Source organism: Orussus abietinus, unplaced genomic scaffold (assembly GCF_000612105.2).
Source record: "Orussus abietinus isolate OABI.00-Male unplaced genomic scaffold, Oabi_2.0 scaffold353, whole genome shotgun sequence".
In the NCBI taxonomy this organism is placed as follows: domain Eukaryota; kingdom Metazoa; phylum Arthropoda; class Insecta; order Hymenoptera; family Orussidae; genus Orussus; species Orussus abietinus.
This window is the reverse complement of record NW_019394500.1, coordinates 1-72,089: the sequence shown is the minus strand read 5'-3', so window position 1 is coordinate 72,089 and position 72,089 is coordinate 1. Positions and strand designations below refer to the sequence as shown.

Genomic DNA, 72,089 nt, shown 5'->3' with positions numbered 1-72,089 from the left:
AATCTCCATTAATCGGGAAAGATATTATAAATATAAAAAGTTAGGACTATACCAAGTGCTTTGACACCTAAATTGAAGATTTTTCAAAAAGTGGAGTTAGTTGATGTGTGCACTGAGCGGCTCAAATAGCAACTGTTTTGCCGTATTATTCCATTATTAAATTTCTAAATAAAAGTATAACCTTGAACTTTTAAGAAAATAAAAGTTATACCAATAGTTGGTCTTCTCATCTCGATTCGATAGCCAAACTGTGTTACGTACGTTCAAAATGTACTTTCAGTATGAGTAATCCAATACGGGTCAATACAATCAAAACATACTCAACAGATATGGCAGAACTTGTACCGACTAAAGTCGGCGCTCGTACACAAAGGTCGTTGCATGTGTGCCGATTATAGTCGGCGCTCGTAACGAAAGGGTTAAAAGAATCAAATCGGAATCGAGCACCTCTATAGAATAGTCTCCGCAATTGCGCGCTGTCATTCGTCATTTCACGTGCAAGGAAATGCGCTTATAGGTTAACATCACATGCACGGGAAGACGTGTAACGCCAGTACCCACTGACAGGGTTGGGTAAGTATAATACATCATGTAATATACGTGGTTTTCTATGTGCATATTACAACATATAATACGTCTTTAGTTTTCTACGTAAGCATAAAGTATATCATGCTCTTCTATTTCTAAATATAAAATAATAAACCCAGGTAGAAATTTGATTTTAAACATGGTTAAATCGAAAAAATTTTAAACACAAGCGCTAGATTAATAATTCCTTAACAATTTTTACATATTTACATGTACGGTACAAGACGTTAACTTTGCGAATACATATATCATACATACTGTGGAATCCGCCAAATTGAAAACGACAAATTCTAAAGAATTTTGAGTACAAGCGCCAAATTAATTTATTGTTCCTTTAGGTGAAGTGAAACACGTCGAGGAACTTGGTCGACGTCGATAAAGAAGATTTTTCTAAATGCCTACGTTCCCGACGTTCGTTTTTATATTGACAGCTGGATCGAATTATATTGGGTATTGTTCCAAATGGCATACTCCACCTGTCGTTTTCGTATAATAATTATAAAGAAATCGAAGTAAAACTCCAGAAATCCTCTGGATTCGTGCTTTCTGGGGCCCTAATTGACTGCAGAGGGACCCCCTGCGCCATCTGTGATTTCCAGGTCAATTAAATTTTTACTCCGAGACCTCGTATTACCATCGTCTTAGCATAGAAGCACATAGAACACTTTTTTTGCCTTTGTCCCGTTCAAATGCAAGTTTATCGATTACCAGAGGGTTCTAAATTGTCGTAAAATTGTCCTGACTCTTTCGATTCTCATATCAGAGCCTTCGATGATTGTATATTGATCGAAATATGAGAGCTCGACGCCATTTTGGTTCTGGTCTTGGTTGAGTTAAAAAATTTTGTTGAAAATTCCAAATTTTCAATGTGTCAGGACAATTCTTAGATGATCAGGAGTGATGTGTCAAAGTTTCGGACAGTTTGGTCTAATACCCTTAAAAAAAAGTGTTGTATTCGAATCGACTGATTTGAAGGGGTTTCACTTCACCTTAAAATATATCTGTATTTACATATGGGCTAAAAGACGTCTATAACCTGGCCAATGCTGTAAATCGTCCATCTACGACATTCTTCATATTGGAAACGTAATTTATTGGTTTTCTACGATTTTCTCCGGTAAACTATTTTGTTTACGTAATATACGTGAAAAATCTCGAAAAATGGGGAATTACCCAACCTTGGCCACTGATGACACGTCAACTTGGTTTTAAAGAATGCACGTTGCTCCTCTGTATCCAACACTGGCCACGAGAATTACGCGTTTTATGTGTGAAGCCACCTTTACACTTCCTCCCGAGTCTCTTTATTTTAAAGTTCAACATATGACTTGTCTATTAAACGATAAAATTGATACTTCTAAAGTGTAGGCATAAAAAGCGAGAGCAACACTGCAAAGTGAATAAATTAAAGTTAACACTGAAGTCGATAACAAGTAATGAATTACTTGGATGATTGGAGTGTAGTTGGAATTTAAATATTGAAATGACGCCGATCAATTTTATGATTAAGGTAAAATTTTAACAATGTTTTTTCATAAATGACAATCAGTGTACTGACACATATTGAAATGTAGTAGCTACATGTTAATCGTTATAAAAATAAATAAAAATATCTATAAAAAATTGAAATATAACTTCAAATTCCATTAAATTAACGTGGCTATGTGAACCTGGAATGCAGTTTGAGGCACATACAAAATTAGCAGGCTTATTGGAATGTTTCTGTGATGTAGATGTTTGTGCCATTTTTTTTACAAAACCCAGAGCTGTTAAAAAAATTAATAAATTCCGAAAATGACCATTTTAACATTTTTGAAGTTTTGGGAAGCTCTGAATTTGCCTAACTGTCAAGGCCAACACCTATCGGTTTAAAAAAATACCGAGTTCAAGTACTATCTCCAGGGTACGCCTGCAAATTAACTCAAGCTACTGCTGGAAACTTGATCCACAGAAAAAGAATCATAAAAATAGTGAAAAGGAAGATTTTAACGTTTCTAAGGACTTTACTTTTGTTCACTGCCAAGGACTACTCCTATCGGTCTCAACAAATTCTGAGCATAAGTACTTCCCGCGATATACTCGCGCAAATTAATGCAAGCCACTGCGATAAGCCTAAGCCATGGAAAAAAATCTTGAAAATTGTCATTTTAACGTTTTTGAGGTTCTTGGGGGCTCTGAATTTTCCTAACGTCAGAGAACTCATTAGAGTAGAAGAATCCAAATTTCCATGATTTCGGAATTCGTTTGTTTTTGAATAGCCCTGGATTTAGTAAAAAAAAAAAAAAATGCCACAAACAAAACTCAACATGACACAAACGTCTATATCACTGAAATATTTCAATAAGCCCGTTAATTTTGTTTGTGCCTCAAACTGCATTCCAGGTTCACACAGCCAATTGACGCTTGAAGCGTAATGCTACATCGCTATGCTGTAGAGGATTGCTGTTGAATACACATGCAAATATTTATTTCGTGAGCATGAAAGATAAGTTGCTAATTAAAAAAGACAAGGGAGTGTACTGATATTGGGGCACTCAGGTGTTAGAATGCAATATTACAAACAAATTTTTAGAAACTCAATTAATTAAGTACTCTTTGCCAACACCCTACATAGTTCAACGTAAACGTGTAATCAAAATTTATCACATATCAATCTCCATATAAATAAAAAAAATGTCATTTTACAAAAAAGTAAATGCGCCATAAAAAAGAACATAGACGTTACCTTCGATGGGTGGGAATGGACTGCTGGGAGTACAATTACTGGCGGGTACCATGCTGATCGTAAAGGGCTTTGTTTCTAGTTGCTGAGAAAATTGTTCATCCGGTTCCATTTTAACCATCCCTTGTGTCTCCGTAAGAGTTGCTTCGCAGGCACAAAGAGCTTTCTCTAGATGCTGCAATGCTTCGGTATGTTCCATGTTCATAAAATTAGACGAGTTTGAACTTTGTGAAACATCAGTAGTCGTCGTTCCTTCAGCGACTGACGGATTATTAGTTGGAGTAGGTGTTACAGAAGTCGGACATTCGAGAGAGCTGGCATTACTTGCATCACTGGGTCGCATATCTTCAGTCTTGACACCTTGTGCAGCAGCTTTTGTGGATGAAATTGGTGTCTCTGTAGGACTACTTGATGGTTGGAGATTATTTTCAGGCTGTGTCTGTTCTCTCCCTTGAGTCGACAAGCCGCGAACCTAATAAACAATTTATCACACATATTAGAATTCCTCTCAATATACTCTTATTTTATTCATTCTGGATGGTTTTAAGATGATATGAAAGGCGCTGAGAAATCTAATCGAGGTCGATACATTAAAATTCATCTATACCCTTTTTGAGGGTAACGTCATTTTGAGTACTTAAGTGGTAACATAAGCTGACGTGTCCGGTTATCGACATTTATATTTATGTTGAAGTCTTTTACAGTCTACGTTCAGTATTATACGAATTGAAGCGTTCCATATGTCATTTCAGTAAAGTAATGATGAAGAGATCAATGTAAAACTATCGAAATCCCGTGAATTCATTATTCTAACGATTGTTTAGGACTAACGTCGCCATCTGCGACGTTTAGCTGCAACTAAATTTTTGCTCTATAAACACGTGTCAGCCCTGAGACAAGTCAGCATTCTCTTGCAATGGTTGGTGAAAGTATTTTCCATATTTTCTCATCCGACTCTGTAATATGCCATTTCTACGGCATTCTAAATTGTTCGAGCTGGGTCCTGAAACTCTTAATTTTCTATTCTAAGCTTCAAGGAGCGTAAAACATCGACAACGTGCACGGGTCACGCCATATTAGTTCTAGTCCATGATAAATAAATAAATTTTGTATGAAAAATGAAATCTCATGAGTTTCAGGACCTACTTCAGGGTCTCCATATTCTCGTAGTCAAATTTGAAACGAGTCGGTACAAACAATTCGGAGAATACTTTCATTAACGATTTGACTTCTCAAATATATATAGATTGAATCTTTCATATCACCTTAAGATGAAGTGAAACGCCCTTCAAATCAATCGATTCTAATAAGACACTTTTGTAAGAATATAGACCGAACTATCTGAAGCTTTGACAAATGACTCATGAACACTTAAAAATTAGCCTGACAATCTCAAATTTTTGATTTTCGAAAAAAAAACTTCTTTTCACTTAGCTTAGACCAAATCCAACATGGCGTCGAGCTCTCATATTTTGATTAATACCTAATAATTGAAGGCTTTGACATCAGAAATGAAAGAAGGACAATTGTCGAACAATTTAAAACATTCAAATTGAAAAACTCGCATTTGAACGGGATAAAGATAAAAAAACGTCTTATGCGCTGATGTGCTAAAACGATGTGAATACGAAGTCTTGGAGACAACATTTAGTTGGCCTTGAAATTACAGAAGGCTCCGGGTGGCATTTTGTAGTCAATTAGGGCATTGGAAACCACGAATCCAAAGGATTTCTGGAGTTTTACTACTATTTCTTTATAATTATTATACGGAAACGACATATGGAGTATGCCATTTAGTACAATACCCAATATAATTCGACGCAGCTGTCAATATAAATACGAACGTCAGTAACGTAGGTATTTAGAAGAATCTTTTTTATCGACAACGACCAAATAAATAGGTCTATTTTGTAATAATGGAACTAAATATTCAATTAATTCATTGAAATTCAAAGACGTGTAAGTTTGGTGATAATGCGTTTAAGTGTTTGCACAATAAAACTGAAGTTTTTATGTCCATATGTTATATTAATTTGAATAGAAACTTATATTTAACAATCTTTGTGCGATTCAACTTAAACATAATCTAATTAGGACTTTAGATTGTATATCTTGAATTTTACAGAACATTACATATTCAAAAAATGTGTAGACAATCATTGAATTGTAATATTATATGCATAAAATACTCTGAATCAAGATAATAAAAATAAATTAAATGTTTATTGAATATTGTACTGTGAAATTTTACCTGTAAAGCATCTGCGGCTTGCATTAACCTAGCAAGTTGTTGTTGCTCAACATAAACCTCCCCTCGGTACATAAACTCTACCAATGCTTGAAGTTCCCACATTCGCATGTCTCTCAAAAATATTATTGGATGGGTACATGGAATATCGAGCAGTAAACGCTCTAAATAATCACTACAAGCTGAGAGTACCACCTTGTGGCATTTTATCGAACCACCATCGCAAGCTAAAGTAACGTCGACGAATTGCTCTGAACTCAACAGCTTTGGAAAGGCATTGTGCATGTTCGACTGATGGGAGTTCCATGAAACACAGAATTGTTGACGATCTCCACCAGGATAGTTGCCTGGGTTCGGCAAATTTATCCCAGAATCCATTTCAAGCAATTGAATAGGTCTGACGTGTGTTGGCCAAAGTTGCGATTTTTCTGGTAAAAAAACAAAGGAAACGTTTAAAGCATAGTTATTCAAAATTATAATCGAACAGTATAAATATGCACAATGACATTAATATTAAGTTTCACATTACAGCAGATTCAAAATAACATCATTATAAAAGTACGAGATACAATATCAAAAAGGTACGAGTTGATCAGGGAAACTATTATAACCTATGTATAACATGGTATAACACTTTTACTTGTTTAACATTAGGGTAATAGGAAGTAGATGAAATAATTACTGCATCTCTATAACGTTATTCAACATAAACTAAAAGAAATGGCAATTAGTTGTAAGATGCACAAAACTGAAAAGGTTAAGTAATTGTTGAGATTTTAAACATTTCTATAGCACATCCATGAATTACAGCTACTTATTTACCTCTAAAATAAAATCGTAATTATCTTTTCATGATGTGCTATATTTCAAAACTCTTTGTGTTCCTTTTTTTAAAGAAATTCAATAAAATAAAAAAGGTTTGTTACAACTATATTCTACTTTACTTTGTTTAACATGAAAGAACAATGTATCAACTATGCGTAAATACAATAATGCAAAAAATAAATGAACACACTTCCATTTTAGAGGATAATTACCAATTTACAATTTTTAATTATTTTCAATAAGTAAAACAGATTTTATTTGAAACAGTATGATTCAAAATGTCATGTACTATATTTACGTAAATCTCTATACTAAAAAAGATTCAATATATTGCAAATTTTCATAAATGTGAAATATTAGGAAAACATACATATACACGATTAATGTCAATTGTTTGAGAGGATGTAATAGAAGATTTTGAAGCTTGATGTAATAAGAAATTAATAGCACTTTATCGGATAAAATAAGCAATTAAAAACAAAACAGTACTTTACATGTTGTTACAAATATATATAAAAATTTAAATTAGTGTCACATATTCTATGATATGAGAAATATTATTAATAAATTCTGGAAGGTGTCGAAGAAAAAAAAAGTTCCAATGGTGGATCTTTCACAAACAGTAATACATATATTGTTACCCAACAATTAGTAAAAATACAAGGAAAAACAAAGTGAATTATAGTTTACAATATTTTATAAAATGAATTTGAACATTTTTAAATAAAACCAGAACAATAATAAAAGAGCACTGCTCACTGAATATTAGTCAATAAGGTTAGTAATAAGATTACAAATTAACTCAGCTTATTGGGCCTAATTTGTAATATCCAAGCCATGTTGCAATTTATTTAAATTGCTACATGTTACATTAATAAGCATGCTTTACCCTTTGCTTGTTGCTTAAATCATAATGCAATAAAATGTAAAATTGTAGCAATAAATTTCACTACAATCTGTAATAACATAAATAATATCTGATTGCATCTGACAATTATATTTTATTTATTATCTAAACTGTAAAGTATTATTATCCCTACTCAATTTTAAATTAGCTGGCAAGTAATGAGAAAAAATAAAGAAGCATTGTAGGTAAGAAATAACTATAGAATAGTTCAGATAAAAATACTAATCCATGACTTCATCTTCATTGTACTTAGTGATGTGACAAGGCGAATACTTTACTAACTCGAGTTACTTGAATTTGAAAGCATTGCCAACTTGAATTTGGACTCAAGTCGGTAACTCTGTGCCATATACATTTGGTGCGGCGAGTAAAGTCTATAGCAAGTAAAACAACTTGATCAACAGCGATTCGAGTTATTTGAACATTGCCAACTTGTGTTGACAACTCAGTGCCAAATATATTCGGCAGGACGATTCGAGTCAATGACGAGTTGGTGCATAAATCAATTCAAATAACGATTACTCGAATAAACAAATAAGGTTTAGTATCTCGATACGACTAACTTGATCTCCCTGTTACCCTTGTACTCACATTTGTTTATACTAATAACTCGAGTTACAATAAAAATTACTTGAGTTGATTCGAATACATGCTTCACTTGAGTTTAATGAGTAAAAATACTCGACTTGTCACTTCACTAATTGTACTCGTAAATCTGGGATTTATCGGGTCCAGATCCAGTAAATCCAAATTTAAGTGTCGATCAAGACACTTGGAATTAGATTTGCATATTTATTAATGTGATAGACATGAAATCTACAGGATCCAGACCGAATAAATTCTGAATTTAGGAGTGTGATAGAGATATAGTCCATGTGTATGAAGAGATGTAAGTTAAAAACTTGCATGACAGCTATACTACGCTATACTACGTCGATCCCCATATTATGCTATAATAGTAATTCTGTTGATGCTAGGTCCATAAATTGGCAACTATACTATAATATCAATCCTGTCAATCCTAGATCTACATACAAAGACCTAAGCAGTACATCACGGATAAAAATATATAGTACAAGTTACAAATAAGAAAAGGACGAAACAGAACAGCATTATTCGTATTATATTTTTAAATCATCAAAATATTTGAACGTTCAATTTTCCTTGTACAACAGAAACTGAATAGCTGACGTTTGTAATAAGAACTAACAATGAAAGAAACTATCAAAACATGTACTTTACCTAACTTCTAATGCGCAATTTTTGGTTAATTCAAGTAAACAAAAATTGATATTAATTGATCAATAAATCAAAGAAGTTATATTAAATAGAATAACACCATTAACGTTGGTTCAACCAAACCGATAAGATCTAGAAATACCAAAACTACATAAAACTATGAAAATTGATAACTATAAAAACACAGTACACCCGTTAAAGGTCTACAAGAACCGGTAATTATACTTTTTAAATGAATAGACATCCAGAAACTATGGCGATGCAATAAGAAATGGTAGTATGAAAATTGTATAAAAGCTGCTAGACGATAATTCCTTTAAATTTGACTACGTGATCAATTAAACTTAGTTCGATCCATCGATGAATAACAATAAAGTTGTTTTAATATATACAAGGAAATGGTTTAGTTGGCAAAATGTAGGAGAAAACGGGAGAATAAAAATAAGATTATCCGCAAATACAAGATCAGGGCGTACACGCTTCAAAGGAGTAAAGGGAAGCGTCGTAGACGAGCGCGCCGACTTCGGATTCCTCCGGATCTAAGCGCAACCTGAGATCGAAGCATGGAGTCATGGAGGACGTAAAAGTTCTACAACATGGCTGTCACAGTGTAAGAATTCAGGGTGACAACAAATCGCAAACAAGCGGTCCGAAGTAGAAGGGTGACGGTAAGGGGAGAACGAGGGTAAAATGACTGGGGCGGCACCGGCGTGCGCATACGTAGGCGTGCGTTCAGAACGCCTTAATTTCCATCTTAATCGCCACCGCTAATGACTTAACGGTGCCTGGTAACGGTAACGGTAAACTAACCGAGATACAAAGCATCGGGCTAAAGAGCCAGAAAGAAGCTCCGACAGCGAATGCCGCGAAGGAACGAAAGAAGAAAAAAATCGAAGCTGGACTAAACTGGGTCTGGAGTGAGGCTGGATGAAGAGAAATGCAAGAATCCTCTGATGCACCCTCGCGAACAGTCACGTGCTCGGTAGTAAACTAGCTGGGGATTGTATATAGGTTAGCCGAGAAGGCGAGAGAATATCGTCCGCGGAGTTCCGAAGCGCTGTGTAAAAATGGTGAAACCTTCGTGGGAGACGCTTCAAGGCACGAGGGCTCAACTACCCCTCCCGCTCCTGAAACAACTTGGACACAACTTTGACGATTCACCTTATTTTTCCAGGGTCAAACGAAGCGCAATCACCAGAGCATCGGTCAAGAGACGTTGTGCGTCCTCTCCTGCGCGTACTTTCACCCGCGACGCGGTGTTCTTATATCTCGGTCGACTTGGCTATCCCTTCGTCGTCGACGCGTCGTTCTTTGGGAAGAATCCCTTAAGAAAACATGCATCCGCCGAGATTTGCACTGCCTAGGGGAGCTGAGACGTACGGGTGGGGGTAGGAAGACTGGGGGTAGCTGGCCTGACGGTGTCGATCCCAGCGGCTAGCTCGAAGACCAACCAACAATCCTTCAAAACGTCTCGAACGTGAATGTCTACGTCTCCATCGCCCTCCTAAATCCGGGATTTATAGGATCCGGATGTAGTAAATCGCATGTCTCCATCGCATTAATAAAGAAACGATCCCGAGGGTCGATTCTGTAGCTCGAATCTAGGGAAAATTCTAAAAGTGAACATCTCCCGCGATTCCGTAACTTTCACTATGGTAAAAATGTGACTTATTTCACGTGAGACTACTCTACCAGAAACTCGGAGATCTCGAACCAAATTCCTTCATTCTAGAGACTTCACGTTTTCATTTGGAGAATCGTGCGAATAAACTCACGTGAGATGACAGGGCGAGCGACCAGGGTTGGGTAAGTAGAATACCCCAGGTAATTTACGTGGTTCTTTACAGTAAATTACTTGGTATTTTACTCTAATTTCATACGTGATGTAAATTACATGAATATGGGTCTTAATGTTTCTGAATTTCCTGTTCCTGTTTCTAATGGTCATACAAACTGATATGCATTGACACGAACGTACGGAAATCTAGAATGTGTAGCCTAGATCGTTTTAATGGTTTACTCCTACTTGTCGTTATTCTTTATTCCTTTTTTTTTATTAAAATGTTTATTCCCAAATGATTTATACTTTAGCCACTTTAAAAAAAGGAGATTACAGCACCGCCATCTTTGTTGGGTAATTTGTTAGGTATTTTACTTGAATGTTACGTGAAATACTTCTCTTAAGTATTTTACGTAAAAAGCTTCGAATTACGCGCCGCTACCCAACCTGCGAGCGACCCCCAGGAGGTCGATTCCGTAATTCGAGTATAGTGAAAATGTGAAATGTGAGCCCCTTCGTCTATTCTATAACTTTTACTACGGTAAACAGGTGAGATACTCCGCGCGAGACTGCTCGGCAAGAGATGTCGGGAATTCATCCATAAGAGTAAAGTCAATTATTAGCACTAATATTTTGTATTTTATAGCGTATGATAGTATGTTAACAATAATATCTTTACGCTCATTAAACGATTATTTTTATATTTCTATTCTACCTACCGTAGTAGCTAATCACATGTATGGTAAATTCACGAATGTGAATTTACCATACCACAAACCTTTTCACCATAGTTCTAGTCATGGGATTTTATTATATACATTATATTATATACATACGATATTATATACATTTCCACTCGGAAGATACAGAATCGGGTAAATAAATTCACTAACCATATTATTGTGCTAAAATCTTAGCTTTCTCTGATTGGCTGAGATTTAGATGTCACTTTGAGTAGCGAATAAAGAACGGTGCGGGCTGTGAACAGATAAACAGTAAATATAGTATAATATGCCACGTGTGACATAAAGAAGTGTAAAAACTATGTTTTACATATAAGAGTGGCAAAAATAAATAAGTTAGATAAGACAGGAAATATGAAGCAGGTGATCTACCAATCAAGAGGCTGAAAAATTGATACACCAATATGGCTATCCTATCCTTTTTCGATGGGCCAGCTTTCATTGTTGATCTAAGATGGGTCTTTGGGCTCCGTCCCATGGACTCAAGAATATATGAACGGACCCAAAGACCCATTTTGGATCAGGGGGGAAGCCGGCACGTTGGAAAGGGAGGAATAGGATAGCCATATTGGTGTGCCAATTTTTCAGGCTCCTGATTGGTAGGTCAATGCGTCATTTTTCCTGTTTGCTCTAACTTATTTACTTTTGACACACTTGTATATAAAACATAATTTTGTACACTTTTTTATGCTACAAGCGGCATATTATACTTCATTCACTGTTTATCTGTCCACAGCTCGCACTATTCTTTTTTAGCTACTCTTAAAGTGGCAACCACTGAAATGTACAGTAAACTGGAACGCTCGCCACGCTTAAGAATACACGACGAAGCTTGTCTCAAAGAGGGAGAGAGAGAGTGAGAGTGAGATATTTAGCTGTCCCTGTATCTTTGTCGCACAGGGTCCAGTAAGCATCGGTACGACGAAGATAAGTAATGGCTGACTCTCCATCGTTGTTCCACCCGCAGAGAAAATATATCTGCCCTTGTTTAAGCGATGCGTGCGCATCATTTGTACAGTCCGAAAGGAAAGTCCAGTGGAATGCAGAGAAGTGGTGGGGCAAACCTTATCCGTAGGACAATAGTTTGATAGAATGTCGTATTTCTGTATATTAAAATCATGCAGTACGTTTTGCATTATTTACCTTTAATTATTTTACTGCGTCATTATCTTAGAATAGTTTTCTATGGAGGAAAAAATGTGTAATAGAACTGTACACCTAGTAGTGGGGATGACCAAGGACAGTTCGAGCCGAACTCGTTGGTAAGCGTTCCAGTTTACTATATAATTGAGTGGTGACAATTAAATCTCAGCTAATCTGAGTAAGCTAAGATTTTGGCACACCAATATGGCTACCTTCCCATTATTCCTACGTGTTCCCGCTAGAGTTCTAAATCCAGTAAGTTACGTCAGAAATGAAGAGAAATTCCCGGTAACTTATCGGTAATTTCTCCAAAGCCTTTTTTATCGAGAAATTATGAGAATTTGAATTTTTCAACAGATCGAACGAGAGGTTTCGATTAGCTATAGAGAAACATCGTAGAGGGGAATTTCCGTTGTACGTTCTCCGTAGCCAATCAAAACCTTCCATTCGCTTCGTCGCAGAATGAAATATTAGTTCATTTGAAACAAATCGCATGGAATTTTCCGTGAAGTTGTAGATACGTGAATATTTTTAGCTGGAGGTAAATACGACCCTATAATCAATTTTTCTAATAGTAATTATTACTCTATAGCTTGAACTTTGAAGTTGATCGAAAAAAAAAGTTATTTAAACGAAGAAACCTAAAGTATAAATAACAAAATTAACGTTCTCTTAAATTCTCAATGTTCCCGGTAACTTACGGTATGTTTCACAGTTACCTTCTCCAATTTAATGTTACCGAGAATTTTCGAACTCTAGTTCCCACCTTACTTACTCAAGTCTGACTCCATCCGTGTATTTTTACGTCCGTGGTCTGATCCGATGACTGTCTGCAGGGTTGGGTAAATTCACGATTTTCGAGGTTTTTGACGTATATTATGTAAATCAAGTAGTTTATCGTAGAAAACGTAGAAAATCAGGAGAAAACGTATCAAACATGGTGGACAAGACAGACGTAGTGCATACTGTATCCGCTAGGTTATAAACATCTATCTTGTCCATTTGTGTCATCCCATAATTTACTTTTTGGTCTTCCACCTTTATACATTTTGATACAAATATTGGTTACGAATTTTACGACTTCAAATAGCCGTTATCAGCCGCTATAGACAAACGTCAAATGCACATATATGCATGCACTGGCATTCATCGATACCTTTCCTCGCAGACTACCCTCTCCGGCCGCGCGGCGTACTAGCGGCGGGAGCAGCGCGAAATTTGAATCGCCCATGGGCAGAATGGATTTTCCAAGGAAAATAAACGTGCACAAACAAAAACAATTAATGAAAATTATTTGAATATTATTGTGAAGCGCTCCTGACCCACTTAGAGCAGTTTTTGTTAAACGATTATTTACAGAATTTCTTTAAGAATATATTAAAGCAAGTTTTATTTAAAGTTAATTAGTTTCTTAGCGATTCAATTGTTCCATCCATTGAAACGAAGTTAGAATATTATCTTAGCTTAAAAAAATAGTTTATTAATATTTATACAGTGAAATGCCGTAGGAAAATTTATAATGTATCCACTTTCGGACATAGAAGTGGAATCATGATTTTATGTCTCTCATATATTTACGTTCTACACCTTTCTCCGTATTCCTCGAATACATGAACACCTGTAAATCATTAAATGAGCATGTAAATGAGCTCCCGTAAATATATGTAAGCTTTTTCTTATCCGAGTTTTTTATAAACGCAAATATGAGTAACTTTTATGAATTGAATTCATTCAAAATAGGCATCCAAAACGTAAAATACCATTTTTTATTTCGTATTTGAAACAAAAACAATAAACTATTTTGATTTTCTCGTCGCTAGTACGCCGCGCGGTCGAAGAGGGCAGTAGGTCCGCGAGGAAGGCAACGATGAATGCCAGTGTACATACATTTCAAATTTCCGAGGCTGATTTCGAATGTGCGCGGATTTGTGGATGAGTAATGCGTAATCCCCTTAATACCCAATGAGAATCTCGCTTAGAGGTAAATATGTGGACTCTCATTGGTTATTGACGATATTGCGCATGCGCTTTGAACATTTAGTTTGAGGTAAATTTTGTGCCCGCATAAAAAATTAGGGACGTATTATACATTTTAATATACGTATAGAAAACCCGTATAATACTTGACGTATTATACTTACCCAACCCTGAATGTCTGATTTAGGAGTGTGATGGAGACGTAGTCAATGTGTAATGGTTCGAACTCGATAAATCCCTGATTTAAGAATACGATGGAGACGTAGTCTAAGTTAGTAACTGACGAATAGTCTGCTCTACGGTGGAGCCTAAAGGGTTTTTTCTCTTGTCAACCCCCTTCTATCCACCCCATCCTGTTAGCCCCGACATAAAGGTAAATATCTGTAGATACATTTTCCAAATTTGTTGAAATCGGAAGCACGAATCTCAAATTTTCACCCTGAAGACGGTTGCTCTCTACAACCAATGTCACTGCTAGGATCCGTTGCAATGCGAAGGGAAAGCGTAGGAGAAATAACATCCAATTGATCGATTGAACATGATGGTATTTGGTTTGAAAACCGCGGAGCAAACGGTTTGTTCTCGAGAATCATTTTGTAACCCTACCGGGACGCTTGGCTTAAGATTTTCTGTTGATGACGTCATCCTGGCTTCTGGAAAGACGGCGCGACCGTACATGTCATACTTCATCAAATCTAAAGTAGAGTGGTTTAATGTTTCGTTTCTTTTTCAACTTGTTCCGCGATTTGTCAACACCGATTGCATTGAAATTCAAGCCGTGACCTTGAAAGTACACGCGACGCTTCACGGCCGATCAGGTGTAGTTGGTAGAAATAGGTTAGTTTGATGGAATTTGGGATGTACGCAGTAGGTTAGGTTTTGTGACTTATGGAATTTTCGGACCTATGGGGTACTCGTTTTACAACAGATTTAATACTGCCTATTAAGCAGGGATTTTTTAAATTAATTTTCGAGATAAGTTTCTTGGTACCTGTAACATTGATTCTGCAAGAATCATCAGTGTTGCAATCTAAATAATGGCAAGTTAATATCAAGTGGAAATGATCATGGGAAAAGAATTTTATATACAAAATTGGTCTTTAGTATTGAGAATATTAATGAAAATTGTATTACAATTTGGATAGAATGTGATATTGCACTCAAATAACCTAGTTGTTATGAGCAGTTGTTAATGGTTAAAAGATAGTTTGAAGTTGATGTAAAGGCAAATTTATGCGGTACCAGTATCTTGTACGAGTCACTAAAACCGAGTATTACTTGTCTCGGGTAAATTGTCATTCCGTTACTGGAGTGGAGTACTCCCCTAAGTGCCAATGCGAGTCGAGGCAATAGAAAGCAATCCTATTTCCTGGTGTGAGTTGTAACCCCCACCACGTGTTTTACTTTACTGTCTTGTATACCAGATACGTGTATACACATTTTTCAAGGACGGCGTGAAAGTTCCAAGAGCAAATTGAAGTGGTTCTGTGCAATTCTGTGATGAATTTTGTGTTGGAATGGCCCAAAGGTGGACAGAAGACCTCATGTTGACATTTGTTGAATTGTATCGAGGGGAAGAAGGCCCCTAAAAGTCAAAACTGCAATGGGACAAGAATAGAGAATACAGAATACAGAATAGAGTTCAACTCTTCACCTAACACGTTCCAAATACTGTTTACTCATTTTATTCATAAAATGTTTAACATTGCGCTGCCCCTTTGACATTTTTGGGTTATAGCACGTGACTTTCTGCTTACTACTATGCAAGTACTACAAGGCTGGGTAAACGGTACTATCTTGTAAAGCGCTTACTTCCAGGACTCGGTTTTAGTGACTTGTACGAGTTACTGGCACCGTGTAAATTCGCCTTAAGAATGAGTGCAGCAATAACTGTTGGAGGTTTGGAAAAATACATACATACTGATAATTGTATTAAATTCTAGTTCGTTACAAGAATGTTATTCATTTCTTTAAAGTCTTTTACTCTCTGAAGTGAATTCACTTCTCTGCCTTACATGTTGATACACAGAAAATGTAACGATAACGAGTCAGACAGATTCGGTGAAGCTACATTTAAGAAACCTGCATATTGTTTGTAATTTGCCTTTATTTGATTTGATCTTATTTTGTTCAGAGTAGTCAGTGAAGCTTTATTTGACTCAAGAATTTCGTTTTTCCTAGAAAGTGATTGTTTCGCTCAGTGTACATGCATCTTTACGTTCGTATGAAAATACTGTACCAGTTAAGAGTTCAGAATGCATTAACTTGCTTTTCTTTCTTTTTCCTTTATCACAGGGGAACATAGCCAATGTTGATATACTAAATAGTTAGAAGTATGATCTTTGCGATACTTGGGACTTTCCATAATTAAAAGTGAAGTAGATATGGCCGATAAAATACTTAAAATAAGAAATGGATTGTGTTCTATCCATTTTAAAGGAATCTTGGTAATAAGTTTGGTCATAAAATGATTTCGTAGGTCAAAGGTGCCTTGACAGATATAAATTTTTGTAGTTTCCACTGAATCGCTGGGTCTGCTTTTCCACTGCTTCAACCTGTGGATTTCCATGTTTATCGCGTACCAAGAAGTGTTGAGTATAAACCTCAGAGTTTTTAATCGGAACCATTGAAGGATTTCTAGATTTGACTTGCTCGCAATCCCTCACAGCTGCACTGTACATCTACACTGGCCTTATATTCACTTTTTATAGGGAGTCCCAGAAGTCGTAATCCCTGAAACTGGTGGAGGTTAGCGATGTTTGAAGTTGAATGTTCCTTTGCCATATTTTGCTAAAGTAATTATTTACAAAGTTGTTAATACTAGAACGATCGGCAAATTTTTTTTTGTATAGGATGAGCCATTTGAAACAAGTCATTTTGACCCGTCTTGGTAGTTCTAGTGTTAATAAAGTTGACCCATCTCAGCCGCATGATCCAAATTCGACAATACCGCTACGTAGCGCTGGGCGCCCCGGAAAGGATACGGAAAAGAAAATTTAAAAGAAACTAAAAAAAGGAATGAAAAAGGCAAGGGATGAAAAACATTCTTCTAAATATCTACGTTGCCGACGTTCGTATTTATATCGGCAGCTGTACTGAATTATATTGGGAATTGTCAGGGTGGTTAAGGTGAAGTGAAACATCGTTCAAATCAGTCGATTCGAATACAACACTTTTTTTTTAAGGGTATTAGACCAAACTGTCCGAAACTTTGACGCATCACTCCTGAGCATCTAAGACTTGTCCTGACACATTCAAAATTTGGATTTTTGTAAAAAATTTTTTTAACTCAGCCCAGACCAGAACCAAAATGGCGTCGAGCTCTCATATTTCGATCAATATACAATTATCGAGCGCTCTGATATGAGAATCGAAATAGTCAGGACAATTTTACGACAATTTAGAACACTCTGGTAATCGATAAACTCGCATTTGAACAGGATAAGGGCAAAAAAAGTGTTGTATGCGCTGCTATGCTATAACGATGGGAATACGGGGTCTCGGAGTGACAGTTAAATTGACCTGGAAATCACAGATGGCGCAGGGTGTCCCAGAAAGCTTGAATCCAGAGGATTTCTGGAGTTTTACTTCGATTTCTTGATATTTATTATACGAAAACGACAGGTGTAGTATGCCATTTGGTACAATATTCAATGTAATTCGACACAGCTGTCAATATAAAAACGAATGTCGGCAACGTAGGCATTTAGAAAAATCTTCTTTATCGACGTTGATCAAGTTCCTCGACGTGTTTCACTTCACCTTAAGAACCCAGGTTTTATCGAAAAAATACAGGGTCGGGTTTTATCACGAAACTCGGTAGAGTTTCAAGTTAAATACATCTTTGAGTCAGAAACTCACAGCGTCACGTGGTGAGAGAAACGCACCCTGCGCGCTTGAGCTCGAGCGAGACACTACAGTTAAAAAACTCGGTAGAGTGTCGAGCCAAAAACATTTTTGATCGAGAAACACAGCGTCGTGTGCTGAAAGAAACGCGTTCCACGCGCTTGAGCTCGAGCGAGACACTACAGTTAAAAAACTCGGTAGAGTGTCGAGCCAAAAACATTTTTGATCGAGAAACACAGCGTCGTGTGCTGAAAGAAACGCGTTCCACGCGCTTGAGCTCGAGCGAGACACTACAGAGTTGAGATGAGTGGGGAGATGTTCACGTCATTGTTTGAAAGGAAGGCACGGCCCATTGGCGCCATCTACGTCCTATACACCTCTGTAAAAATTGGAACTACTTTCAACGGGGCGAAGTCTTCGTGATCGATAAAACGGGGTATTCGTGGGTACTGCGTCGTAATCACGATCATCCATATATAATCATCATAATAACTTTATTTGGTATTCGTAGTCTTCTTTCCCAACCTACTCTGACCCTGATACTAAAAACGAAAAGGCGATAACTTCATTCTATCGATACTGTGCTGTCTTTAAAATCTGCAGACGCGTTTTTCTTTATCGATAGAGAACACTCTGCCTCTTTGAAAGCAATTCCATGGCGCTAGTGAGTCGTGCCTCCCTTTCGACAATGGCGCGAAACATCTCCTCGCTCATCCCTGTATAGAGTCTAAACGCCAAGGATCGAGATTTCAGGAGTGTGTGGGGGGGATAGAAATACAATTTCTCCACTTCTATAGAAAAAGAAATAAATGTCCGATCAGCTAAAAAATCAAGGAAAAGAAATCAGGATTTTTTTAAAATTTATTCGGTTCCGATCATTGGTTCCTACGTGAAGGTATTGCATCTTAAAATGTTTTAGCATTCTCAGAATCGTTGTTTTGTTGTCATCAATGTCGTCGCCCCAGTCACAGACTACTTTTTTTGCATAGACATAATAGGTGGATCTTCATGTTACTTTTTGCATGACATGCCACAGCGCTCGACGCGGTATCGGTATGAAGTACAACTCTTCTTACAGTAGTAATTTTATCACTTTACCGACCGGAAGCCTGTTAATCGGTTTTGTGATACTTGGGATCGTCATTTATTTCCAAATTCGCCACTTGGTACAGTGTTAAGATGCACCTAAGGTGAAGTGAAACTACCTTCAAATCAGTCGATTCGAGTAAGACATTTTTTTTTAAGTGTATTGGATAGAACTGTGAAACTTTGTCACAAGACTCATGAGCATCTAGGAATTATCCTGACACTTTCAAAATTTGGATTTCAAAAAAAAAATTTTTATCTTAGCTCAGACCAGAACCAAAATGGTGTCGAGCTCTTCTATTTCGATCGATATGAAATTATTGAAGACTGATAAGAGAAACGAAAGTGTCAGGATAATTGTACGACAATTTAGAACACTCTGGCAAACGAGAAATTTGCATTTGAACCGGATAAAGGCAAAAAAAATCTTATGTGTTTCTACGCTAAAACGATGGTGATACGAGGTTTCAGAGTGAAAAATTAGTTGCCCTGGAAGTCACAGATGGCGCAGAGTGTCCCTCTGCAGTCAATTAGAGCCTCAGAAACCACGAATCCAGGGGATTTCTGGAATTTTACATCGATTTCTTTATCATTATTGTACGAAAACGACAGATGGAGTATGCCATTTAGTACAATACTCAATATAATTCGACACAGTTGTCAATATAAATACGAACGTCGGTATCGTAGGTATTTAGAAAAACCATTTTTACCGACATGGATCTAGTTCTTCGACGTGTTTCACTTCACCTTAATTCCGTGTTCGAGGCATTATTTTATTTGTAGTGGTGCCAGTATGACAACCTAATGTGCATTTTGTTGGAACCCGTTTTCCATTGAGTGTGTCACGTCAACACGGGAAGGTCGAAGACGAATCAAAACTGTCCTAGATTTAGTTTATACATATCACTTGGTACACCGTCGTTTACGTTAATCACATACCATATGATTAGAGGAAACCAAATCATTAGACAAAATATTTTTTACAATCGCTAATAAAAAGTTGAATATTTGGTGCCATTGCCATAGTAAAGTTTCATACCTTTGAGGTGATTTATTGGTCTAGAAAAGTTATCAATGAACCAGAAGTGATATACTTTTTGTACTTGATGGAAATGGGAGAATGAATTACTCAATATTAAAGTTGATTTGATTTCTTTAATTTAATTTCACGAGGAAGGACCATCTGTACGGTATGAACTTCTCCAGGAGACTAGCAACGCAAGTTAGGGTCACAGACTCCACAAGTCGTTGTCGGCTCTATACAAAAGAACCCTTGGTTCTTTCGCTATCTAAATCCTACGTTTATGTTTATGTGACACCGATATTCTCTGCGTCGATTTGTTTTTGAACCCAGTGTGTGGTTTCACTTACATGCTAGTGTATACTATCGGGAATAGGAAGTAACAAATTCTATTAAACAATCCAATAATACTTGACACATCCACTTTTGTCGTTCAGAAATATCTTGAATTAGTAGAAATCATTGAAGTAGTAGTTTAATGCTGGAGAATGGGAAAAGAAATTGGTGGCCACTGTGTTAAAATTCCGCATGGGATTTTCAATGCTTATCGTTTTTGGTCCAATTTAGGAGTATCTTGCGGAGTCTGTCAGCTTGTAAGAGGAAATAAATTTCATCAAGGTGGGCAATGCCGTATCATCGTGGAGATCACGCGGGCGCAGTTGCGGTGTCATATAGTAGCAGTCTAATGACGCCGTTGCCGAACAGACGATACTCCAGCACTATCACCGGGACAACATCTTCGGGTATCGGCGGCACTACCGGGAAACTTACTAGCTACAGGTCATCTGGAAGTTCAATACTCAACCGGCCTAGTGGTTATCAGTCCTCAACTACTATTTCCAGCTATCGCCCCACCTACTCCGAGTGCAGAAGATCCTTTTGCTCGCCAGCCAGGTAGGCAAATAATTTCGCTTCATCCCCATCCTCTTTAACCTCTTGACTTACAATATCGTGTGAGAGATGTGATATATCAATCGGGCCAAACGTGAACAGCACGTGTGAGACGTTAAACGTTCAGCCAATCCGTGAAATGGCCCGATGTATGACCGACATTTTTGTTGTTTATGGCACGCGCTATTGGAATTTAAATCGTAAAGCAAGGGGTTAAGGTGAAGTGAAACCCCCTTCAAATCAGTCGATCCGAATACAACACTTTTTTTTAATGGTAAAAGACCAAACTTTCCGAAACTTTGACACATCCCTCCTGATCATCTAAGAATTGTCCTGACACATTGAAAATTTGGATTTTTCAACAAAATTTTTTAACTCATTCCAGACCAGAACCAAAATGGCGTCGAGCTCTCATATTTCGATCAATATACAATTATCGAAGGCTCTAATATGAGAAACTAAAGGGTCAGGACAATTTTACAAGAATTTAGAACACTCTGGTAATCGATAAACTCGCATTTGAACGGGATAAAGGCAAAAAAAGTGTTGTATGCGCTTCTATGCTAAAACGATGGGAGCACGAGGTCTCGGAGTGAAAATTTAATTGACCTGGAAATCACAGATGGCGCAGGGGGTTCCTCTGCAGGGCAATTAGGGCCCCAGAAAGCACGAATTCAGAGGATTTCTGGAGTTTTACTTCGATTTCTTGATATATATTGTACGAAAACGACAGGTGGAGTATGCCATTTGGTACAATACCCAATATAATTCGATCCAGCTGTCGATATAAAAACGAACATCGGCAACGTAGGCATTTAGAAAAATCCTCTTTATCGACGTCGATCAAGTTCCTCGACATGTTTCACTTCATCTTAAGGGTAGAGTACTCAACGCTCAAGCCGCGTCGATACACCGGTTCTCGTAAGATCACGGAAGTTAAACGACGTGGGGCACGATCGCTCCTTGGATGGGTGACCATCAAGGAGGGGCATGGCGTGGCGTTGACGAAAAAAAGAATGGTACTTGGCCCTTAGTAGAACGGGCCGAAATCCAAACATACAAACAACAAGGATAAAGTAATTGTCCGCAAACGAACCAAACCGATCTTTGTCGGCAGAAACTGGTCAAAACCTGACAGGTGGTCACGTGGTCAATACTTATTTCGTAGACTTGACTATGACTATTTTACATAGTCATAATAACATTCACGTAGTTTTAATCCTAAGTATATTTATATAATGGATGGTCTAATGTAAATAGAGTGTTTATATGTTTCGGTTACTGTTAATGAAATAGATATGTTCGAAAAAGTACTACTACTTTGAAGGAAGCTACGCGATGCATGACAGATTGTTTGTTGTATTCTAATTCTTTCTAATAAGACGTCAGTATCAGCTTCCTTTTTGTTTAATCTATATCACCATAAAAACACCTGTGTAAAAAATATGCCGTTTAATGAAGGTAGATCAAAAGAATTAAATAGGTTTCTTCTGTCAAGTATGTGCATTGCACGCTACATGTAAAATAAAATGCCATAAATGGGTGTTATATAGTTATTGTCTTTTACAATTATTACTGAATGGATAAAGGTAATTAAATTTGTTACTCGCCGGACGAGTGGGTGGCAAAGCCATGGAATTTTGATGATTTCTCCGAGTGGTTCGGTGGACATGGAAGAATTCCTTTGTACGTACGCATTATTAGTTAATAATTTAGGAAGTAGGAAGAGGAAAATGCAAGCAGCTAGATTAATCTATTTGGTAAAATCGATAGGTTTTTTTGGTCCTCCAGGGGTAGGTGGTGAGGGATAACGATGGGAATTCAGGGATTTTTCAGAATTAAGATGATATGAAACTGGCTTCTGAAGCGTTAAAATGCTTACGAAACTTTTCTCCGAACTGTGTGCACCTAATAATTAGAAACTATAGCATGTGATTATGGAAACCCCAAGGAAGAACATGACGTTCATGAAATTTCATTTTTCAAACAAAATTTTGTATTTATCTCAAATTAGAACCAAGGACATATATTTTATCTGTTTTACGCCTTTCTAAAGCGTAGAATTGAAAACAAAGACCTGCGCGTCCTACGCATAACAATTTAAAATACTATATTAATTAAACATTACCGATTCGTGTAGAAAATACTGAGAAATGTTATATAAATATGTGTACTGAAATAAGCAATAATATACCGTGAGCAACACGTGCATTGTAAGTGCTCTTTGAACAAAAATTTAGTTACCGCTAAATATGGCTGATGGTCCTATTCGTCGATTAAATATGGAATCACGTCGGGTATTTTGCGCGAGCCATACTACCCGGTAACTAAGGGGTTATTCTTTTAATATGGTGATGCCTACTGTACATACATCAACTCAGCACAACTTTCCAGGAGTAAAGTGTGTTAAGGGTTGCGGTATAAAACTCGAGACCATACTCATTCGATGGTACATAAAGAATACTCCAAATGTACATAATTACCTCGCACGATATCTCCAATTCTTTAAAGAAATCGTCAGGAAACTATTCCACCCCTAGGAGAGAGTTAAGGTGAAGTGAAACCCCCCTCAAATCAGTCGATTCGAATACAACACTTTTTTTATGGGTATTGCACCAAACTGTCCGAAACTTTGACACGTGACTCGTGATCGTCTAAGAATTGTCCTGACACGTTCAAAATTTGGGTTATTCGAAAGAATTTTTTAACTTAGCCCAGACCAGAACCAAAATGGCGTCGAGTTCTCATATTTCGATCAATATGCAATTATTGAAAGCTCTGATACGAGAAAGGAAAGGGTCAGGACAATTTTACAATTTTGGAACACTCTGGTAATCGATAAACTCGCCTTTGAACGGGATAAAGGCAAAAAAAGTGTTGTATGCGCTCCTATGCTAAAACGATGCGAATACGAAGTCTCGGAATAAGAATTTAATTGACCTGGAAATCACAGATTGCCCCAGGTGTCCCTCTGCAGTCAATTAGGGCCCCAGAAAGCTCGAATCCAGAAGATTTCTGGAGTTTTACTTCGATTTCTTTATAATTGTTGCACGAAAACGACAGGTGGAGTATGCCATTTAGAACAATATTAAATATAATTCAACCCAGCTGTCAATGTAAGAACAAACGTCGGCAACGTAGGCATTTAGAAAAATCTTCTTTATCGACATCGATCAAGTTCCTCGGTGTGTTTCATTTCACCTTAAGGTGAAGTGAAACCCCCTTCATATCAGTCGATTCGAATACAACACTTTTTTTTAAGGGTATTAGATCAAACTGTCCGAAACTTTGACACGTCACTCCTGATCATCTAAGAATTGTCCTGACACATTCAAAATTTGGATTTTTGGAAAAAAATTTTTAACTTAGCCCAGACCAGAACCAAAATGGCGTCGAGCTCTCATATTTCGATCAATATACAATTATCGAAGGTTATGATATGAGAAACGAAAGGGTCAGGACAATTTTACGATAATTTAGAACACTGGTAATCGATAAACTCGCATTTGAACGTGATAAAAGTAAAAAAAGTGTTGTATGCGCTTCTATGGTAAAACGATGGGAATACGAGGTCTCGGAGTGAAAATTTAATTGACCTGGAAATCACAGATGGCACGGGGGGTCCCTCTGCAGTCAATTAGGGCCCCAGTAAGCATGAATTCAGAGGATTTCTGGAGTTTTACTTCGATTTCTTGATATTTATTGTACAAAAACGACAGGTGTAGTATGCCATTTAGTACAATATTCAATGTAATTCGACACAGCTGTCAACATAAAAACGAACGTCGGCAACTTAGGCATTTAGAAAAATCTTCTTTATCGACGTCGATCAAGTTCCTCGACGTGTTTCACTTCACCTTAAGGGTTTCGGTGCAAAACTGGAGACCGCGCTCATTCGGTGGTGCATAGAGAGCACTCCAAACGTTCATAATTACCTCGCAAGATATCTCCAATTTTTTTAAGAAATCGTTGAGAAACTATTTCACACCCCAGGAATAAAGTATGCGGTATAGGGTTGCGGTATAAAACTCGGGACCACGCTCATTGGATGGTGCATATAGAGTATTCCGATCGTGCATAATTACCTCGCAACTTATTTCCAATTTTTCGAAAATATCGTCAGGAAACGATTCCACCTTCCAAGGGTAAAGTGGATTAAAAGTTGGTATGTAAAACTTTCTTCTTCGGTGCAAAATAGCAAGAACTTAAGAAAATTAAGTTTACCGAAAATAGTGTTTCTTCAAAGGACAATAAGCACGGTACGATGAGAACGTATAATGTCATCAAATCGAATAATCCTGAAATGTGTGTTCTCAGGTTGAAAATGTTAGTGAAGAAAAAACAATAATACGACGTAAAACTATTTCATGCATACAATAAGGTCAGTTTCTTTGACATGTATTGGAATCTTATGGCGTTCGCTTTGCCAACAAATCAGTGTTGTGTTTTGTTAGAAATAAAGTGTACTTGGAAGAAAAAATTCGTGTACTCGAAAAATAGACATTTTTGCCATAAAAAGTATTACATCGATAATGTATAAAAAGAATATTTATGCTAATATACATTTAGGTAGAGGAAATCGATGCAAAATAGTATTCCATTGATTTGTTGCTGTGCGTTAAAATACCTACATGTAATGCAGAAAAACGACAAATATCTGCATTCTATTGCGATCAGTGTCTCTAAATCAATCCATACAATTCATGACATTCACTAGGTTCTTTTCACTTTGCAAGTGCCAATCATTTTCGTTTCGCAAATTAGGCCTTTTTCTCGGCTAAAAGTTACCAGAAGCTAGAGAAAGACTCATAATTTGATACCGCCAGCAATAGTGACGATTCCTGAATCGCCAGTAGTTTCAAAAGTTAATGTAAGCGATATTAGGTAACGATTTCCAATGCGTTTCGTATAATGCCATGAGTAACTAGATCGAATTGCTTAACACCATAGCCCTTGGCCGTCAGTCCAAACGAGTGGGCTTTCCTTATCTTTACTACGACCTCCACCCCTCTTCCTCTTCTCCCCAACGCTTCTCTTCGCAAAACACCGTCTCGGTCCTCTTCCCCCCCCCCCTGCCCCCCGATCTCTGTCGCCCTTTTGCAAATTCTTATTTGCAATTGCAGGTCAGTCTCATCGTTGGAATATTCGGAAGCGGGTTCACTTGGTTGCGGGAGCAGCCTGCGCTTCCCAGCTTCGACTTCGACATCGATCTCGGTGCCATCGCGAGAGCGCAGTGAAAGTCGCGAGATCCTCGGGAGCCTAACTACGTCGGCGGCAGACATAATCGCGAGATATTCGCCCTCAGGCTACGTGCCCAACATCCGCAACACATCTTCGTATGCAAGCGTTGTTCACGGAAGCTCAAGCTCCTCGGCGTCTATTTTTGGTGGGAACTCAGCCGACGCGAGGCCTACTCGGGAGTGGGAGCTGACGATCGCCGAGCGGACATCGTCCTCTTCACCGAATCCCTCGTCTTCGTCCTCGGGCGCCGTGGGACGTTCCTCAAAACTTAATTGGACGTCTTCCGTAGGCACACTGCTCCCCGGACATATACATCTCGACCACGCCGCCGCGACGCCGGCACTCTCTAACGAGGTAACCGATATGGACCAGCGCAATAACAACGGCAACGCTGGCGACGTCAGCGAAATCGAGAATTACTGACACTATGACCCCCTACCACCACCATCATCACCACCATTACCACCACCATTACTACCACCACCACCATCATCACCACCACAATTGTCAGAGCGATTCAATCGGAATTAATGACGCCGTGACCGTTATCTACTTATATATCCGATTCGATACTGATCCCGGTACTGAATGTACCGGAGATTTCATCATAACGATTGTCTGTAACGATCTCTCACCCATCGCTACCGCCGCCGCCGCCGCCGCCGCCGTTGCTGCTGTTGACGTTGCCTCTACTTCCACTACTACTATCACTATCAATAGTACTACCACTATTAATCACTCATATGTTAGTTACGTTAACAAGCACTGGACCGCGTTCACTAATGCAACCGAAAATAACGAATAGACTAACAATAATGTTTGTGCTCGCGTTACAAGCTCGGGGGAACCGACGTCGATGACGGTAACGACGATGACGATGACGGGAACGACGAGGACAAGGACGGTTACGAGAACGAGGATGACAATGATGACGAGGATGGTGGCTTACCCGACGCGTCGGTCTCCCCGGTCGCCTCGGTCGGTTCGGTCGCGCTATTTGCTGGCCAGTCGCGGTCCAGCCTGAAGGGGAACGAGGGCGGCGACGTATCCCAGCCAACCGTTGTCAAGAGGGCGATCCTTTTTGGCCTCGGAAGCGGACTCGCGGAGAAGGCTCAGGTCGCCTCCGGAAGGCCCCCCGGCAATCAAAACGATGACCCCTCCGCGCCGTCGACCTCCAAGCCGAGAAACGACCATCTGAACCCCGGAGCTACCGGCCTTCCCGGAATCGACGCGGCTGACGACGTGTCGTCGTCGTCGTCGTCCTCGAGCGCGCAACACCGGAATGCTTACCGCAACATTGCTGAGCAAATTGTGAGTGGTGGATATGTCCGTCGGATATGTCCCGCTATGGAGTGTTTGGTTCGCTCGACGACGGAGTTGCAATTTTTAGTTGAGCATTATTACGGCTTTGTCTTAAAAGACCCCTGACGTAGATCCGAATACGTTGTTGTCAAAGTAGTCGGACTTGTTTGGATGCAAATGACGGTGCGCGATCGGAGAGATTTGTCTCGCTTACTGACAGCATGTTAGATATGGAAAGAACGAACGTATCTGTTTCTGTCTATTTCTAACGCATCGACAAATGTTAACATTTTTTTTGTATGTGCGGTAAAATGGCTTGAACGGGTGAAACTACTCTCCGAAGTTGGGTATGCAAGGGGGTGGTGTCGCAGTTTTACTCGGGAGCACTATACTGATTTAAATGGAACAAACGACAACACGTTCTTAATGAGGAGGGTAGAAAAAGACATTAAGAGTTCTTTATGATGTATCATGTTGAAGGGGTGAATAACCCTTTCTATGATTACTTTTAACCTCCAGAGTAACTTTTCGAATTCAAGTTATTGTCATTCTGTAGCTGTAAAAAATAGGAAGGTCGCTCGGTTGTATTTTTACGAAACGAATCTGTTTGGAGTGGAAACAACCCCAATAATCGAAGTCGCGGGGGATTGTTTAACAACCGTATTTCGTACGATTTTGCAATTGTGCAGTCGTCTAAATTCAGGCGGGAGATTCAAGAGAGATCCGCAAAGCTTTTAAGACTGTCCCTGAAATACAGTGGGAACAAGACAAGACAAGTGGGACAAGAGCGATTGAAATTTATGCGGTATAGAGTAAAAATTCATGATTAGAAGGTATTAGTGAAGTCTCATGACAGTAAATAATCGAAGATATTTGAATCAATCTAGAGTAGATTACGGGGGGGGTTCATTTGATACCATCTACTCCAGTGACATCGAAGAAAATTCTTTTTTAATTTAAACACGGCGAATGAAGCTACGAATTCTTAATGACATTCACAAAAAGTTTGAACTGTAACTCCAATAATATACAACATATCATTACATGCACAAAAAATTCTATATTTGTTTCAAAACAAGCTCCACCTTGGACGCCAAAAATTTGCGACGGAAATTAGGATCTCCCACCCCACACTCTGCAAATCTAATGCTCCATGCAGTTCTCCTGCGATAATTCCGAGTTTGGCTGGCGATGGATTCCAATACAAGGGACGGCTCGCATTAATTTATTTAAGGCGCCCGGTAATTCTCGACATACCGTGAGCCCGTCGATTCTTCCGGCTAAGACATTCAGCCCGGCTCCCGGAAAAGCGCGAGAAACACCAACATCCGACTACACAGCCCTGCAAAGACCCAAGCGGCCGCTTACGGCACAGCAAAGATGGGGGGTTTCGGAACTCACGGAGCGGCGGTTATATTTTGGACTTTAGGATTTAACAAGAACAACAACGAAATTTAACGATAATCCTCGGAGACTCCTTTTAGTATCGATTTACGACAGCCACAAATTAATACATTGTAGTCCTATCAAACGGCCGCCACGCGGTATTGAAACATGGCGGGAGGTGGGTCGTGTATCGAGTAGGGTTTTGTGGGTTAACATTTATTTAAACGAGGGGAAACGACCTTCTAGAAAAACCCATCTTGGGTTTGCTCACCAAGTCAGTTTCAGACGGAAAAGCAACAGCAGTAGGGCGTCAGCGGCAACGGTGGTAGAGCGGCAATCGGTAGCACTGGCGACACTCGGAATATCCTGCACAATCAGCTCCGAGGATCGGTAGGACCACCGAATTATGTAAAACCGCTTACATCGATTTCATGAGGCGTCACCGAAACCGTCTGGCGCCGGGAATTAACAGCGATTATGCTAGTCGTCAGGAAGAGTACCGCGGCGCAGTTATTAAGGTGAAGTGAAACCCTTTCAAATCAGTTGATTCGAATACAACACTTTTTTTTAAGGGTATTAGACCAAACTGTCCGAAACTTTGACACATCGCTCCTGATCATCTAAGAATTGCCCTGATACATTCGAAATTTGGATTTTTGGAAAAAATTTTTAACTTATCCCAGACCAGAACTAAAATGGCGTCGAGCCCTCATATTTCGATCAATATACAATTATCGAAGGTTCTGATATGAGAAGATATAGGGTCAGGACAATTTTACGACAATTTAGAACACTCTGGTAATCGATAAACTCTCATTTGAACGGGATAAAGGCAAAAAAAGTGTTGTATACGCTTCTATGGTAAAACGATGGGAATAGGAGGTCTCGGAGTGAAAATTTAATTGACCTGGAAATCACAGATGGCACGGGGGGTCCCTCTGCAGTCAATTAGGGCCCCAGTAAGCATGAATTCAGAGGATTTCTGGAGTTTTACTTCGATTTCTTGATATTTATTGTACGAAAACGACAGATGAAGTATGCCATTTGGTACAATATCCAATATAATTCGACACAGCTATCAATATAAAACCGAACGTCGGCAACGTAGGCATTTAGAAAAATCTTCTTTATCGACGTCGATCAAGTTCCTCGACGTGTTTCACTTCACCTTAAATGCCCGAATTTCGACCACATTCCTTCTGTGACTCGATAGATGGAAGTTCCTTATCCGAGTAATCCTTCTCGCCTGGAACCGATAGTGACAATGGCTCGTAATATTAAATCTTACTTGAATAACAACAAATCTAACAAATACAACTAATGATTGCCCAAGACGACCCCGAGTGTCGCCAACCGATGTTGAAATTAAATAATTTCAAAATCCGATACTCACCGCGACCGCTGCGCCTTGCCTTGTGACGGCAAAATTCTGCCACGTGACAGTACTCAAAATGGGAAAAAACGATTATAGCACTTATGTTTTCCTGGAAACTATTTTCAATATGTCCAAAAGGTCGACGAAAATTGAATGAAATGCTGCTCCATAATGTTAAACGTATTGGGACGGGTCCGCGATGACGTTACAATGAGGATAGGAGACTTTGACTGTATGGCAAGTGTAGGGATCGAGCAGTCCTTTGTAGTACAGAATCCTTGACCACAATATGTCGGCCATCTGAATTATCTAATCACGCCAAAGGCGTACACGCAGATCACGATGGGCTGCGTATGCTGTCTATCCGTAGTTTACTTACTACACAGGGTGCTACACTCGCGTTGCTGTCGCGATTTACATTTATACCGCAAGCGTATTTATGTAATACCGAATTAAAACACGGCATATATGTTATACGATGTTGCAGCACGTGTAACGTGTTGACATCGTCCAAACAGGTGGTTTAGAGATCGCATGTACGAATAAAGAATAAGTGAATAGGGGACCACTTCCCTAGTATCTATTGGGAACTGTCTCCCGAGTGCAATTGAACGGGAGGTGGTTCCCCCTTTGAGCCAAAGGAAAGAAAGAGAGCGCTACTATCCAAATCCTGATTGCCATTTGACTACTGTAGAAGAAGGAATGGCAGAAAATACGAACCCGTAGATCGTATACAAAGATGGAAATAGATATCCGAATGCGATGTTGTGCAAGTGTGAGGGGAGTAGATACTAGAGATGTAGTCCCTTACTTAAGTAGGCTCAAGCCGAAGGAAGTAAAAACAGCGTGCTACTACCCCGATCCTGGTTACTATTTAACTGCCTTAGGAGAAAGAATAACAGAAAGGACGAGTCCGTGTAGGACGCATACAAGGAAGGGAACGGATATTCCAGTACGATGTTGTACAAATGTAAGGGCAACAGATACTTGGGAGGCAGTGCCGCCGTATTTGAGCCTAAGGAAGGGATGAGAACGCGTTACTACTCCAATCCTGGTTATCATTTAATTGTAGAAAGAAACTGTAGAAACTGTTTAACTGGAGAAAGAATGGCAGAAGATACAAACTCGTTTACAACGCATACAAGGAAGAAAACAAATATTCCATTGGGATATCTGTTTTCTTCCTTGTATGCATACCACAGGGGTTCCCTTCGTCCGTCATTCGTTCTTTTACCTTGGTTAAATAGTACCCGGAAGGGGTAGTAGCGCGCTCCTTCAGTTTTTACGACAGATTCTAAAATTGCATCACTTATACATTGCATATCGTATACACGTAGAGGTTTGAAAAATAAATTGTTAAAGAGATGACAGATTGCAAAAAAATATATAATAAACCGTCTGCGTACTATGTCATAAAGACAGTAAATGAGTAAAAGGAAGAAGTAAGTACTGCTTGAAGTGCTAAAATATGAGGAATAATATTCTATATTAATTACATTTGAATATTATACCTTTTATTTATTTGTTAATAGTAACTCTAGTGTCTCAGTTTCTGTTTTAGTTTTATTTATTTCTATAAAATTTCGATCCCAATTGAATAGAATTTTTAGAGGATAACCCGAGCATCTGGGTCAACCTCTTTGGTGGAATTGATAGGTTTCTTTTATTGTCAAAGGGTAATCGTAGGGTTGCAAGGAGGACTGACAAAGGTTCTTAAGAATTAAGTCGTCATTTTATATTAAATTTTAACAGTTCTATTTGTAATAAAATCAAAAGTGGTACAGGGTCAATACAGGACGAGGTCAGCAGACGATGTAATTTTGAAAGGACGATTATTTATTTGGTAATATATAACAGTTACGGACAAAAGACAACAAGAACAGAATAAAAATTATAACAATTAACTGAATCGGTAGACATTACGACTGGACTAGGTTCTGTTGACGACATTAAGACTACACAAGATAATCGTTTTTGTTTTTATGTCTCAGTGCTGCCTTCTCGCGGAATGCCTCGATATCTGATGCCCGAATTTATTCAGAGAGAAATAATTACATCTCAACAGCATAGGATATGCTGTAATAAGTGAATGTAACGAGACGAGGCAAGGGTGTTGGAGGTTGCTCGCTAGCGGCTTGTGGAAGTGTAATAATATACGTCTGCGTATCAACTGCAGAATGTTGAACGCGAGATTCTTTTCTTGCAAGGTGCGCTTTGCCTTACTCAGCAAGGGCGGCTAATGAGTTGCGATTCATACTTGAAGAGTTAGAACTTGATAGTTGTTACCGGAAGGTAGATACCGAATTCTATTGCGGGTTAGTAATTTGGAATAGGGTTCGAAATAGAGTGATAAAAGAGTAAAAGAGTGGAAGAGTGGAACTCTTCGAAGAGGACCTGAACCTTGGCTGCGCAGAGGCCTTTACTTCTGGTGACGTCTCTCCTACGTCCAGCCGGTTGCGGTGAACTATACGTGAACGACTTCAAGCCAGGGCGTGCCCTATGGTTGGAATCTTCTGAAATCCTCCCGTTGATCCGGAATTCGCAGCGCTGTTGTTCTTCTAACTGTTTTTACTCCGACTCATGGATGTCGGAGTACCAAAACGCACAACTGTTACTAACGGTACGGTCGGCTCTTCAGAGAACCCTAACTACACCGAGTGAGGACTGATATGACTTCTGACAAGAAGACTGATTGAAGAGAGCCTAGTAGAAGAAGTAGAAGAAGAAGAGAAGGGGCTCGTGCATTGTTCTGGGTCGGTTTTTATGCGGGATCTTATCCTTGAGGTGCCAATAGGGAGAGGGTCCAAGTTCCTTGTCTTTGGGTCTTTGTTGCTATGGGCTGACTGAACGTAATTAGGAATCATGTCGATGGATGAATAAGCCCACGATTTTGATTTAGAATGTAGTCCGCTGCGGAAGGCATACGGTAAGGCTAAAAATTCCTTGACAATCGCTCCACTCATTGTTATTTTTCCGGGTAAATTGGACGACACTGTTGTTGCTTCGAATTCGGTATTTATCTTTTGACAACTGACTTATACTTAATGTAATGCGCGCCTCTATATTTTGAGAAAAAGGTAACCTCGTAACACATGTTTGTTGGTTAACTTCTTCGATATTACTGCCGGCATCCACGAAGTGATCCACAAATAATATAGTTGGCACAGACAAAAGACATACAGGGTGTCCCATAACAGATAGTAAATCTTTCAAGGGGTGAAATTTTGAAATAGAAGTTCCTTTTCCATTTTTTGCTCAGAACATTTTTCACCGAATTATTAGTAGTTAACCGTTTGAGTGCCACGTGTCTTTGCTGTTTTCCCGTCCAAAAGAGTCAAGGAGTGCTTTTTCGTTTGTCTTATTCCCTCTCCAAAAGTGCCAAGCGGCGCGATAGCGTTTGTCTTATTCCCCGATTAAAAATGCCAAAGAGCGCTATTGCGCTGTTTTCTGCTCTATACGGTAAGCGGTAATGTCCGACTGAAATTAAAATTCGTTCTTTTACCAGCTGTCTCATTCTTTTACTTTTACCTAAAATGGAATGGTGACCGTAAAGTCGCTCATCGACGGAAACCGAGCGTGTCGCGGTTATCGGCTTCGCGGCCTAGAACGCTGGCGCTGTTCGAGCGACACAGAAGAAGCGCAAAATCGCTCCTTGGCACTCAAACGGTTAAAGCCGACTAACGAGGCGACGCGCGTCCTAAGTCCGCAAGGGCGCAGCGCGCCGTAGAGCTCCTCGCACATGCTTGACGTTCCTCCAGAAAAATGTCATTTTAATATGTCAAATTATTTAATAAATGAATGAATAAATAAATAAGAATAAAAACAGTTATAAATCGATCAAATAATTCATTTAAAAATCATTCTTCAACTACATAATCAATAAATTACTGATTGATCGACTAATTGTCCAATGAATTAATTAAGTCGTCTATTTATTCACTAATTGGTTAATTAATTAATTACTTGCTTAATTCAGTGTAAAAAAATTAATGAGTAGGTAAATAATTGTTATCATGTTAACTCCCACGCAAATTTGACATGGATTCTCCATGGCGTCAACACGAATTTTTTATTATGCGTCGCCGGTCACCGGTGCCCCCCGTGGCAGTCAACCTGTTAATCATATTTTTTATCGTCTTAATACGTGAATGATTTTTTTGCTTTCTGAAAGCGGGGTGAAGGGTAAAAGGTTTCATAGCAAATTTGTTGTTTAAAAAATGTTTCGTGATGCAAAAATGAATTGTTTATTTAATAATGAATTTGCTTCGAAACCCTTTACCCGCCTCCCCGCTTTCTCAAAAAATGAAATGTTTTTCACATTCAGTTAAGCAAGGAATTCATTAATTAACCAACTAGTGAATAAATGGATGACTTAATTAATTCATTGTACAATTAATCGTTCAATCAGTAATTTATNTTTCTCAAAAAATGAAATGTTTTTCACATTCAATTAAGCGAGGAATTGAATAATTAACCAACTAGTGAATAAATGGATGACTTAATTAATTCATTGTACAATTAATCGTTCAATCAGTAATTTATTGAATAATTATGTAGTAAAGAATGATTTTTAAATTAATTATTTGATCAATTCATAACTGCTTTTATTCTTATCCATTTATTTATTCATTCATTTATTAAATAATTTGACATGTTAAAATGAAATTTTTCTGGAGGAACGTCAAGCATAAGCGAGGGGCCCTACGATGCGCTACGCCCCTGTGGACTTCAGCCGCGCGCCGCCTGGTTGGCTAACTTTAGCTAGTAATAACTCGATGAAAAATTTTCTGAGCAAAAAATGGAATGGAAATAATGGAACTTCTAGTTCAACATTTCACCTTATTTCACCCCTTAAGAGATTTACTATATGTTATGGGACACCCTGTACATGACGGCCTGTTCTGCGGTGACATACTAACGACCAGTCTCGCTGTCGCGAAAAGGTTAAATTCATTGTTTTTTATGTGATAAACAAATGGGGTTTGAACGAATAGAACGTCCAATTTAATATTTGACCATAATGTATTTGCGGAAAGAGCTCTAAGGGACGCAGATCGTCATCATAAATCGTAGTCAGTTCCCTTTTATTAAGAAATTTTGTAAGGAAAGACAAATGTTATATGTATACATTATTATATTAGAACCATCCGTCGTCGAGCGATCTTCGCTCCGTTCTGTGCTTTGCCCTTGCTAGACTAAATCTATTCCGCTGCATCAAAGGTACCTGCGAGGACATGTAAGTATCGTACCGTTTTTTGAAACAAGTTTATTGTTCATGTACTTTGGTTCTGCAGTCATGATGACTATGACTTCGTTCTTTGAGGTAAGATACTGAAGAAAGGCATTTAAAATGGACTACACCATTCTTTTTTTGTCAAATATTAAATATTGTTTTCCATGGTCGGGTTTCCTAAGAGACTGATGTATATGATTTGTTGCCGTAGTTTCGACATTCGTCGTTAGTAACGTGGTGGAGTAGCATTTGTTTCATTGTTTATAATGCGTGTGATATCCGTGCTATTTACTAAGTTTTTGTCATGTAAATATAAATACACTGACGTGACTACAAATTCTGTTACATCCTGTATATGTACGAATATATGATAGGCATATACAGAGTGAAACAGAAATGGTAGTCACGTTTTATACAGCTCTATCCTTGTTGAAAAAGGAGTCGATAAGTCCTGTACTATTTTTTCCTACAGTGCATCATTTTCCTGTAATAATTAATTAAAACACAGCCAATCAATCGCGTCCCCCAACGGAAAGCGTAGCGAAGAGGACGCCGGTAAGGCTGCTACGCCGCAGACAGCCGATCGCAGCGCTACCGGCGTTCTCTCCGCTATACTTTCTGTTCGGGAACGTAATTGGTTGGCTGTACTTCACTTAATTATTACAGGAAATTTATGCATTGCAGGAAAAAATAGTACAGGAGTTTTCGACTCTTTTTTCAACAAGGATAGCGCCGTATAAACCGTGACTACCAGTTCTGTTGCACCCTGTATATATGGCTCTGCATAATACATGTATATTGTATGCGAATGTGCAGCGTGGGATGGGTATGCAATTCCGTGAAAAATAGAAATAAAATTATCCATGAAAAAATGGAAAGTGCAATTACATATGAACAAAAAAAAATGTACCGACCGGAGATCGAACCATCTCACGATTTGAGATCTAGCGCCATTGATAGATCTAGTACTCAGAAGTGAAGGGGTTTATAATAAACAGGCGGTTCGGCGATGTCTAAAGCTTACTGATCAAAATGACTGCTGGCTATCTTTGTTGCGCAAAATTTTAACTTGAATTTTTGGCATCAAGCCGACACAAGCGGTGTAGGACTTTATTAATAGATTTCAGTAGCTGCATCTTTCTCTCGGACGTGACACTCTCTCTTTCACTCCTCTATTTTGTTCTGCTCCGCTCTGGTTTGCTAGGGAGAAGTTCGACCCACGCATAGTTACGATATATATCGAGTATAAGAGATACCACAGAATAGACCGCTTCTATTCTCTTTTTTGTGTGCGACCATAAAGTATTTTAAATCAGTTGCTTTTTACAACATTCCATTTTTTAAATGTTTTTAAAACTACTCGTACTCTACGGTGTTTGGCACGTCATCGATACACTGCAGAAAATATGTTGCATTCAAAGGCATGGATTTATATGCAACTTAAGGGGCTATACCACTGTGAACGTCGAAAAAATTACACTTTTTTGACAATTTTAGTCCTCAAAAAGTATAATGGCACAGACATTTTTTTCCATAAAAGGTCCAGTGTAGGAGAGTACAGGAAACATTTTTTTTTTTTTTTAGTAAAAAAGTAATTAATTTATTTATTACTACAAACGTAGAGTAATAAAAGAATGATTTGTTGCTGGCGCAGGTAAGTGAAGCCCTCCTGGCGATCTGAAACAAAAAATTCAACAAGATTTAAGACCATCGCTATCGCTCGTACGTCAATCATGGTAAAATTTTAATTTTAACTCATACTTTTGTCCCAATTAAAGTGCAAAAAAACGTTTTTTTTAACACATCTGCAAAAAACACCATCATTTTATTAATTTATGATATAAATTAATAATTCAGGTACGGGCGATAGCGATGGCCTTATAGATTAAGAATCTTTTGTAACTTTTTGTTTCAGTTTATCAGGAGGGCTTCGATCACCTGCGCCAGCAACAAACAATTTTGTTGTACTACTGTACGTTGGTAATAATAAATAAATTAATATGACTTTTTTACTAAAGAAAAATTTTCCTGTATTCTTCTACATTAGACCTTTCATGGTAAAAAAAGTATGTGCCATTATATGCAGCACTTTTTGAGAAAAAAATGGTCAAGAGAAAGTGTAATTTTTTCGACATTCACAGTGGTATAGCCCCTTAAGTTGCACAGGGAAAAACGGGACATTAAAACCACAATAGGAAAATTATTTATTTTTTAACTCTGAATGAATGTTTATGTATAGCATTTAATTTCTGTGAAAGAATTTCGTTGAATGTGTTCTTGTTTTTCAGTAAATAAAATTAGTGTCACAAAAGGGTCATAATGTGTTTAGTGGCTTTTAGTAATGTTTTATCAAAGTGGCTTTTCAAAAATGCTTCTCACTCACTAAGAATATTAATACTTTAAGAATTGTTAACAACAAAATATAATTTGACGCTTAGGTATTATTATAAAATAATGTGAATAATATATAAATAAAGAGTAATACTTAAATATTAAAAATAAAGAAACAGGAAAAAACACTGCGTTGATATTTTAATAATGGACAAATGAATTTGTTATGGATCTTGTTATCCGGACCGTTAAAAAAAAATGCTTAGCATACTTGCCGCCTAATTATGATAGTATTGGATATAAAGTACACTACGTATAACCATTCACTGTCTGTTTGTAGTAAATTTGAACATTAATATTTATAATACAATAATTTTAACTACAAATTGACCATCGGAATTCATTTTACATGTAAAATAATTTTTTTTTTGGACAATCCGAAGTATTGATACATACACGACATACATATGGTCAAGCTTATCAGTCATATTTGCATGTAGGAAAGTTTAAAAATGAGGAAATTAATTGCTTGGGATTTATAACTCGAGAACGTTGTCCAAACAAAGAAAATGTTTTACTTATGGCATTCAGATAACTGTGATAGGTGCTATGTTGCACATCGACATTCACTGTACTGCCGGAAGTAGCTGAGATAATTATATCCTCTTTGGAGAAACAAACAAAAATGAAAAGAGAAATAATGTCTTTTTAAGTTTTAATGGTGTCTCTTTATATAACAAAATTAATTCGGATATCAATAGCTTTCTTAGAAAGAAATCACGAAAATTGTTAATTTTTTATCCTGTTACACGAAAATCTCTTCATAATGAACTCAAAACCTTTTCTATTTTCCATGTAGTGGCACAACGATTTTCAAGTCAGCGTGTTCGTCAGAACATTTGAGCAAGGTCTCATTTTGACATAGAAAGAACGAAATTCGAATTATAAAAGAGTAAGCTGGCGTACACTTTTGTGTTGGGCTGGAGTTTGTGGTACTTGTGGATGGTTACGGTAGTTTTCCTCGTCTGTGCCTTCCTGCTGGGCGTTGCGGCGCCTCTAGAGGACAGACGCAGAACTAGGGCGCACTACATGAGGTCCGTCGCAACCCCGCCTTTACGCCACGAGTGTAAACATTCTACTCTTCCCAAGGTGAATTATGTTTTCAAATAGCTGCGTTGCGATAAGAAATGTTATGAGAATATAAAGCTAAAAATGTTATATGGTAATAAGCAACTAATAAAAATGCGACATTATCGTGTAACACTCATTACCAGTCGGACGTGAAAAGCCATTTCAACGTTACGATATATGTAAATGAACTAGCTACCATTTGCGTATGCGACCCTATCTCTACCATTCTTCCCGCAAAAGGATGATTCAAACAACGAGATGTTACATAACATAGCAAATCGTCAAATCCGAATAAATAAGTGTGTTCAAAAAAGACACTGGATGTACGTATAGATCTCGGCATACATTCTATCGCTCTTCTTTGGATCTGGTCTTTGCTTTGTATGTAAGCTTTACTAGTAATGCAAGAGTTTTACAAACAGGTTCGACTAGATTTCTTTCAAGTCATTAGGATCAAAAGTTTTAACGTTGACTGCCACGGTGGTCACCGGTGACCGGCAACCGCCTCGCGATTGAACACTTGTCATTTGTTTTAGTAGCCAACCTGTTGACTATTAACACCAAAGCTATTACGACTGGCCAAACGACCATGATTAAATGGTATTGGTGATAGAGATATAAATTCTCACTAGGTTTAGTGTTAATATTCATATTTTCGTTTTTATGAACGGACAAGAACCGTACATTTTGTCATAATGGTTTACAGGCCGTTTTTCTTTACACTTATATTGTAATTATAAAGATCAAGTACTGCCACTTGCTGCTAAAATATTAAGAAACGCGGTATAGCTTCGCGCTAAATACATATATAAACAAACTTTACATACATATCTAAGCTTATACAATTGCGAAGGTTTGTAAGTGCGGTATAGGCGAAAAACGCTCATCTAGCCATTAATTGCGAAGTTTAATCCGACGCATCAGATTGAATAGAAGAGTATTCCTTAAATGTGTGGTGGCTTCCAGAAATGACTCGCGTCCATTGTCGCCAAAGGGCCGACGTTTCGTAAATTTTGCAGTTCGTTTCATCAGAACAGACAATGTCGAAATGTCCTCGTTCTTGGGAATCCCCTCTTATTGTGTTGGGGTGCATTTTGATGGACCGATTCGGGATCGCGTGTTGAGGGGTCGACCACGCCGTTTTTAAAAAATTGGCCAATAACATTTTTTAAAGCCGGGATTTGGTGATCCAAATGGGATCCACTTGATATCTCCTGTCGGGATTTATGTTGTTGTGGTTTTTGGATTTTTCTATTGCCTCTCGATGTTTTCTAGGGAATAAGTCAGAGGCTTTGGCTATAATTGATGTATTTTCTAATTGAATTCTGTAACCAGTCTCCATATGGTGTTCCTCTTTTGCTGAATGCTCAGAGTGTTTTAGTCTAATGACCCTTTCATTCGCTTTGACCCTTGTAGACACTTCTTCCGGTTTCATTGATATAGTTCTTCCCGCAAGAACCTTTGTACACACCTGATATGCATAGTTCTGGTGTAGGATCTTTGGGGGACGCCAGAACTTATGCTATCTTGCATTGTGGTTTAAATATTGGCTTAAGGTTGTGTTTGCGCAATATTCTGTCTACTTTGTTGGTTATGCCTTTCACGTATGGGAGCGATATCGTTTGTCTGTTGTCCTCTGTTTTTTGAGTTTGACCGAATTGTTTCGGATTGTTAAGTTTGTAGATGATGCGGTTAATTTCGGTCAGTCTGTATCCGTTAAATTGTAAGGTATGTTTTAAATCGGATAGTTCTTTTTCGAGGGCATCTGGTTCTAATATAGTTACGGCTCAATGGACTAGGGAGTGGATTACTGATGCTTTTTGTAAGAGATAGCGGTGGGAAAGTGCGTGTTAATATCTGTTCGTGCGGAGGGTATTCGGTAGACTTTATGATCTATGAAACCGTCTGGCCGGCCTTTCTTCCTGCGTCGAGAGATAACGGTTGTCACAAAATCGGCGGACAGTTCTTAGAATTCAATTTATCTTTTCCACGAGTAACTTATCATCGTAAAACGACGGATCGTCCTTTTGAAAGAAAGCGGCTGTCGCCTAACAAATTCTCATAATTACACCGCGAATCTTCTCGAGTTGAATGGCTGCCGCTCGAAAATAGGTGGACAGAGTTCTTGGAATTGCGGGGAGTCGTCGCGAATCTTCTGGTGTCTAATGGAAGCTGACAAATTCCTGGAGTCAAGTGGCTGACGGCAAAGATGTTGAATCGAATTACTGACGACAAAACGTTTAGACTAATGTGAAATCAGATATTGTTGAGGAGGAAGTTTCAATGGTGTCGACATAATTCTTGGGCGGACGGCAAATTCGTGGAATCAAATAGCGGACGGTCTCAAGGTGAAGGGTGAGAGGTGTCGCGAAAATTCCAATCATCTCGTACGTAAAGCCCTGCGACGCGCATGTGTGTTCGGATTCAAATTTGCTTTGGTTACTCTTTTTCAAAATTAAATACAGATTACTGTCATGTATTTCTTGTTCATGAAGTTTGGGACGCCCTGAATAATTCATTCTACACGTACTCCTAATGGAGCTTGAAAACATGATAAATAGGTATTATTGTTACTTTAATCTTTTCAATGCATTTATAAAACCACTTCTTATTAATGTGGTCATTGACGATTTAGTCTAAAATCAAAGGACAACAGATTCTTCAGGTACGTTATAAAATATGTAATAATATATATGTTCAAATGTCGAACTTGGTGATAAGGATGATGATATATTTTAAATATTGTCTTCATTTAATAATCTCTTTGAAGAATAGTGTAACCCTGATATCATTGTTCTTCGTTTTAATCGTCTTTATACAATATGTTAACAAGAAATTGTCGTATACATTAAAAATACGTATGTTTTGCATCTTATTTCGTACTCGTGTTGAACAATGACAGATTATAATGTGTTTTTATCAGTTTTTCAACTATTCGTTATATTATCGACAATAAATTACTCAAGCATTTAAAATAATTTTGCAGGGTACATGGGGGTAATGCCGTCCACTTAAGCCTTTACGGCAATAAAATAAAAAATATAAATGACAGCGTAATTTTTTTAATCAATTAAGGTGAAGTAAAACCCCCTTCAAATCAGTCGATTCGAATACAACAATTTTTTTTAAGGCCATTATACCAAACTGTCCAAAATTTTGACACATCACTCCTGATCATCTAAGAATTGTCCTGACACATTCAAAATTTGGATTTTTTAAAAAAACTTTTTAACTCAGCCCAGACCAGAACCAAAATGGCGTCGAGCTCTCATATTTCGATCAATATACAATTATCGAGCGTTCTGATATGAGAATCGAAAGAGTCAGGACAATTTTACGACAATTTAGAACACTCTGGTAATCGATAAACTCGCATTTGAACAGGATAAGGGCAAAAAAATTGTTGTATGCGCTTCTATGCTAAAACAATGGTAGTACGAGGTCTCAGAGTGACAGTTAAATTGACCTGGAAATCACAGATGGCGCAGGGAGTCCCTCTGCAGTCAATTAGGGCCCCAGAAAGAATGAATTCAGAGGATTTCTGGAGTTTTACTTCGATTTCTTGATATTTATTATACGAAAACGACAGGTGTAGTATGCCATTTAGTACAATATTCAATGTAATTCGACACAGCTGTCAATATCAAAACGAACGTCGACAACGTAGGCATTTAGAGAAATCTTCTTTATCGACGTCGATCAAGTTCCTTGACGTGTTTCACTTCACATTAACAAAGTTAAATTGTTACTCTTCGTGGTAGGGATTGCCCTCGTTTACCTCAAGCATGTTCATAAATAAGGAGGAACACCTTCTCAACTTTTACCAGCCGAGAAACGTGTACATATATTCATATGTGCTAATTATAACATAAATTGTCCAATTTGTAAAAATTATTCATCTTGCATAATAATTATTATAACGGACTATTTGTGTATAGGTCGCCAAAAATTACGTAGATGTCAGAAATATAAATTATTGATTTCAAGGAGAAGGGAAGGGAATTATTGCACGATTGATAAACAACTGCAATTAATGAATTCCTAGTATATCGTTTCAATTTTTTTTCTACCAAATTAAAGTAATACTTCTACTGAGTTGAAAATGAATGTGTTTCCTGTGAGGTTAGATGCTACACAATAACGACAAAGTAACGTTTCCTTTTTTCAAATAATTCTCTTGAGTTGTACGATAAAATAATAAATAATTGTACGATTATTCAAAAGTGTTAACATGTTATTTTTTTATAGGAGGGAAGTCCACCCAGTAGACAACCGTATAACCGATTGCAGGTGCACCGTGACGAGAGATGTGGTTTGAACGGGTTACGAAACATTGGAAACACTGTAAGTTGTTTTTTTAATAGTTTATGCCATGCTTGCAATCGTTCATTTTTGGAATTACGAATTAGTTAGTAATAATAATGTGATTTAACCAGAGTTGCAGCGTTACGTTTACGAGGAGCTTTTAAATGTTAAGTAGTATTTTAACTGAATAAAAATTGCAACTTTTTCGAAACAATAACTATGAATTATCGATTTTCATGAAAACCGATATTTTGAATCATTTGAAATTCATATTTGGATCATTGTGAATTTCGGACATATGATAAAAATTACATTGAATTTTACTTATTACAGTCTGTTAAAATATAATTAATCAGTGGAGTGTAGTACATGCACAACTTCTACTTTGAATAGAACACAATATATTATTTTAAGGTGATATGAAAGGCGCCAAGAATTTTAATCGACGTCGATGAAATAACATAATTTTGGGTTATAATATTTTTGTTTTCAATGTATGATATATTTTTATCATATTTCTTTTTGTCGGTAATTGTATACGATGTTCTGTATTTTGAGTATCAAAATGTTGCATTAAATATAATGCCGAAATACTGAGGATCAACTAATATTCTGTTTTTTAGTGTTTCATGAATAGTGTGATCCAATGTCTGAGCAATACGAAACCACTACTGGAATATTTACTGAACGATCAGTACCCGGCTGACATAAATATGACGACATCAAGCATGAAAGGAGCGCTTATAAAAGCGTTTAGTCAAGTGATCCACGAGTTATGGGAAATCGGCGGTGATCATGTCGTTAATACGACGGCTTTGAAGTCACAAATCCAGAGATTCGCCCCGAGATTCATGGGTTACAGTCAGCAGGATGCTCAGGAATTCCTTCGATATTTGTTGGAGGGGCTGCACGAGGATGTTAATAGGGTGACGATTAAACCGCAGCCTATTCACACCGATATTCCAGATCATTACACGTGAGTTGTCGCGTCTAATGGCTCATGTCTCCGAGCAAGTCAAATTTACGAGGGCTGCTTTCAAGCAGTTATTGCCGATAGGGTATATGTTTTTCGGCGTGAACTTGCGCAAGAACTTCCGCTTTCCGGCAAGCACTTCGAGTTCAAAAACGTGGCTCGGGTACACGCCTGCTTGCAAAAATTCGAGATGCGCAAGTTGATTTCGATTCAGTCTCGAAATTCTTGCTGCAAGTTGCGGACGAATTAGTATGTGCTTCGGAATAGAGGGACGACATTCCTATGCATTGGTGTTGTACAGTGATGTCAGCACCACTAATGCTGCATCCACTTACATTTCGAATACGCCTAATATACATACATACATACATACATACGTCTGTCAGATATCTTATATACATTGTGACGTGCAGAATTCTGCCGTCACAAATTAAGGCGCAGCGGTGGCGGTGAGTATTGAATTTTGTAACCATTTAATTTCAAAATCGGTTGGCGACACTCGAGGTTGTCTTGGGAAATCATTAGTTGTAAGTATTTATTAGATTTATAAGTTTTATTATAGGGATTGTTATCTATCGTGTGTCGAGTAAGATTTAATATTTCGAGCCATTGTCGCTATCGGTTCAAGGCGAGAAGGATTACTCGGATAAGGAACTTCCATCTATCGGGCCACGGAAGGAATTTGGACGAAATTCGGGTATTTAATAACCGCACCGCGGTACTTTTCCTGACACCTAGCGTAATCGCCGTTAATTGCTGGCGCCAGACGGTTTTGGCGGCGCCTCGCGCAATCGATATAAGGGGTTTTCCATAATTCGGTGTTCCTGTCGATCCTCGGAGCTCATTGTCCAGGATACTCCGGCCTTCAAAAGGCAATGACGTGGGCTGAGCACCCACGCGTCCAAGAGCCATCCGTAAACCTCCTCGTGGTGGAGGCCGGATGCGGGCCCCCATGGGTCCGTAACGAAACGGCAAATGGCTACTGGGGTACCGTGAGAGATGCTCGCTCTGCGGAGCTTGATCGCACTCTCGTTCCCCCTGGAGTTACCGGCGACAGGTGGCCCCCATTGTGGGAATACCCCTCGACCGGACGGCCGGGGTGTGCTGGGGAACCCGTCCCGCGTCCCGGGTTGCCGGGTGCGGGTTGGGGGCCGGCCCCACCGACCGTAGTATAAGAAGGCCGGCGAGCTAGTACGGGCCGATAGGTGACAAAGTCTCGATCCGGGACTTCACCGGGGATTCCCGGCCGCCGGATCGGGCTCTCACTCGACTATGCTTGGAAAGCTCGCCGAACCCACGCTGGAGCATTGCGTCTCAGCTGGGGCCTTGCACGAATGCTCGCACCACGCGGGTGCAGGGTAGGGATCTCCACGGGGTTCCCCGCGGGCAATGGGCGGGGTCAAGCGACCTCCCTTCGGGGAGTGTGTCGCGGAGGCCCCGACCCGGCCAGTGCCTCCCCAGGGTTTGTGACGAGCGGTCCGGGGCATTCGGGTTTTTCTAAGCCCGCCCTTTGGAACCGGTGGTGATGCTGGACAGTGGTGGGGTTGCATCTCCTCCTCGGGGGAGCCGTTAGGGGACCACTGTCCTAGGTGCGGAGGGGGCTTGCCACCATGCTTACGAACTGTCCAGAATACTCCGAGGGTCGCTAATGCTACCGATTGCCGCTCTACTACTGCTGCCGCCGACGCATTACTGCCGTTGCTTTTTCGTCTTAAACTGACGTGGTGAACAAACCCAAGATGGAATTCTCTAGACGTTCGTTTCCTCTCGTATTAAATAAATGTTAACTCACAGGACGTCAAGGCTTTCGCCGCGTCGGTACACTGGTTCTCGTAAGATCACCAAAATTCAGCGATGTCGGGCGCGGTCGCTCCTTGGATGGGTGACTATCAAGGAGAGGCATCGCGTAGTGTTGGCGAAAAAACTATGGTACTTGGCTGTTAGTAAAAGGGTCGAAATCCAGAACAATAAACAAAACCCGCAAGACTCACTTTGACACGCGATCTACCTTCTGCCATCTTTCGTTACCGCGTAGTGTCGTATGATAGGGCCATGATCATTTTACTACCGCTTTCTGGTTTTGCTCAGTGCTCTTTTACCACGTGTAAATACCGATTTCTTCTTGTCTTATGTTCGTGACTCCCAGTTTATCGGTATCGACTCGCCCGGCCACTACAGGTCCGTGTATCGTTGGAGTCCAGGCGGCGTTAGGATTGGGCAGGGTTGGGTAATTCCTCATGTTTCGAGGTTATTGACGTATATTACGTAACAAAGTAGTTTACCGGAGAAGATTTTAGGAAACCAGTAAATTACGTTTCCAATATGAAGAATTCCGCAGATGGATGATATATGGCTTCTGCTAGGTTGTAAACGTCTTTTAGCACATATGTAAATACGTAAAAATTGTAAAGAAATTATTAATTGCTCGTTTGTGTTCAAATTCCTTCGACTTAATCCTGTTTAATGTCAAAATTCTAATTGGATTTGTTATTTTCTATTTAAAAAGAGAAGGGCATAATGTACTCTGCGCTCGCGTAGAAAACTAGGGACATTTTTTTGGCGTGATATCGACAAATTACCAGAGAGATGGGACAAATGTGTAGCTAGTGAGGGCCAGTACTTTGAATAAATTATTTTTTCGCTTTCTATGAGAAAAAACGTATTTTTCTCCCTAAAAAACAGCGGATTTAAGCTTATACACCTGTTACGTCTACCATATATTTTGTTTACGTGTAATATACATACTTGTTTCATGTGGGATGTATATTATATGTATGCTGAACGTTCAAAAATACGTACACTATCTGTAGACGGCGCGGACATTTATTCATGTCCCTGGTCATTCCGTATACTCTAATATATGTATAATATCTACAGGGTAAAACAGAACTCGTAGTCACGGTTTATATAGCGCTATCCCTGTTGAAAAAGAAGTCGAAAATTCCCGTACCATTTTTTTCTACAGTGCATAAATTTCCTGTAATACCTAACTCATTAGAGCACAGCCAATCAATCGCATTTCCCAACCGAACGCATAGCGAAGAGGACGCCGGTAGTGCCGCGTTCGGCCGTTTGTGGCGAAGCAGTCCACCGCTATGCGTTCGGCTGGGAAACGGGCGATTGATTGGCTGTGCTTCAGTTAGTTATCACAGGAAATTTATGCCCCGTAGAAAAAAATGGTACAGGACTTTTTGACTTCATTTTCACATGGATAGCGCTGTATAATCCGTAACTACGAGTTCTATTGCACCCTGTACATCTATCTCTCTCCCTCTCCCTCTCCCTCTCTCCCCCGTCTATCCTTCTCTCTCTCTCGCGCCACATATTTTACATACGTATAACATTGTCATACTTGTTCCGTGTGTGTATGTCGCCCGCCATTTTTTTCTTGTTTCCAGTGAAACTTTACAATTTTTATCTAATTGTTGTTCATGGTTGTTTATAATTGTCTATCTATGATAGTAATCGTCTTGCCTATGATAGTAATAAATTTTTGTTAACTTCTTCTAGGGATAGTCAGAAAGCAACAGAAAGTTGGAAGCGGTATCTCCGTAGCGAGGACAGTACAATTGTGGATGTTTTTGTCGGACAGTTAAGGTCTTCTTTGCACTGCACTTCCTGCGGTCACGTATCGGTTACCTTGGACCCTTTCTGGGACCTGAGTTTACCAATCCCCAGCAGGAGTGGAACCGTCAAATTGAACCAATGCCTTGAACACTTCACCAAGGAAGAGGTACTCGATGGTGACGAAAAACCGACGTGTTCAAAGTGCCAGATGAGAAGGAAGTGTACCAAAAGTTTCAGCATTCAAAAATTTCCAAAGATTTTGGTCATTCGTATCCTTTTGTAGTATCTCTTTGTTATTGGTATAGTTACTCTTCGAAATCTAGTCAAGTTGGATCAACCTTACCATTTAATCCGCTTACAACAATATTTCTGAAGTGACTAATCGCTTCAGCGAATTCGTTAATTACCTTGCTCAATTTAGTTGCAGAGCTAAAAGAGTGATCATTGTGACTTTAATTGACTCAACCCCTTATTACGTTCCTTTTCCGTAGTTTTCAAGTGTACAGTTATTTTTTCTTTCGAATTTTCTGTTTTCTTTAACTGGGCCTTATATAAGTGTCGTTTCCGTTTCAATCAAATTTGTTATTTTTTTGTTAACCTGTGAAATAATTGGATGAAGGAAGCGGAGGATGAAGAGGACACCCTTAGAGGTGAAGGAAAAAAGAAAAGAGAGAGAAAGATAGAGAACTCGATCCGACATGGATTGGAGACGTGCCCTCAGTACCCGGGTCTCCGGGCGAAGAAGCCATGGAGTCACCTATGTAGGGACATCAAGGTCATCAAGAGAGATTGAAGGAGGGGAAGACTTTCGAGCAGCCAAGGCGTCGCGTCTAGTTTGCACCACGTTTCACCTTCCACTTAGATTCACTAAAAAAAGACGAGGATCCTAGAGCCACTTCTGGCACCAAATGTGAAATAAGTGGACAATGCAGTATAAAAAAGGGCTCTTTGTTTCGGGAGACGTTATTACACTTGAACTGCTGACATGAAACTCGCTGTTATTCGCCGTCTCTTGACCGTTGTCAAGAAATGCATAAAAGACGGTTGAGGAAGAAGCATATACCGGATGCCCAGACACAATATTACCCTAATAAAGCTTGTTCGGTATTATAATGATTCGCGTCCGTATAATAACGATCCATTGGATTTTGGTGGAAATGCTGTTGTATGAATTAATTCCATCTTCATCAGATCGGTTAACTGTCCTATTAGTTGACTCATAAAATTGGCACCTTGGTCAGCAAGAATTACTGTGGGAGGGCCGTATCGCAAACACCAATTATTTAAAATATTCCAAATTATAGTGTTGGCTGTTTGATTAGCTAAACGATAACCCTCAATGACTGTTGTTAATTGATCCTGTACTGTTAAAATATATTTGAATCCAAATTCATCTTCTAGTAAAGGGCCTATGATATCCAAAGCATTTTTTTCATTCCAATAACGCGGTATATCCACAATAGCTAAAGGGATCTGGTAGGATGTCGAGTAGTTTTATTCTCCTAGCAGACTAGAAATTCATTTATATTGTTAGTTACATCCATATATAGTCCAGGCCAATTATAAGTTTGTAAAATTCGGTCAATAATTTTTTTATACCTTCATAACCATCTGTTATCGTATTATGTGGATATCCCGGTTGCAGATTAATTCCAGCATTCGATGTCCCTAGGGCGTATTTTGAAAACGATAAAAAAAAAAGGACAATTAGTGATAAATTATTTGATCAACGTTATTGTATGTATGTAACATAAATCTTGATATAGTCCTTAATACAAAGGATAGACTTAAAACGGTTCTCACCAATGGAACGATTCCGTGGCAAACTGAACGTACTGGTGGATTTTCCATTAACGGGTCTGGACCTCAGTGCCTTTGCCGCCCCGCGAGTTCAGGGCTGCACGTACAATTTGTATGGAGTCGCCAACCATTCAGGCACCACTTACTCTGGGCACTATACCGCCTACTGCAAACATCCGTACTCCGGCGAATGGCACGAATACAACGACAGCAGAGTATCGAGCGTATCGCCTCGAATGGTAGTTTCCAGTGAAGCCTACGTTCTTTTCTACGAACAGCAGCCTCACAGCTCTCACTTGTAGCACCTGCCCACGAACTAAGAGCCTAGATTGCAAGACCACCTTACCTCTCCGTACAAATAATGCGTACACTCGTCAATGTCGAAATATCGTTATTGGCAGCGGATTAAATGATCCAACAATTTATTGCCTATCAAAACTTGTTTAGAAGTTGTCTAAATAGTCTAGTCCATGGATTTCAACACCTGTAAAAGAACCGTGTATTGTGTGTATCAGTAATCATTACTGGATCACATTATTGTAGTGAGGTTTACAATACGGTCTTATGTACAAAGCACGCGCGGTGTAAAAGACCCTCGTCTCCGTGGTACACACGATATTTTATCTAACAAAAAGCATCGGTTACGCGTCTTTTTGCGCATGAACAAACGACGAATATGGCCACTTTTTCACCTTAGGACGTTTCGATGCTCTTTTCTATATCCCTCCCCGAAGGATGGGGAGCCCTCTCTTGATTGTTTACATTCAGCGTACTGATCTAAATATTAACTCGAGAGCTGATATCCTACAAAATGGCGTGCCGTTTTGAAGCCACCTAGTTATGGGCACATTAACTAATATTGTACTATTTGCGCATGCGTCAATACTTTTGCATATGCACATACGTTACTTCTTTAGTATCACTGCCTATCCGTAATTGGCGGCAGTGTGCCTCGAATTCGTTGAAATCTTCTCCATATAGACCAAATAGGTATCAGCTATTCAGTTAGTCTACAGATTAGTGGATTGACGGTTAAAAACTTTTGTACATGCGCACACGTTGCATCTTTAATATCGTTGCCCATACGTGGTTGGCGCTGGTGTACTTCAAATTCGATGAGGTCTTTTCTGTATAGAATAAATAGATCTTGGCTATCCAGTTCATATATAGATCAGTGATTCAGCATCACAGAAAAGCCAACTTCAGATAACGAAGACAGTCGCGAAAAGACGTGGAAGCTGTGCTTATATTACATAAAAAATCGTGTTTAACACGAAGGAAAGGTATTTTATTTGCCTTCAGCTCGTGCGCTCGCGAGCCTTCGACTCGTATTGCAAGGTTACGCTGGACGTAAGAAGACCCACTTTGCTTCCTTGGTACACAATATACTATTATGTAACGCAAGCATGGTTTACACATAGGTTGCTCGTCTTCGGCGCATGCGTCTGCGAATCTACGATTCGTATTGCAAGATTAAGGTGAAATGAAACCCCCCTCAAATCAGTCGATTCGAATAAGACACTTTTTTTTAAGGGTATTGGATAGAACTGTCCGAAACTTTGACTAATGACTCGTGAGCACCTATGAATTATCCTGACACTTTTAAAATTTGGATTTGTGAAAAAAATTTTTAACTCAGCCTAGAACAGAACCCAAAAGGCGTCGAGCTCTCGTATTTCTATCGATATACAATTATTGAAGGCTCTAATATGAGAAACGAAAGTGTCGGGACAATTGTACGATAATTTAGAACACTCTGGTCATCGAGAAACTCGCATTTCAACGGGATAAAAGCAAAAAAAGGGTTATGTGCTTCTATGCTAAAACGACGGTAATACGAGGTTTCGGAGTGAAAATTTAGTTGACCTGGAAATCACTGTTGGTGCAGGGCGTCCCTTTGCAGTTAATTAGGCACGCAGAAACCATGAATCCAGAGGATTTCTGGAGTTTTACTTCGATTTCTTTATAATTATTGTACGAAAACGACATGTGGAGTATGCCATTTAGAACAATATTAAATATAATTCAACCCAGCTGTCAATGTAAGAACGAACGTCGACAACTTAGGTATTTAGAAAAATCTTCTTTACCGACGTCTATCAAATTTCTTAATGTGTTTCACTTCACCTTAAAAGACCCACTTCGCCTTCTTGATACCCTATGTACAATTCTTCAAAAGTTTCGTGGAATAATAGTTTCGCGTTTTTTCCGTGAATATGAAGAAATTCGGAGAAATCTCAAATTAAACACATTTTGACTGAACAACACGCTATCAGGTATCTGTTACTAATTTCTATTAGAAACTATATTGCTAACATAAGTAGATAGCAATAATAAGTTGTGTATTCAAACGGATATGGCCAGGTATTACATATACAGTCAAAATAAAGCTCAAAGTACGGCTTTTAATGAGCTCTGTAAGTTACATTAGGTTTAATTATTTTTTTAATAACTACTCTCTTTTTAAAGAAAAATAATAATACCAAACTTCAATAGGAACTGTGGGAAAAAGGCTCACAGAATGTATGAGAATCCTATAACCTAAATTTCATGCAGGGCAATAAGTAAATAATTTCGTGAATAACTTTTGTCGTTATAGTATTCCAGCAATCTTGACAGCAACAGCATTGTGGCATTTTAAAATATCTGTTTCCTGACGAATCACTTTTTTGATATGTACACATCGGGTAAACAACATCCGCCATTAAATGAACGGTCATATGGCGTATAAAGGATATCCGTAAAGAATATCGTGTAGGTCATATTTCATTCCATTGTTAACAATCTAGTTTCTACTAGAAATTTGTGGTATCCATACACTTCTGTATTCTAGTACATTTTTTAAAGCAGCAGTACAGTATAATGTTTTGACTGTTCATAACAAATTGAGTCTAATTTCAGATAGCAATCGTGGAAGCAATACTAGACTGTCGACGTTATGAGGGTATCGATAGTTAATAACAAAATTTAAGGGGATGTGAAAGTGACATCTGAGGGATCAATCGTTTGTGAAACCATTCACCGAACTGGGTGTACCGAATCGTTTCAAACATTACAACGTGAATGTGGAGGTCCTAATGTAGGTCCTAAAACTGCTGAAATTTCATTTTTTATAATAAATTTTAGAAAACATCTGTAAAAATGTAAACATATTAAAAAAAATAATTGAAATTTGATGGACGTCAGGACCTTCATAGCTTCCATATTCACATCAAGTTTGAAACGATTCGGTAAACTCAGTTCGGAGAAAAGTTTCATAATCGACAACTTTTTACGCTACTTTCACGTCACCTTAACAGACACACGTTACCACGTACGTTATTCAGGTAATTCGTAAAAAAGCCTAGTGATATCGGACAATCAAGGAAGATCTCAAGGAAGATCTCAGTGTTCCGAAGGAGTTTACTTTTAATAAACCTTATTGACATTTCATCGATATGCCGACATCGTTGAGTGAATCCATTATTGGAAATACTTACTAGGGAACACCACGTTCCTTGTCAGTCAAGATCCTAAAAAATAACAACGCCTCACAACGAGCGGGTCTCCGTTGTTGATTAAACGTGTTTCAACCTTGGCGATTATCACAGAACTGTTCACGCCTTTTCTAAAGAATGGAACTTGCTAGAAGCAATCGAATATGACTGATTCAATTAGATATTACTGATTGTAATGAAATCTCCTCCCATCTGGTGAAATAAGGCTGTTGCGTGAATAAGTTTCTTTTTTTAATTACGTAATTGCGTAATTAATAGGGTGTAAAGGAAAGAATTCTAGGCGATTTATTTATTACTTACAAAAACTCTATACTAGAAGTACGAGCATTAAATTGTAGATTCCATATTTAACACGCTTGAATTCATCGTGATGTGGAATGACGTCATACTAACACGGCTGGTGATACCATGTGCATACCTAGAAATTTTACTAAGAAAAGAAAAATAAATCTCTTTTAAGTTAATGAACTACAACATAATGTACAGTTTTTCAACGGAAATAATCACAAAATAAGTAAACTATTTATGTATCATGTAGACCATTCGATCTTAAGGGGGTCAGGCTCCGTCAAGAGGTCGAGAAAAATGCAAATTTGGAATTCATTTTTTATTAATTGTAAGACATTTTCCAAAAAATGTTTCTTTATTTAAATGAACACGTTTTAAAAAATATTTAATGCTTTTTTTTTATAAAATATACTGCTTTTCGGTACTGGATCATCTGTGATCAAATATTCAACAAGATTTATTTAATATATTTGTTTATTTGGTCGGACCCAGGAACTGTCAAAAATATTGATTTGAGATTGAATGGCAGACTTTGGAAGATGAAGTAGCAATTTTTTACCAAACAGCTTTTTGGCGAATGAAAAAATATTTGCGACGGAAAGTAAATCCTTCGTTCAAGGACTAATTTGTTATATTTAGAATAAATCTTGAATGTTTTATTCAAATCGATAAAGTAGTTTTTGAGAAATAGTGGTCACCGATTTCGAAAATATAGTTTCAAGAAAAACGTCTGTAAAGTTTCAAGTCCGGTTTACACTTAGATAAAATAAGAATTTTTTTATTTGAAGAGAGTCGATGTCAGGTTCATCAAATAAAATTTCACCAGTACTTGCAGCTTCCGTGTCTATTTGCTGATGTGATATATTTTTTCTTATCCCATATTTCAGTCTTCCTCCTTATTCTTAGAACACTCATAATCAATCCATTCTAATCGAAATAACTTGAAACCTTCACAGAATATTTTTGAGGTGATGTACTTAAAAAAAATGTATAAATCCGCAAATCGCTTTTTTTAAGTTTCTGACAGAGCCAGACTCCTCAAGGAGATATGAAAGTGGCATTTAAAGGATCAATCGTTCGTGAAATTTTTCTCCGAACTGGGTGTACTGAATCGCTTCAAGCTTTACTATACGAACATGAAAAGAAACTCTGTGAAATATCTCGATATCCATAAAATTTCATTTTTCATGCAAAATTAAAAAAATGTCTATAAATTTTGTTTTAAACTGGAATTTTATACGTGTCAGAATCTTCTTTATAGCCTGCATATTTACATTGTAAAATTTGAAATGTTTTGATATACCCAATTCGGAAAGAAAGCTTCATAAACGAAATCTTGACGCGACCTTCACGTCACTTTAGGTATTCATAGTTTTACTTCAACTGCTTTTTGATAGCATACTGTTGTAATGCTATGGCGTCATAACAAAACGCTTTATAAGCCGAATTAATGTTTTATCCGTGCGGGCTAAATCCAAACGAAGATTGTAACATCTTCAATGTAAGATTAGACCAAATGTATGATACAATTATGCTGCGTGTGAACTCCCGTTGTTATTACAGTGGTATTTAAAAAGAAAATTATATCTTCATTGAGATACACATATTCCCTGACTTATTTAACTCAGACTAACAATTGCTAAAATAGTAAAATAGTTTGAATAAAACATAAGTTTCAGTGGTCAAATAAAATGTTATGAGTTTGGCCTGTTGGAGAGTGCGTCATCTGATGATGCTGGATTCATATAGCGCTTTGGAGTGATATTTTATTACTACTATTTAATACACAAGATTCGGTAAAAATCAACGTTAATATTTTTTTCGTAAATTTTATTCCATTATCATATGGATACTAACATAATGGGGGAAATCTCGTATAACATTAAAAAAAATCTATTTTTCTTCCATAAATCGAAAGTAGATGTTTAAAGTATGCACCCAATTTTTAAGACCTAATTTATAGGACCCATTTGGAGACGCGCATTAGATTATTATTTACGTCGTCTTCATAAATGTAAAGATATTCAAGCAATGCACGTCAGAATTCCTCTGATATAAAATGGATGCTATTAAAAACATAACGTTTTATTATTTAATGATGCGAGTTTTAAATGTAAAATAAAATGTAGAGAAATAGAAAGCAGATTCAAATGACCCCGGGGCCATTATCAAATGCGTATTTCACCGAAGTACTTCTTTTAAATTAACGTGCGGGATAATTCAAAACCTGATCGACGAATAAACTTTGTACAGTCTCATTAAATTCCTTACGCATTTCTTCGGGAATTATACTTATCATTTCTTTGTATCATTTTTATCATTAATATTAAACGGATTTTTTTGCAAAAAAGTTCATTTTTATTCCACGCGTTAGCGGTTTTTCAATTTTACAAGTATTCTTTCTCAAATAGATACAATCCCGTGAACTATCTAGCTTTAAGAAAATATTTTACTTCTGGCATTCAGATGATTGTGACAGGTGCTTCACTGCATGTTGCGATCCTCCATATTGCCAGAAGTGGCCGACAAGGAACGTTTACAAAATGTTCTTATCCGATTTTATTCAATTTTTTGTTTAGTTCCTGCTGAGCTATTGCCGGAAACGGATGTACTTAAGCGTAGTAAACACTAGCGTCAATTTCGGTACCCAATAGCGAGGCCACGAATAGATCGTGATATACGTAAATAGTGCGCAAATAACGCATATAAGTGTATTAGCCGAAAAATAAACGGTAACGCAAAATGTGATCACTACCGGGGAACCGGGACGACTTAAAACGGCGGGGGGGGGGGGGAATGGCGAACAACGATTACTACACGAGCCGGCATCATTTACACACATTCCTCCGCACGTGCAAACATGCCAACAAACTCCACAGAGGTTATACGTACCAGAACCCAGCCAACTTCGAATACAGAGCTACCAACTAGGTAACATCCATCCAACACTGACTAATAACACGCAAATAAATCAGCAATTTGCACCTATACCTCACCCATTCGCCACGCCAACACAGGCCTCCCAAGACCAATCATCACAACAACAAATATACACCGAGGCCAGTACGCAAAACGTAAATACACCAATGTGCGATTCTGCCTCATCCGATATGGGAAACGATCCCGAAGAGTGTTCAACAAAAACAGAAATGGCAAAGAGTAAATAGTAATAAAAGGAAAAGACGAAAAGTCCAATCAGTTACAGAAACCTCCACTAACAATCAATTACAGAATAAATATAAAATCCTAACAAGCACAAGTACTGTCTCTACAGAACCAGAAAATGTTCACGAAAGCCAAATACCGGAACCATCCCAATATTTATACACGGCGTAATTGATTACAGCAAAATGATTGAAGCATTTACAGAGGTTGCAGAAATAGAGCAGTGAAAAACAAAAACTATGACTAACAACGTAATAAAATTAAATGCCAATACACCTAAAATACAGGAAATTTGTTAAATACACGAAAAAGAACAATATTATATATCATACATACCAAATGAAAGAGGAAAAAGCATATCGAGTCGCCGTCCGCAATTTGCATTTCACATCAAACTCAGACATTAAAGAAGCACGCCAAGGAGAAGGATTCACAGTCAGAAACATAAGTAACATAAAACAAAATTACGACACTGCCACTCCCAATGTTCTACGTTGACTTAGAATCAACGACTAACAATACAAATATTTACAAATGTTACGTAGACACCCTCCATACCCTAACCTAGGAAAACCCTATTTTCCGATCACTGGAGCTAGCCATGGAAATCTGAATACGGAAACGCGATTAGGAAACTCTTGCGAAAGGATCCAGCAAGTTCATCGGCCAAACGGCTCCAAAAGTCATCGACCGACCCGGGGCGAAGAATCTGATGACTCCGCAAGGCATCAGCACGACTCAGAAACGCCACCCTCACCTGGCCCTAGGAAACCCCCACCAATTGGAACATCCTGCTAATAAAACCAGCAGTCCGATCAAAACGGGATGTCATTTGTCTTTAGCCATGTCATAAGTCAGTGTCAGTTCTTACGCTACACGTCAGTCTTCAGTCAAGTATTATCGAAACTTCGAGTGGAGCTCCTGGTCCCCGGTACTCCGTTCCTAGCGAGTCAGAGACCGAGACCATAGGACTCTCTGCCAAGGACCACTATCCTGCGAGCTGCAGTAGCGCCATCCGGTACTCCAGCGATCCGGCCACCGAGTCAGGACCAGACGGCGGCACTGCGACTTCCGTTGGGCGGGGGGCTTCTAGGAGACCTCGAATCCTAGGGCACGTCACGGGACGAAGGTGTTCACGCACAGTCATCCGGCTGGGTCGATCAAAAGAGACTGTCACCGAATACGGCCGCTGAACAAGCCAGGTAGAAGATCCTTCGCAAGCTCGACTCGTCCTCATTTTCATTCTAGTCTATTTATTGTGACGGATCTTCGTCCGTCCCAAGACCACGACCGCAATAGACGATACGGGATCTCCGGGAAACTCTAAGAATGGTGTGAGGAGACTAGTATAGTTGCCGTTCCGCTCCAGGACTCCTCGGCACCCGCGGGATCGAGCGAGGTGAGGGACGTGAGGAGGTCGAGGCAGGGGCCCTGTCTCCCCAAAACATCCGGGGAGTGGGACCCCTCGTCCCTCGGGGGGAATTCTGCGAGGTTACCGGGAGGACGCCCACCCGGAAAGCGGTACATGGACCAAATGAGAGTCTCCCAACCGGGTGGAGTGCTCCGACCGAGGAGGTTCTCCGGCAAGGGCCAGCGGTCTGGTGATCCCAGCGCCCCGATTCGGAGAGGATCGACCTGTTGAGGCCCGGAGGCGCCAAGAGATACAGGTGGCAGGCCTCGCGCGGTGGACAGGCCACAGCCACTGCCGAGGAAGCCGTGGCATTAGTTTAGATAGGTCGTCCTCCACCACCAAGGTCCGTCCCAGGGGGAGGCCCGCCGGCGGATTCCTCATCGGCCTCGCGAATTCCCCTACCACTCTCCGGGGACCCGGTGACAACCCCCGCGACCTCCAAGGTACCGAACGTTCCCCTCCCATGACTTGCCGGGTACGCCGAGGGGGAGAAATATTTCCGGATTTTCGGGTTGTGTAGGATTGTGCAGGTTTTCGAAAAGAGAGTCTGACCCGAGTGAGTGCCGCGAGTGGATGTGTGAAGAAGAGGACCGAGGGCGAGGTGCCGGTCGATTGCTTCAGTGAGACATTAGGGTTCCGTTCACGTCCGTTCCAGGGAACTCCAGGGTAAGTATGGAGTTCCATACGCTACCGTTCCGTTCCGTTTGCGATATCAGAGTCCCGGGGATCCCAATTTCGCGTCTATTGGTCGAGGCTCATGGCATTACGGACGCCTGCGTGTCCTATGGAAATCTGAGTACGATCACCGAAGGACCTCTTTTCCGGCCGCGATGTACGATCGCGTAAAAATGATGTACTAGAGTATCTGGGAATATCTGAGAATATACATCTTTCTTCATTTTTCGTTAAAGTGTAGCCTTTGTCACCTACTCCCTTAGGTCAGTTACGACCCCGACCCTAACTCTCCACAACTTGCCTCCTGAGCGACACGGGACATGCCGTCCGTGTCCTCTCTCGCCGCCCTTCTCTCCGTTTCGTGATATAATTTAGGTGATAAGTTTTGCAATTACGAGTTACGATTCTGCTTAGACCGGTTTGTTGGTTCCGGGGACCCAAAACTCAACTGGCGTCCCTTGGATAGTCGGAGAACGGGGAGGGAGGCGAGAGCGTGGAACCGACGAAGGTGTGCGAGATTTTTCAGATGGAGGAAAAATCGCGTTACAAATGGCGCCCAACGTGGGGCCCGAAGGTTTAGAACCCAAAAGGCCCGAACTTTTTTGAAACCCATCGAATTCTCAAAACCCAAAGACGCTGAGCTACGGTGACAAAGGCTACGATACGCTCCCGAAAATTTTGAATTTGAGAACTTAGAGATTTCGTTTGAACCAGAAAAAAAAACCTTATAGGATTCAGAGGGGTGTTTTTGCTTGAACCAACACTCTTCGGCTTACTTTCGCATCATGACCTGGTCAAAATCGTACTTTCACGATCATTATTATTAATAGATAGGACTTCTTGTTTTTGCCTAAGTCGAGCATCTTCGACTTACTTATTTTACCCTCTGACCGCTCCAAGCCTCTTACTTATTAGACCTTGCCTACCAAAGTTCTTGCCTAAGAGAAGAACTTTCGATCCCGCTGTTTTTGGACTCTGACCGATCTAAGGTCCTTATTTATAGGACCATGGTTCTTGTGAGCTTAGAAAAGGTGTTTTTACCTCGACTGGGGCTCTCCGGACTATTTACATCCAACGAGTTACCGAAGTACCCCCCAGTTGGAAGAAATTGTTATTCCCTCGGGAACGGGAATTACATGTTTCAATTCTACCGTAACGACCGTTGAAACCTTCCAGAACTTGAACATATTTACTATCGAATTTAATATAGAATATCACCCAGAGACCTTAGAGGGTACCCGCAGGTGTTAGGACTTCAGACAGTTCCAGGGGAATTATTCCGAATAAATTCCCAAAAGTTTCGGTGAACTGAGTATAGCTACCGGCTGAAGAAGTTCGAAAGTATTATCGCTAAATTCAGCAATAATAGAATAGGCTCCAGAAGCTTGTGCAAGGTCGTATTCGGCCGAACGCGGGATTAGCGTTTGTGCCCGGGTTCGCCGCGCGAGGTGTTTACATCCCGATGCCCGGGCTATCCACGCCATGCCCCCCAGGCCTCAGAGGTCCCTGCGAGCCAAACGAGGGACACCGAGGATTCCTCATTCGATAGTAGATTCTAAAAGTGTACGGACGTGAGTAAATCAGTGACCAGTGAAATAGCCGGAGGATTCCAGCCGAAAGCGAGGGAGTAAAAAGGACGGTTCTGCGAGCGGCGAGCTTTACCAGCCCTGAGACAGGGGGAAAGGAGTGGGAACGCAAGGGAGTTTCGGGGTAAGTCAAGGCCCTTCCGATAGTTGGTAGCATCCTAACCCAGCAAACCCTCCGAGTAGCCGCCCGGACCTTCATGCTTTACCCTTTCCGATACAATTTCACTTTTAATGAAAAACTTTTACCCTGTCAGCTACAGTTTCACTTTTAGTGAAAAACCTGTACCCTGTCCGCTACAATTTCACTTTTAGTGAAAAACTTTTACCCTTTCAGCTACAGTTTCACTTTTAGTGAAAACCCTTTACCCTGTCCGCTACAGTTTCACCTTTAGGTGAAAACCCTTACCCTTCCCGCTACAGTTTCACGGTTACGTGAAAAAACCTTTACCCTTCCTGCTACAGTTCCGCTTTTCAGAGAAAAACTATCCCTTCCTGCTACAGTTCCAGTATTCAGGGAAAACCCGTTCCCTGTTCTGCCCCTTCACGTTATAGTAATCTCCACCCTTACCCCTTTTGGCTGCCATAGCGGGTAGCGAAGACAAAGGGACTCCCGTTGAACCCGTACCCTATCGGGCGCTACTATCCTCATTTTACACCCCCAGTAGGCTTAGCCCGTTAAATCGGGACCGTCTTTCCCGATAAGACCCGTAGAGACCACGTGGGTAAGACCAGGGTTGGTAGACGAAGTGACTAGGATAACTCACAAGCCGCGCTCCGACCATGCCGGCTAAGCCCAGGTTAGCCGAAGTGGAGGAAGCAAAGCTACAGGTGCCCATAGCGGACACCGGGTCGCAGCACTTGGGCTTGTCCGAGGCCCGCGGGGGCGATCCAGGTATGTTCTCGCTCGCTACCGCCAGTACCTTGAAGGCTACCGCGAACGCTACCGATCTCTTCCCTAAAATTGGCGGCACAAAAATCCCGCTGGGGCTTAATCCCGATCGGGACGATAACCCCGAGACGGAAACCCAGGAAGCGACAGTGGAACGTGACCGGGCCAGATTGGAAACATCACGGCTTCAGGGCGACCTCCCACCCCACAGTTTGGGACGGGCGGGACGCGAGGAACCCCGACACCGCGAGACGACGGGGGAACCTCACCAGAGGGACCACCAACCCCAGTCGATCCGACAAAGGCTAATACCACCATCACATGCCTTCACCCCCGAAGACGACGAGGACTACCTCCTCGCCACGAGCGGACGCCCCATGTCCGCACTCGCAGTGATGCGCACTCTACTCTCCTGGAGGCTCAAGTTTACCGGAAGCCGCGGGGAGGACGCGGAGAACTTTATCTCCCGTATTGAGGAAGGGCGGAAGTTTCTGGCAATCTGAGACGCTGACCTGCTGAGAGCCTTGCCGTTCACCCTGGAGGGCAGCGCCCTGATATGGTATCGCGGACACGTTGGGTATTTCTCGACCTGGGAATCGGCCCGCCAAGCGATGCGCGACCGATCCGCAGACCCCGATTACCAGGTCGCTCTTCATGTAGAGATTTTAAGTCGTACACAAGGTGAGACGGAGTCCGTTTCGGAGTACATCGCCTGTATGAATGGCCTTTTCTCCCGTACCCAGCCGGCATGGTCCGAATGGGAGAGGGTGAGATACACTCATCGGAATATGTTACCAGCCTATCGGTTAGTGCTACCTCTGGTCGAACACCTAACGATGGACGCCCTTGAGGTTTCCGCGGCGCGACAGGAACGAGTGTTCCAGGGTGTGGCAAATTATAAGTCACCACTGGTACCGCACTACTCCTTGTGCCCGAGCTTCGCGTACGCCGGGCCTCGTACCCCCTTTGGTCGTCCGACTCCAATCCGCCGCACCCTAGCCAATATGACCCAAGTAACTGGCGAAGGGGATGACGAAGACGAGGAACTCATAAGGGACTCCGGGGACGTCCCCATCGAACAGTTCGAGGCCATGTTACCTCGGCGCGCCGCGCCCCGACCACCAACCCCTACGGCCAACGCACCACGAACGCCAAGACCCACATCGGCATCCCGACCACCCATAGCGCCAACCCCCATGACCACCTTACCGGGGCCACTAGCCACGATACCCACCCCACGAGAACCGGCCCAAAACCCTCGGCCTGGACCAACCCATGCGGGCGAGTTCAAGTGCTGGAATTGCGATAAAACGGCCCATCGACACCATCTATGCCCCGAACCGCAGAGGCTGTTCTGTTACCGTTGCCGCTGCCCAGGAGTAACCATCGCGAAGTGTCCATATTGCAACCCGGGAAACGCCACCCAGTGAGTCCGCTATCGATGGGCGGAATCATCAAAACGAACACATCGAGCCTTCCGAGTATGCAATCGTCACCGAGGGGAGAAACCGCCGACACGGCGGAATCCCCTAATTTGGCGGCAGAGCCACCGCTGGTAACCACCGTCGGCAGGGCGGAGCTTCCAGATGAGCTACAGGCGACATTGAGAAATGCGCACCCTGGGCCGTTCCACACTCCCATCCAGATCGAGGGCCAGTCTCTCGAAGCTCTAGTGGACTGTGGCACGAGCAAGTCCTTTCTCAGGCCCGGAACTATTGAACTAGTTACGCGGCTAGCGCTACCGACGTTCACCGTACCACCTCGACGAGTCCTCGTCGCGGACGGGCATGAACGTATCATCGATACAGCCTCAGTCCTCGAAGTGAGGCTTCAGGGTCGAACCGTTCGAGCCAGCTTTTTCTGGATGCCGGCCTGCATCCAAACGTGCGTGCTGGGCCTCGACTTCCTACGGGCGGCTCAGATGGTTATCGATTTCGCTATAGATACTTGGTACTTCCGAAGCGCTCCAGAGACCAAGCACATATTTACCCCCACACTCATAGCCTCGGGAATCCTTATGTGCAACGGACTACAGACTCTCGAGACCGACCAACAACATCGCCTGCAGGCCTTTCTGAACGATGTGCTCCCTGAGTCTTCCACTCGACCCGGGCAGACGGAGTTGACGAAACACCGGATCGAGATAATCGATAGTGCTCCGGTCCGCCAAAAGCATTATTCCGTGACCCCGGTTATTCTCGAATCCATGTGGAAGGAAGTAGATACTATGTTCGAGGACGACATTATCGAACCCTGTCAGAGCGAGTGGGCCAGCCCGGGCGTCATGGTGAAGAAACCCAACGGCAAGTGGCGCTTCTGCATCGACTTCTGGAAGGTACACGCAGTCACCAAGAAAGACGCCTACCTGCTCCCGAACATGACGACGATCCTAGACCAGCTACGCCAGGCGAACTACATCACCACCTTGGACTTGAGTCAGGCGTACTTCGAGATATGATTGGAAACGGGCTCCAGAGAAATTACCGCGTTCATCGTTCCAAGCCGGGGCTTGTTCCAGTTCAAAAGGATGCCGTATGGCTTCACCAACGCTCCAGCCACGTTCCAGAGACTTCTCGATAGACTAATCGGTCCAGAAATGTATCCACGCGTTTTCGTATATCTGGATGACATCATCATAGCCACTCAAACGTTTACGGACCATCTCGAGTGGCTCGGAAAAGTTCTGAGAAAGATCCGACAAGCCGGCCTTACCATCAATCGGGAAAAAAGCGAGTTCTGTTGCGAGGAGGTGCGTTACTTGGGGTTTCTAGTCAACAACCAGGGACTCCAGGTAGATCCAGAGAAGACCTCCGCCGTCCTCGACTTTCCCCCGCCGTGCAACTTGAAACAACTACGCCGATTTCTGGGGATGGCCTCGTGGTATCGGAGATTCATCCCAGAGTTCGCTACCGTCGCTGAACCCCTGACCAAGCTCACCAGAAAGTAAAGAGAATGGGAATGGGGTTGCCCCCAGCAACGCGCTCTAGACGAGTTAAAGCTCCAGTTAACGTCAGCGCCAACTTTGGCCTGCCCGGACTTCACTCTTCCGTTTACGCTCCAGACCGACGCTAGTAGTGTGGGCCTCGAAGCCGTCCTTACTCAGGCCCGCGACGGCGACCAAAGGGTAATCGCATACGCCAGTCGTGCCCTAACCGATGCCGAGAGAAAGTACACGGTCACGGAACAAGAGTATCTCGCGGTTATATGGGCCATTCGTAAATTCCGGTGTTACTTAGAGGGCTATGAGTTCACCGTGATCACGGACCGCAGCAGCTTGCGATAGCTCCATAACCTAAGGAACCCGACTGGAAGGTTGGCTCGATGGGCTCTGGAATTGCTAGAGTACACGTTCACGATCATACACCGCAAGGGCGCGCTTCATCACGTACCGGACGCTTTATCCCGAATTCCGGAAGAACCGTGCCATAATCTCACAGACCTCTCCACTACCGAGGACAAGTGGTACTTGCGCCGCTATCGAGACGTCTCCCGAGTTCCCGGACTGGGGCATTGTCGAAGGACAATTGTACTTTCACGGCCAACCCAGTACTCGGCGGACATCGAGGACCTGAACGCTTGGAAGAGGGTACTCCCTAGGGAAGCCCGCTTAGATGTTCTAGACCGGAGTCACTCCTCCCCGCAAGCAAGACATCCGGGAGTGGACAAAACCTATCGTCGACTCGCGCTCCAGTATTACTGGCCGAATATGCTCAAGGCCGTTACCATTCACGTACGTCGCTGCGAGGTGTGCCAGAGGAGTAAGGTGCCGCAGCACGCTCCAGCCGGTTTAATGGGGGATAGGATGGTCGAGGAACCTTGGACCATAATAGCCGCCGACATCATGGGCTCATTCCCACCTAGTAAAACGGGCCATGCCTATGTCCTGATAATTCAAGATCTGTTCACGAAATGGATTGAGGTCCACCCGCTCCGGAAGGCTACAGGCAAAAAAATTTGCGAAGCTCTAGAGGATCTCGTTATCAACCGATGGGGGGCCCCGCGAGTCCTTCTAACGGATAACGGGGCCGAATTCGTCAATAAGGATTTGAAAGCTCTAGCCGCACGCGTGGGACTGCAGCTGTCCACCACCCCTCCGTACTACCCACAAGCCAACCCAGTGGAAAGAGTGAACCGCGTCATCAAGACCATGATAATAAGCTACATTGTGGAAGACCACCGAAACTGGGACGCGCACTTCCACAGCTTCCGGTTTGCGTACAACACCTGCCACCACAGTTCCATCGATGCCACCCCCGCCTTTGCAAACATGGGCCGCGACCCTCGCGCCACGCGACCAGGAGGAAATGGTCCGGATACTAAGAGCGTAACCGTCATCCCGAGACCTTCCCCGGAGTGGCTAAAGAGGATGGAACACCTCAAGGTCTGGCGAGGTCGGATAGTGCAGGCTCTAGACGCCGCGTTCCAGCGCCAGTCGCATTACTATAACTTGCGACATCGAGATCACCGCTACAGAAAAGGGGACCTAGTGCTCAAGCGACAACACGTGTTGTGTTCGGCCGCGAAAAATCGCTCCGCCAAGCTGGCTACTCCGTTCCATGGACCATTCGTCGTTAGCAAGGCGCTATCACAAGTAGTTTACCTAACATGCGATCTCCAGGGGAACCCTTTAGGGAAGGTGGCCATAGAAGACCTCAAACCTTTCTACTCCTAAACCTTCCCGCCGGACCTTCCCTTTCGCTCCAGTCACTCCGTTCCGAACCGGACCGGGTTGAACCTGCTACAGTTACTTCTCTTTCAGAATTAGGACTGTTCTCGTACCGACGCCACCCCAGCCTCAGCCGATGGCCGATCTGGACGAGTGGGAGGACATCTCCGCCGATGAGGGGCTGGACCCGGAGCAGGAGGAGAAACTCCTCTCCCCGTCCTCGACCACCGAACAACCCGCCGAAGCCCTGAGCAATCCCGGGGACTTCGAGGTTGTAGATGGGGATAGGGATATCGGTCCGGGGAGTGACCCCCCCTCGACGGCCGAGCGGCCCGATGAAATCGAGCAGGACCCCGACTATTTCGAGGTTATCGACCTCGGGTCCGATAACGAGGACGGGGCCACCTATCGGACGGCCTATTCCGAGGACGACCGACAGACCCTGCCCGGAAGCCCAGGGCCAACGAATGGGATGCCGAGTCCACTCCCGCTGCCGACCTATCGGCTAGTTGACCCACCGGAGGGGGTTCCCGACCGACCCCGTCGCTACCGGACCATGCCGGAGCAAATCGACGAGGACCCGATGTTCGACCCAATACGGCCCTACTTAGGATCCCTCCTGTGGTTGGAAGGATACCAACTCGGGCTACTGGACGCCCTATCCGAAATGGCCTTCCGGATGGGCTACCAAGGCCATGGGGGACGCGGGTTAGCCAGACCCCTGCTGAACCGGACCGCTCCGGTCTATCGGTTCAACACCCGTGTGGGGGTACTGAACTCCTTTGTGGAAGCCGCAACCCAGACGGACCCGGGCGGCTCCTCGAGGGAGGCCACTACCCAAACCGATCTGGGCGGCCCCTCGGAAGCTGCCAGGCAGATGGAGATCCAGGAGCGGGGCCCCATCCCACCCCCGGGCGAGGCCGAGGCCAGCTCCAGCTCGATGGAGTGGACGCCCGCGGAAGGCCCAACTCCGGCCGCGAAGCCTCCTCTGGGTCTCGGACCCGTGCCGGCGACCATCACCGTGACCGTCCCGGAGCACAACCGCCCACCAGCACCGCCAGCAAAGAAGCCTCGTCCAGCCCGGCTGTGTTGGAACTACCGGAAGGCGGGGCACCGTTACACGCAGTGCCCGGAGGCACGGCAGACCTGCCAGAAGTGTGGCCGGAAGGGGGTCACGGTCAAGACGTGCCGGGCATGTGGCTCGGAATGGCGGCAGCAAGGGCCCTACCACCCCAGGTTCGGCACGAACGTACCCCGTGAAGTCTTCCCCCCTGCGCCAGCACCAACTCCGGCTCCAAGGTCGCGCCCGGCAACTTGGCCCACCACCGCCACTTCGGAGGACGACCTCAAGCCGTGGGAGTTCCGGCGTGTCCGGAAGCAAGCGCGGACAACACCACCAGGCACCCAATAAAGAAAGCTTTTCTGGCCTGGCCCTATTCTGACACGCGGTATATTTATTGCTCCAGATGGAGCGTCCTCCTGCTCCCGCCATTTCCGCTCTAGCCCAGGCCCTGGCTTGGATGCCCCAGAATTGCAGCTCCTGTCCCGGAACGCTACAGCCTCGAATTCGAGGGTAATATGGTCCACGCTCTAGGCCTCCAAAGGTGGAAAGACTTCCCCTCCATACAGTTTGTTCTCGAAGGGAAATGACCCTGACGCTCTGTTGCCTCTGGCCATTATCTACTAATTTTTGTTTCGTCCTGTCTCCTTTTCTTTAAATTCGGTTTTGTCACCTATATAGGCCAAAACCTGTTCGTAGGGGAGGAGAGTTGTGACGGATCTTCGTCCGTCCCAAGACCACGACCGCAATAGACGATACGGGATCTCCGGGAAACTCTAAGAATGGTGTGAGGAGACTAGTATAGTTGCCGTTCCGCTCCAGGACTCCTCGGCACCCGCGGGATCGAGNAGTTGTGCTCTACGGGGGTTAGTCTCACTTATTCTAAATTGAGGGAGGCGAGAGCGTGGATCGACGAAGGTGCGCGAGATTTTTCAGATGAAGGAAAAATCGCGTTACATTATTAACCCTTCATCTTCGATCAAACCCGAATTCTAATCATCATCGCGACTTCCATGCCTTGTTCCGTTTAACCGGATAGATTAAGTACCCATTAACTTCCTCCAACCAGCTGAGCTCGAATCTCAGCATCGCGAGACAAAACCACGCGTAGACCGCCATTAAGACATTCGTATTATATAGGGCAAGCCCCACCGCGTCTGAGACTGGGTCACTTAGCGGCCCCCCCATTGCTGGGGGGTTACTTTCCGATCCCCACCAGGCGAACCCACCGCCAAAGGGGCCCGAAGGCCCAGGACAGGCCGGGAAAAACCCGAATGCTCCGGACCGATCGTTCAAACCCCGGGGAGGCGCTTGCCGGGACAGGGCCTCCGCGACGCACTCCCCGAAGGGAGGCCGCTTGACCCCACCCGTTGCCCGCGGGGAACCTCGAGGAGGTCCCTCCCCTGCACCCGCGTGGTGCGAGCATTCGTGCAAGGCGCCAGCTGAGACGTAATGCTCCAGCGTGGTTTGACGAGCTTTCCAGGCTAGGTCGGGTGGGAACCCGATCCATCGGCCGAGTTGACCCGGCAAATATAGGATCGATTATCCCACCTATCGGCCCGTACTAGCTCGCCGGCCTTCTTATTACGGCCGGTAGGGCCGGCCCCCAACCCGCACCCGGATAAACCGAGGACACGGGACGGGTTACCCGGAGCACCTCCAGCCGTCCGGTCGAGAAGTATTCCTATGATGGGGGCCACCTTTCGCCGGTAACTCTAGGGGGAACAAGAGTGCGGTCAAACTCCGCAGAGCGAGCATCTCTCATGGTTCCCCAGTAGCCATTTGCCGTTTTGTTACGGATCCATAGGGATCCGCATCCAGCCCCACCACGAGGAGGTTTACGGATGGCTCTTGGGCGCGTGGGGGCCACCCCCCCCACGTCGTTGCCTTTGGGGGCCACCGCCATTAAGACAGTAAAGAATTCCCGCATCAGCATTCCGGCGTCCAGTAACCTACCGCCGCTAAGGCGTGCTACCGCGACACCCGAACCGCCGCGACGCGGAAGTATACTAACCTACAGAAAATTAGGTTAGGGCACCTCGGGTGCCCTCTCAGCTGATTGTAGTTCACACCTCACGGACGAATGAATGCAAACTATCTTACTACACTAGTCACATTGCCATTCGTTCGCACCCCTTTTTTATTCTTCACTCCCCTAGATCCTACCAGAGGAATTGATCTAGCCGTTCGGATCAATCTCCTCACCAACTTAAAATAATCGTTACGTGCAAGATATGGGTAATCTCCATCTGAATTACCCCGGCCTCGCATCCGCTCGGCCGCCCCGTAACACAAACATAAATTCCTGAACAATCATGTAATTAAAGTTGAACCATCGCACAGAAGTACTACTATAGTCCAATGTACAAGATGTCAACAATCCAACTACACCAAGACATTCTGCAACCGTCCTTATCAGTGTGTAAAATGCGGGGGCCCACACGATACAAAAACATGTAAGAAACCTAGAGATACTCCAGTCAAGTGTGCACTATGTCAAAGTGACCACCCAGCAAACTACCGAAGGTGCTCAGTGCACAAGGAATTGCAAAACAAAATAAGCCAAGGAATACAACCCCCAGTAAGACCAGTTCACTACAGGCAACAACAATCATAAATAGCAATCCCACAACAGAACACCAATGTACCACAACAACAAATCCAAAAAACCTATAGACAACCGTACAAGGAAAACATCACACACATTAAGTAAAAGATCTCACTCTAAATAAGTTTTTGGAGGATTTCAAAACCATGTTCACGCAACTTGTACAACAAAACAATATGATACTGCAAATGCTTTCCACTGTCATAAATAAGCTAGTTAATAATGGCTAACTCCTTACGTATCACTGTATGGAATGCTCATGGCATCCAGTAAAAATCCCAAGAAGTGGAACTTTTCCTAAAAATAAACAATATAGTAAGACTCTTAATCTCAGGGTCGTGGGTTCGAGCCCCACGTTGGGCGCCAATTGTAATGGTATGCAGTTTGATCCGTGCCTATGCACCGAAAAACTGCATCCTTCGAGGGTTCGATCCTCACGATTCCTGAGTCCGAAATTAGTTTAAATTCTAATATGTAAAATAGAAAGAGACTGGCGAGAGAGCGAGGAGAGCGTTCACGAACGATCAGCTGAGCGTGTAAATATTATGCGAGTCGGGAGGCTTGTCGACCGAATCCGGATTTAGCGAGTTTTTCTATCGTTGGGGCCTTTGCTTCCGCATCGTTCCGCACGAATTGGCGATTTAAATTTCTCGGAAAATTATTCACCGTTCCGGATCACTTTAATTAAACTAGGTGCAATCCCAATTCTATTATCGTGTTTCCGGCTTTTCTGATGACCGCTGCAGGGAAAGGAAGGATGGGAATTTGACTCTCAGTAAGAACGGCTTATTCCGTTATCGGTCCGTTCTGTAGTTTCATCATTGAATCATCAGGATTTGGAATAATGGAATTTCGGGTGTAAGGATAAATTTAAACTGTTAAGAGTTTAGGGAAGTTAGTCCCTACTCCGTGCCCTAAGTTTGCCAATCTTTCGTTTTTCTCGATCCGCGCGCCGAAATCTGTTTCTAGCTCAGGGCTAGTTGACCCTAAGGGAGCGAATTTGAGGTTCCTTTTTGAACCTTGGTTTGAGAATGCTACTCGGCCTGTGGAAATGGCTGATCAGCCTAAACGAACTCTATCTTTACTTAATGAGTTTTAATGCGTGGGCCGCGGACTAATTGGTTCCGTGAATCTATGCGTCTTCTCGGAGTTGCGCTCTACGGGGGTTAGTCTCACTTATTCTAAATTAACCAGTCGCGGACATTGACTGGTGATTGGGTTTGGTTTTTGGAAAAAGGTGTTCGCGAGTTGGTGCAATACCAAGACCGATGGGATAATGAAGGAGTCTTAATTGGAGGAATTTGAGGGGTGAAGGATGCAGGAGTGGCGATTGTGCCAGACCCGTTGGATTTTTAAGGTTCCTGTAACAGAAAGTACTCACCTGGAGCATCAAATTCCTCGATCGCAAACGGACGAGTACAATTCCGATTATCAATTTGTACGCGCTGCGATCGAGCCGAAGGTTCAGATCTAAGAGAGAAAAGTTGTTGATCGATGTCCGATCGATCTCCCAGACTTAGTGACTTCTCTCGCGATGCTCCGCGCTCGCGAGCTACGTTTCCCTCTCCCGAGGCCTCCCTACTCTTACTCGCAATTAATATCGCGCATGCTCGAATAGGGCCGAATTACTAGTCCTAATGTACAGTGGTGCATGTTAACCACCTGACCCGTTACAATAGACACACTCCTGGTTTCAGAAACACATTTCACAAACAGGTCCTACTTAAAAATACCTTATTATTCCATATACCACACTGAACACCCTGACGGTACAGTCCATGGTGATTCCGCCGTGCTAATAAAATGCTCTATTACTCACCATGTGCTCCCAAAACACCAAAGAGATTACCTGCAAGCAACAACGGTTCTACTACACAAATTGCCAACGATAATAGCCATATCATCAGTTTACTGCGACGTATTCAGTTAGACTCTGGAAAATAGCTTCATATGTGGTGGCGACTTTAATTGCAAACAAACATAATGGCCCACTGAACACCAAACCTAACAGTTACGTAACTTGAAACTAACAAATAACATAACGTTTGTTACAATGTAATAACCTAACAGTTACGTAACTTTAAGCTAACAAATAACATAACGTTTGTTACAATGTAATAACCTAACAGTTACGTAACATAGAGCTAACTAGTTACTTGATATTTGTTACATTGCAGTAACTTAACAGTGATGTAACATGGAGCTGACAGGTTACATAACATTTGTTACTATCATATCTATATAAATGTAGCGTAACTTTGTTACTCTTATCTTACATTATGTTACTGTCCTGATATTACTGTGTATATGCAGCACATATTTGTAACAAAACAGAACTACATTGGTGCTAACTGTCATTAATTTTATTACATCATCGTCATCGTCATTGTCATAATTTATCGTCAAAAGTCACAAGATTAATATATGTCATATTTTGTTTACTACTCGTATGAAAAAATGTGACTTTAATTCATACGCGTATATACATTATCAGTAATTGTTTGCTAGTCGAATGACATCCTCATTGTCTTTAAGTAAAATCAGATAGTTTATCATTACATAATTTCATTGAAAGTCTGAT

At 41.4% G+C, this 72,089-nt stretch overlaps 3 protein-coding genes across 12 annotated transcripts in view; 2 read left to right on the top strand and 1 right to left on the bottom strand.

The window, feature by feature from the left end:
* LOC105701908 overlaps window positions 1-9,920 on the bottom strand; it is an 18,804-nt gene extending 8,884 nt beyond the window's left edge. For 2 of the 6 annotated variants that reach the window (XM_023432537.1, XM_023432536.1), the window contains exons 1-2: window positions 5,562-5,936; window positions 3,314-3,782 (exon numbers count right to left, since the gene is read on the bottom strand). In XM_023432537.1, coding sequence (XP_023288305.1) covers window positions 3,314-3,782; window positions 5,562-5,936 — 844 coding nt within the window. Of the gene's footprint in view, window positions 1-3,313; window positions 3,783-5,561; window positions 5,987-9,005; window positions 9,299-9,339; window positions 9,403-9,436; window positions 9,659-9,690 lie in introns of those variants that run through there. The other 4 variants (XM_012429060.1, XM_012429062.2, XM_012429063.2 and 1 more) reach the window with 4 other exon arrangements.
* A 4,354-nt stretch (window positions 9,921-14,274) lies between these two features.
* LOC105701907 (ubiquitin carboxyl-terminal hydrolase Usp2) lies at window positions 14,275-51,248 on the top strand. Of its 5 annotated transcripts, none has more exons than XM_012429059.2 (8): window positions 14,275-14,545; window positions 20,696-21,022; window positions 26,143-26,614; window positions 27,098-27,571; window positions 43,267-43,362; window positions 43,947-44,299; window positions 47,807-48,132; window positions 48,420-49,268. In XM_012429059.2, the coding sequence occupies exons 2-8, from the start codon at window positions 20,754-20,756 to the stop codon at window positions 48,458-48,460; spliced, it is 2,031 nt and encodes a 676-aa protein (XP_012284482.1). In that variant the 5' UTR covers window positions 14,275-14,545; window positions 20,696-20,753; the 3' UTR covers window positions 48,461-49,268. The 5 variants fall into 5 exon arrangements, with proteins under 5 accessions (XP_012284482.1, XP_023288303.1, XP_012284479.1 ...); XM_023432535.1 differs by having other exon boundaries at window positions 48,415-49,268; XM_012429056.2 differs by lacking the exon at window positions 48,420-49,268 and adding an exon at window positions 49,649-51,248 and having other exon boundaries at window positions 14,277-14,545.
* An 11,367-nt stretch (window positions 51,249-62,615) lies between these two features.
* LOC105701906 lies at window positions 62,616-63,632 on the top strand. Its single transcript, XM_012429054.1, has one exon. The coding sequence runs from the start codon at window positions 62,616-62,618 to the stop codon at window positions 63,630-63,632; it is 1,017 nt and encodes a 338-aa protein (XP_012284477.1).
* The last annotated feature ends 8,457 nt before the right edge of the window (window positions 63,633-72,089 follow it).

Coding starts and splice junctions, on each gene's coding strand:
- LOC105701907 (XM_012429056.2), top strand. CDS start 20,754: ATGCCGTATCATCGTGGAGATCACGCGGGCGCAGTTGCGGTGTCATAT. Junction 26,615..27,097: donor CGCCGGCACTCTCTAACGAG/GTAACCGATATG, acceptor TCGCGTTACAAG/CTCGGGGGAACCGACGTCGA. Junction 43,363..43,946: donor TACGAAACATTGGAAACACT/GTAAGTTGTTTT, acceptor TCTGTTTTTTAG/TGTTTCATGAATAGTGTGAT.
- LOC105701906 (XM_012429054.1), top strand. CDS start 62,616: ATGGGCGGAATCATCAAAACGAACACATCGAGCCTTCCGAGTATGCAA.